This window comes from Saccostrea cucullata, unplaced genomic scaffold (genome assembly GCF_032062105.1).
Source record: "Saccostrea cucullata isolate Sc308-1 unplaced genomic scaffold, CSIRO_AGI_Scuc_v1 ctg3061, whole genome shotgun sequence".
NCBI classification, from domain to species: Eukaryota; Metazoa; Mollusca; class Bivalvia; order Ostreida; family Ostreidae; genus Saccostrea; species Saccostrea cuccullata.
Window position 1 is genome coordinate 32,250 of NW_026939603.1, and position 61,437 is coordinate 93,686.

Here is a 61,437-nt window from a genome sequence, read left to right on the forward strand (position 1 = left end):
AAATTTCATGAAGATCAGCTAAATAATCTAATGATAAATATTTTACTTAAAAATATTTCTTTTGTTTTCAGAGTGCACCTGTGAATAGTGGCCCAGCCTTGTCTAACTGGTTTGCTGAAGTTATCGAGCTTCGACAGAAAGCTGCTGAATACAAGAAACGAGCCCAGGGAACCCACTTCTCTCGCGAGCACCTGGTCCAGCTCATTGCTCAACAGACCCAAGCCTGGGACAGTCTGAGTACTGCTCGCAGTGGATCAAGCACACTCTCAGCACTCTCACTCGAGTCTGGTTTGACTGCCAGAGAAAGAGCAAAGTAAGTGTCTTAACAAAATTGCTTTAAATTTGTGTTTTGATTTTTCCTCACAAATTTCACTTTTGTGTATTTTATGGATTGCGTGATTTATCAATAAGAGCTCAGCATGTTTTCAGTTGAAACCATAGTAAATATGCTGCAATGCATGCATTATAAAAAATCTGTTGTATGAGTATTTTGTATCTATAAGTGTTTGATGAATGATTAAAATACATATTTTCACTTTTTTTTTTATTTAAAAAGTATTGAATTATTAGAGAAACATATTTATTTACAATAAAAGAATACACATTTATGTGTATGCAAACTTTCAGGCAGGAGTTAAAAACAGCAGAAGAAACAAATACATGTACTGATAATGAAAAGCCAGGGGCTATACAAGCAAAACCAACACACACAAAAATGGATACTGACAAACCTTCAGTTTCTAAGGAAACAAAGCCCACACTGACAAATACTGATAACAAAAAAGTAGTTGCTAAGGAGGCAAGCAAATCCCAAATAAAAATTCTTAACAAAGATCGAGACTTAAAATGCCACAACCAAACCAAAATTGATAAAACTGAAATTAGGCAGGAAAGAAATCAGACACAACAAAAATCAAAATCTTTACCAGAAAAAATTGAAAGTAAAAACTCTCAGAATAAAAACCTTAGTCCTGATAAATTGGATTCCAAAACTGTAAAAGGACAGACTCATGAGCAAGAAAACAAAGAAACACAAGCATCAACTAAGATCATGTGTATTGAGGCTGTGGAAAGTAAGCCATCAAAAGGCTCCAAGAAATTGGACTCGAGACAAACCAAAGAAACAGTCAAGCCACTTCAATTGTATGTCCACGTAGACAGTAGATTGTAGATCTCCCTTCCTTTACCTTGTATTTACTCAATAGACATGTTAGAGGGCATGAAACTTGACTATAGTACACTGTAGTTTGATACAGCAACATACATATTAAACATATATATCAAATATTCAGACTTTCTTATAAGTTATCATGGTTATATATAGCATGCATGTTTATCTTCTAGCACATTCACTTGTACATGTATATCGAGTTTTAACTCCTTTGTAGGATGGCATTTGATAGTTTAGATTTTTGCTAGTTTATTTCGCTAGTCTAAGAGTATTTTGTCAGAGTATGTATTCCCCTGTTCTTAGTGATTGTATCCTTGATTTGCTGTTTCTTCTACCGGTAGATATCCTTGTAATCGGTAGATCAATTTGAACAAAAAAAAAGAAGCATTTAAGACTCAATACATATAATAAGGGTAGTTTGAATTGATTGTAATGATTTGCTTCTTTTTTGTTGTATGTATATATATACAAATTTATGTACACTGTATATGGAATATTTCTCTATTAGCAGTCAGTCTTTTTATTTATTTGGTGCTAATACTACATGTACCAGTTAATGATTACACCAAGACATTTTTTTCAATAATTGTGACAGGAAATTGATTTGGAAAATGTCAAATTTAATTTTCAATGGTTGACTTTTTGTTAACAATAGTTTAGTACAAAAGATCTATTCATCTGTTTACCTGTTTATTATTATACATTCAGAAGTGAATACTCTAAGTGATAATGACGCTTATACATGTGCATATTATGTTATTGTTTATTTTTGTACAGAGCAATGGCCAATAGAAATGGGGATGACATATCAATGATGGCTCACGAGGGATCAGATGAGGAAGCAGGAAAACCAGACTTTGTATCGGAGAAACATTTAGACCTCACAGCTACCAAGGGAAGTAAGCAGAGGAAACACAGGAAGAAGGCGTGGCAAAGAGAGGAAGCAAGGTATGGTTAAACATGTGTGTTAAGTAGGATGCATGAGTTTGAAGAATTAACAATACTTTGTTTCATAGATATTGAATAGATGGAGAGGGGCTTGCATGAAGGAATCAAAACACAAATATTTACTTTCGTCAAAATAAGTTTGAATTTCCTCAATTTTTATGCTAGAACTATTTCAGGACTTATTCATACAGCTAGATTTGAAACTTAAGTTTTATATAAATAAGAATATGAAAGAAACGTGTTATTAGCAAATTATTTGATTATATATTTTTTTTATTCTCAACAGGGAAGCAGACCAAGATAATGTGTCTTTGTTGTCCAATGTGGGGTCAGATATTTCCAGATCTGATATTTATCCTCAAAAGACTGAGAAACGAAGAGGAAGGAAGAAGCAGAGGGGTAGGAGGAGGAGAGAAGAGGAAGATGTAAGGTGAGAATAGAAACATATTGGGAGGGAAAAGACTGGAAGGAGTCAAAATAGGAATAAGACATGTCTAGTTGAGTGAACATACATAATTTGTAACTCCATCAAGGAGCTAGAGAAATGAATATAGAAAGTATTATTGAGGTTTGATTTGATTTCCTCCCCAAAAAGGGAAGTTATGGAAGACTTCTTTTGCTTGAATTACATGAGAAGTGTGGATAAACAGTTTATGATCATTGGTCTTATTTGAATGAATGAAATTAAAATGCAGATTTATTTATCAGTTGTACAAGATTTAAAAAATTTAAATATAAAGATGAGTAAAATAGTATTTATTCCAGACCTATATGTCTTTTTCAACAGTGACATAACCCCTGTAGCAGATCCCTCCTCTGACAAAGGCAGAATCCCCACCCCCAAGCTCAGGTCAAAGAGTGCTGGTGCCAGACATCACCTAGACAGGACCACACCAGTAGTGGGAGGGGCCATTCTGTCCTCACCCCCAAGGCCAGAGAAATCATCCCAGATGAAAGTCAGCAGGTCATGGTGCACCCCTCAAGGTAAGATATCCCTCAAACTGATTTTCATTTAAATATTTTAAACGTGTATCACACGTACTTACCAGAAAGAAAAGAACTGTATACTGTATTGCCTCAAGGTATAATATACAGTCAGGGGTGTGATGGAAATCCATCATTTTTGAAATGACGATTTTTTGTCGTAAAATAAAATTTTTATTATGACTAAAACTCGTCATTTTTAAGAAAATTACGAAAAACAGTCATAAAAATTTAGAATGTTTCTAGAATACCAAGGTACATCTCTTTGAAAAATGTTTGATCCACCAACCGTAAAAAGGACAAAAATCATCGTAAACAAACTTGATTTCTCTAATACAGTTGACTACAATATTGGTTATGTTGACAGTACGAATTTCCCAACAAAAATAAGAGTAAAAGAGTTATTTGTCAATTTTTTTGCATGAAATAGCGAAGAAGACGAAAATGACAATATTTTGTCTTTTTTTCAAAATAGAGGGTCTGGGCGCACTGAAATATCTCGCTTGTTTTACGGGGCGCACTACTTTTTTATTGCTTTAACTTTTTGTCAAGACTTTTCTCTACACGTACGTATTCTTCCAGACGGTTTACTATATGATTTTATAGGGCTAAAAGCCATGTAAAAATGGTGAATTAAATCTACCAAAATTCGACATTTTACCACTAAACCATAACTTTCACCTTCTATGTTGATGTTCTAACGCACATGGTCTGTAGAAGTCAGTGACCCGGATGAAAGGACACTGCTGTTCAAGCGGGAAATTCAAAATTCGATGTTAAACAACCATGATAGAGGCATTTTGTCGGAAATAAAAATATGACGAAAATTTGTCATATTTACAAAAATGACGGAATCACATAGTTTAAAAAAGAGACGACAATCCATCATTTTTAGAAGTGATGGATTTCGATCACACCCCTGACTGATATAGAATAATAATCATTGAGTTGAATTGAATTCTGGAAAGTGTATAAAAATGAGAAATACAAATGAAGTGATTAGAAATTTTTGATAGGAAAAAATTAATTCTTTTGTTTCCTTAAAACATTCTTTTAAAAAAACATATTTGGTATAAAATAATATCTGTTTGTTAAAAAAAACTGTGCAAATCTTACAAATAGTTGTTTCGTGCATTTAAATTATAAGAAATGTTTTCAGTGATAACTTAGTCACTTGTGAATTTTCAGATGTTTATGATGATGAAGTCGGTACAATTATCAGCAGTGATAGATTTCAACCTGTGGCAGGTCAAAGTCAAACAACGGTATATACATATAATTTTATCATTTTATGGATAGGATTTCTATTTAACTTTTACATTTGTGCAAAGACAATGATAATTAAACATTTAGATCTAAAAGGAGTATAAGTTTTCTAACACATTATTCATGACTATTTGGACTTGGTGTTTGAGTTTCTATTGACCTTAGAAATATGTTCAGCCATATGATTTGAAAAAAAACTTTGATATGTTTTTGGAGTTTATAGGGTTACTCAGTATTTAGGATCTGATGAATATTCTTGCATATAAAAGGACTTTTTGCAAATTGAAAGACAAATAGATTTTTCATTTACATCTACAAATAGTGATATTTTTATTATGGCCCAGAGTTATCAGTTTACATTGCTGATATCAATTAAAATAACATATATATTTATTTTAATTCAGCCTTTTGTTGCTACCCAAGTCCCTATTTCGATATCTCCCACATTTGGCCTACCCTCCAAGGACACCCACATCTTACGTGACGATGAAGTCAGCGTAGACAAACCTTTAGAGACGGTGTTTGTAGACAGCCCAGCCAAGATCAGGCCAACCATTGAAGGTTTGTACCTAGTGACTGTATAGATTCAGACTGTATTCAAAGTTTCATGAGTACTAGTTTGCCTTTAAAATAAATTTTGGAAGTAAAATTAAGTGAATTCAAAGACAATAACATTGGTTCCTTTTTTCCAAATTTTTCAAGCATTTCTCTTTTAACTAAACTCTTATACCGGTAATTATAAAATTTATTATTCTAAGTAATTAGATACAAATTTTTTCAAAAAAATGTATTGTACTTGATTTTAACATGCATTACGTAATATATGACTTGTATACTTGAAAACTGAAACTTAAAAAAGAGAAATATCTGATGTTTATGATGTTTGTTGCTCCAGCTGTAAGTAGTGGAGAAAAACCAGCAAGAAAAGGCAAAATGCCCACAAAGTTTGAACCTCAGCAAGCAATCAATGAGGGATACGGACAGACTTACAACAAGCCCATGTCATGGGGCATTGAAGGAGGTTAGATTTACTTTTAAATTCACATATATTCATATGCCGACAAGAAAGTGGCGTGCAATCTTAGTATTATCATCTTGTTATTTGGGGAAGTATGTTTATATATACTTCATTTCACATTTCCTTGTTTATCAATGTATTAGAGTATAATGAAAAGAATGTTGAATGATAGTTTTTTTAGCATGTATATATTCTTGATATGATAATTCCCAAAAATGCAAATTAAAGTAAGTGACGTTATTGTAACAGTTGTAACTGGAAAATTAATTCAGTAAAATGCATGTGCATATAACCAACTACATGTATTTCTTAGAATTTTTTTTTAAGCGTAAGAAAAATAATGAAATTCTGAAGACAAAATACATCATCAATTAAAGGAATGTGATTAGACTTCACTAATACATCATGTAAACATTTTAATTTGTCATATTTTGGATGATAAATGATTGATCATAATTATGTTTATAACAAAGCTGAAAATATTTATTCTAGCTCTTAACATTTGTGTCTTTACAGGATTACCTATACCAAGGATAGACGATGACGTGCTATCCCTGTCAGCCAGATCTGTTGCTTCTAGCTGCTCTCTAGCGTCAGAGGTTTACGAAAGAGCCCAGAAACGCACCAAGGAATTCTGGGGCAAAGATGGCATAGCTTCACGATAAAACAGTTATTAGTGTTAGTGCATGTGTACCTAAAGCAGAACTGTGATACTGAAATACATGTATGATGTAGGATGTTTTATTTTATTTTGCACTTAATGTGTCAACTTCCGTCCATAGTTTATGGCAGCAAATTGAACGCTCAGTATATATGTCAGGTACCAAAAGATGTTAAGTATATATTACGATGATGGACAGAAAAAGAATTTTTACAGTATGAATGAGAGACATAGAATTATGTCACAATTACACAGAGACATAGAATTATGTCACAATTACACAGAATTTCTAATAATAGCATTTTAGCTTGTAATGAGGCATTAAAAGTGTTTTTAAACTGAGTGATTTTGTAAACATTTTCGTGTATGATAATGAGATTTTTTAAAAATTTTATTTTATTTTTTTACAAATACATGTTTTATTTCCTCTGTCTTTCCTTTTCTTGCTTTTAAAATTGAATTGCCTTTAACTGATAAAAATAATTTCTTTTAATTGAACTTTCCTAAAAGAGACTGAGGGATTAATTTTCAAATCCTAGGAAAATTTATTAATATCCTGAGCCCTCCCATACTTATAAGATCTGCCATGAAATTTTAAGAAATTAGATACCTTTATCTGTACAGGTACATATAACTGTACTTGTATATTCTATAACTGGTATATAATTGCTTCATCTCCGTATAATTTATCATGGATTTTTTTCTTTTATTTTTACAGATATACTCCATGTTTTATTTTAGTTATTTATGTATTTAAAGTTTCATTTGTTTCATTGAATCTCATTAAAATATTTCAATCTTTACATCACTAGGACATCAATTGAATAATTTGAAGTTATTGTTATTAATTAAAAGGTTGCATGAATGTTTTAAGGTTGCATTGCTAGATATACATTTTTGTTTCCTGTATATTTGTGTTAAGTGTACTAATCATAGATTTGTTATGTGTAGTTGTTGGAGCATGCTTAAAATCCGTGTTAGAAAGATATTTAGAAGAATATATACTTAAAATGTAACTGGTGATTTTGTTTTGATTTAAGGAAGAGTTTGAATAGAAAGTTTAAAGTGTTTACATTCACCTTGTTCAAGAAACAAGGGCAAACACATTTTTATTGCATTTATTTTCAACATTCCTTTGTCCCTAAATATACAATAAATAATTCTTAATCTATGAGGATTGTTAGATTAGTTGACGTTGCGCCTATGGATTTTCTATTGTTTCCATACCTGGCCGTTTAACTGCCTAGACATTTATTTCTCGGTCATTAATATCCGAAATAGCACAAGAACATTTTAGAACAGTTATATGTCGTGATATAGATATTTGATTTTTAAGAAGAAAAAAAAAAGAAAAGTCTAAAATATAATTCATTCAGAAATCCGAAATAGGTTTGAAATCTGGTTGTCACGTCACTTAAGGTATATCGCGGGTTTACTGTCAGCCTGAAAACATAAAATATGCTAAAAATTTGTCAGCTATCTGCTCTCATTTTAAATTTTTCTTTTTGAATTTTTTTTTTGAGATTCATCTGCGTGGTTTAAATGTAATCGTAATTCTAATGCACTTGGTTTAAGAAGACAAAACAAGAGGCCCATGGGCCTTATAGGTCACCTGAGTAACATGTTACAACTTTCTAACAACTGAATTTGGTTCGACTAATTTTAAACCACTAGCCTTGAAATTAACAATTTTGAAAGAGGAACCATTGTTTATCATAACTATACACTTAGCATGCTTATTTTGGTTACTTAATTGACCCAAAGGTAGATCAGAGTAACAACAAGAAAATGCATTTCCATTTTATAATCGCCAGTTGTGCACACCAACCCAGAGGTACCACTGACCCGAGGGGCACTTATTTCGATATTATGGAAATTTCATCATAAAATATAATTTCATCAGAAATGGTTGATTAATATCAAAGAGAGATTATTTAGTTTCAGGCTATGTACCTCCCCCCTACCGTCTGCAGTACCCCTAACGCAGGGGCCCTGAAATTAACCGTTTTGGAAGATACACCTTTCTTTATCATTATAAACATGTACTTAGATCATTGACATTATATACTGACACGCAAAAGAAACGCAACAAGCTGTAATTTACAAATGTTTGATTTTTTTATCTGATGATTTTCAAAAGCGAATAAAGTAAGACTAAACTCACTTTTCAAAACAGCAGAGATTTGATAAAAATGTTAAATGTTTATCTGTTTACTTTACTAAGTAAAATATGACTGTTAAAACACCCCCTCCCAGCCATTTAAGTAAAATGTACAAGACTGCCCTAAACAACAATTGCAGCTTAATTTCTACGATACAATAGGTTGATTAATATCGAGATCTGAGCGAAGGAATTATTCTTTGGCATTTTTAAAAGCCCGTTTTTCAGATGATTAGGTCGAATTTTCTCTAACTTAGAGCACTTTTGCCACCCTTGGACTTCCGGTACAAGGACTGTCCTTAATCCGTATGATACGTAAGACCCTGTTGAGGCGTAATATAGTGAAATTTCGCATCAGCAACTCTCCATCACCTTTACATTGAAATTTTCCAGCTAGAGCAATGGAAACGCGTACATAAGCGGTTTCAAGTAGTCGTAGCATCGAAAGGAAAGGAGAGTTTATTTTTTGAAATATTGTTGCATTACTTACGATGAACAGTAAAAAGCCCTTAAAACTCCATAATATTGCCAAATGTTTTGTTAAACATGCAATTTTGATTTTTGTTAAGCAGACTCAAACTTGACTTCCGGTTATGGTATGAAAATCGTTCAACTGTTAAATTACCAATGTTTACCAAATTGAAGATATTCATAATTTTAAGATACAAAATTCTTTACGTAATTATTTCCCCCTAAAGTAGGGTGTTGTGTTTCTCTTGCATGTCAGTATATACCAAGAAGCTTTTAGGAAAAGACTTCCAAAGAATTCATGCATTTTCACAATATAATCATTACAGAGCCCCACCGTAACACCAGAACCCCTGACCCAGGGGCCATGAAATTCACAAATTGGGAAGAAGAATCTCCCCTCATCATAACTATGTTCATAGCTCATTGGATTTATATCCAGGAGCATAAGAGAAGATTTTTAAGGAATTTTTGCATTTTCACAATATAATAAATAGAACTCCACCCTAACACCAGAACCCCTGACCTTGGGGCCATGAAAATCACAATATTGGTAGCCTTATTCAGTAAAATCATGAACTTCGTTAGTTTATTTCATACCCAGGTGCAGAGAATAAGACTTTGAAAGAATTAATGCATTTTCACTTTGTATTTTAACAATAGGGTACGTCCCGCCCTACCACAGGAACCCCTGACCCAAATTAAATTTTTATGCATTTTCACTATATATATATATATATATATATATATATATATATATATATATATATATATATATATATATATATATATATAACCAAAAGAGCCCTGCCCAACACCATAATCCCTTACACAGGGTCCATGAAATTCACAATTTTAGATCGAAGAGGCAACCTTATTCAACATAACTATGTATAGTTGGTTTGTTTATCTAATGCCCAGGAGCAGAGAACAAGATTTTCGAAGAAAGAGTGTATATTCACTATATATAACCTATTTAGCCCCGGCCTAGCACTAGCACCCCTGGTCCTGGGGCCATGAATTTCACAATTTGGGTAGGGGACTCAATGCTAATTACAATCATGCTAAGAGTTTAAGACCGCTGAACATTAACTGGCAAAATTGGAAATATACAGCTTACGTCATTTCTATCTGTTACATTCAAAACATTCAGTGATAGACAATGAAATGGGCGGGTACAATTCGACACGGACGTTTGGAAAACATCGGACTAAAATTGCAGATCGAAATTCATTTTCAATCCACCTCCGCTACGCTAGAAGGCACATTATTACTGATTGACCCAGAAGACAAATAATTTCAATTTTGGTACAATTTGAATTTTTTTGTACAGTGTTTTAAATGAATAAATATTTAAGGGACAAATATTGGTAAATACATGTATATCTTTGTGTTGGTGGGGGGGGGGGGGGGGTGAACGATTTTTAAATAAAGTTGTCCAACAGTTTTCAGTGAGAATAAGTATAAATTTCATGCACTCTTATAATCCTAGAAATAAAATATGCCATGAGCTAAAACTCATATTAATGTGAACTTCAAACAATATGTATTTGGGAGTTGAAATATAGTTGATTTTTGGATCATACATTCACTCTTTGCTTTGAAAACAGCTCAGGTGGATTGAAAATACATTTCGAACGAATTGTACCCGCTCATTTCGTTGTCTATCACTGAATGTTCTAATTTTAATAGATAGAAATGACGTAAGCTGTATATTTCCAATTTTGCCAGTTAATGTTCCGCGCTCTTAACTGCTTGATGTCCAGGAGTTAATATAAGATTTTTAAAGATTGCACTAATTTTGGCGGTTTTGGCCCCACCCCTCAAGCCCCAGGTTGACTGGGACCATGAAATTCACAAGTTTTGTCCCTTCACCCATAGATGCGCTGTGCCAAAATTGCTTGAAATTGGTTGAGCGGTTGCAGAGAAGAAGCTGAAAATGTTCATATGTTAACACACGGCGCACAATGGACGACGCACAACGACGGACAAAAACGGATAGCAATGGGTCACCTGAGTTTACTCAGGTGACCTTATATATTAGTGGTTACATGTATGTTACGCATTTATAATCGAACGTCTTTCAAATTTGTGTGAAAATTAGGTGAGGTGTTTGGGGTTAGGACAGAGCTCTAGGATTTTTACTCTACTAAAATTAAATGTAGGAATTTTATAATGAACAATTATCAATCCAAAAAAGTATATAAACAATACGAACCTATGAAAAGGACATTAAACACGGACTCCTGAAAATTCCGGATATGGAATCAGTTGCCTAGAAGAATAAGCATTCCCTATTGACCAGCCACGTCCACCTTGCGCCACATCTCATTGTCAAATTCAGTATAAATCGTCAAATTCCCTTACTTTGTTGTATTATACCCATATCATGTCACAAGTATATGGGATTTATGTCTCTCAGTGATCTGATAAGCAGATGTATGCTCTATGTCACAGGCCTTTGGATCGCTTAAAAAATTCTGTGTAAAAAAAAAATTCAACAGCTCATTTTTTTCCTAAGCGATCTAAAGGTCTGTGCTCTATGTATGTACAATTTCTAAATCAAAGCAAGTTATTGACAAGTATTAAGTAAAGTTGATGAAAAAAGAAAACACAATCTTAGATTATCATTATTTCTTTATTTCTCCAATTCAATTACATATCGGTTACATAAGTTAGAAAGAATAATTATTGGAAAAAAAGTTAATGGTGAAATTTCTCTTGAATTTGACAACGGAACGTTTGATCTACTCATTACTTGATCAAAACATAAGGGGCACGGCAAGTGCGATTCTTACTCCACCTACAAGCTCCGGATCCTACCTCTTGAATTTCCTTGATGAGTCTGTGTTATATAATTATGTATTGTGCACAAATTCTCGAATAGGACGTTAAACAAGACACAATCAATCGTATTTGTATTGTTTGTAAGTTTTATAAAATCGTTATCTATTCGTTATCTCCAATTTTTCATTTCTAAATACGAAAATAAATGTTTAAAACTATTTTTTTTTTAATGATATGGTAAGTGGTAATAAAATTGATAATTTTTTTTTCTCCTGGCTTTCATGGGCGGGGTAAGTGTTTATGTTATGTCTATTGTACTTCAACGGTGACTAAATCATAGTAAAAACCGTAAAAAAACAGCATAATTTCTTTTAAATTATATGAATTAAAAATTAAAGGATACAAACTTACTATTGACAAAAACTCAATAAGCGTTCTAGATCCCCCCCCCCCCCCCTGCATGTCTGCTTAATTTGCTGAATTTTAAGCCAAACATAAGAAGCGGGGTTTAAAAAATACATTACCGGATGTACTAGCATTGGATTATTTTATTTATTCTAGGTGCGATGCGTCGTCGCATGCCTCGGGGTTTGGATCAATTCTATTCCAGCAAACATTTAAAGAACGCAGCACTGTGAAGTCCTACTATGAGAAATCAACGAAAAAAAGACGTGCAAAAAAGGGGGATTTTTTAAAAATTGAATTTATTTTAATTAAGCTGTTTTATTATCACAGAACTTTAATACTTTTGGATATACATTATGTAGCATACAATAACCCACTCTGTACTGTATGAAGTTTAGTCCAATCAATGGACAGTCACGTGATGAATGTGTAGTCCGTGTACTGAATATAGGACAGTAACAAATTTCAATATCGCAAGGACATACCCTAGTTGAAATTAAAAGTTCAAGGTATTAATTGTTTCTGCATACTTTGTAGTTTCTGAAAAGTACTGCTGCTTTGAATAGAATTCGCGTTTTAATAGTTAACATTTAAAGTAAATAGGCCAATGTCGAAATATGTTTTACTTTTACCAAACATTTTGTGTACTTATACAATCACGACCTCGATTTAAAGAAAGCAGCAGCACTTTTCAAGTTAAGGAAAATATCCTTTATCTATATTCCAAAAAATGGTTCAGATCTATGCAGTGTATGCCCTTGCGAAAGTACGATTTTATTAGGCATCTCGATGTAAAATATACTTAACCTGTACCTAAAAACACAGGCGCGGATCCAGTTATTTTTTCCAGGGGGGGTCCACCCCAGTCAGAAAAAAAAATCCAATCCCAGAAATTCCCCCCCAGTCAGAAAAAAAAATCCAATCCCAGAAATTTTTTGACAAGCAAAAAAAAAAAAAAATAAAAAAAATAAACTCGCCCAATCGTCAAAAACCTATTTCGTGGTGGGGGGGGGGGGGTAGTGGTGGGTTCTATTTCCGCAAATGTTTCACTATTCATACCCATTTCACACATATTCCCGTTTACCAGAGGGGGTCAGCGTTTTCCAAAGGGGGGGGGGGTCCATGGTAACTTTTTTCTTGTTTTAGTATATACATTTTTTAACCTGCTAAATTCCAGGGGGGGTCCTGACCCCCCGACCCCCCCTCTAGATCCGCGCATGAAACACAACATAATTAATAAAATACATTCTTTTGGTAGTTAATTAATAATCGCACTAAACAAAGGATATATAGAGGATATTCAATGTTTTGTAGTTGACTATGGAATTTATTTCACGAGTGGGACAGGATTTTTGATATTTTCACGAGTGCGAAGCACGAGTGAAAATGTCAAAAAATCCTGTCTCACGAGTGAAATAAATTCCATAGTCAACTACAAAACATTGAATTTTCTGTTTATTACATTTTTTAAAAAAAATTCTTTGATTTTTCCTTTGCCTCTGTGTTTTGTATAATACAGGTCATATGCTGGTGACGTCATAGTTGAGCGGTTGAGACGTCATAGCTAAGTGAGGTAAAAACACTGTAAACATGGATTTAGCAACATATTTTTGGTAATTTTGACAGTATTATTCGCTGTCAGAATGGTTTATTTATTTCCATCTATCTTATATTAGGTTAAGGAAGATTTTTTTCGGCAATCTTCGTTATGGAAAATATCGAGAGTTTTCCCGCACTTCTGATATTCGTCACACTGTGACAGGATATCATTTTGATATCCTTTCACACTGTGACAGGATATCATTTTTATTCAGTGAATAAATTACAGTATTTCACGGGTAAAAATATAATAAACTTTAATATTAATCGACTATTTAAAACCTGTAAATAATATTCTGTTTAATAATAAAACGCATTTTTCATTGTTAAAAAATTCCTCAATCTGCCTCTCACAGCACATGAAATACGTCATTTTTACCAATATGACGTCATGTTTACAAGTTCATCGCGATCAGTACTTTATAGCCAGCTACGTGGGATTTAACTAACAACTTTTTTAAATGCATTGATAAGTTATATTGTTTATTATGCTAATATAGTTAAATTTTGCGAATTATTTCATTTTTAGGTATTATGAGAAATACATAAAAGTCATATTTTTGTGTGACGTCACAGTAAACTTTTCCCGTATAAATTAAGCCCCGCCCCCTTTTTCAAGCCTTAACAATGCTGCGAATATATTGATTTTTAAAAAGAAAAAAGGAGGGGGAGGGCACATCAATTTTGATTTCTTTTTACTGTCAAACTGAATATACAAACAGGAATGGAAATTTACAACTGTGCTTCGACTAAAGTGTATGTAAAAGCTTTAAAACTTAATTGAATACATCTTAATCCTAGTATCCCATACATCTGTTCCCATACAACAAATAGTTCTTTCCTTGTTCAATATGAAAAACGCAGGCCTTGGCATATCTTCAATCAGACGTAGAAGAACCCCATTGCTGGATATTATGTGAATGTTGTTACTATTTGTCCCTGCCACATATATGACATCATCACAGTCAATATGAAGACCATAGGGATGTCTTAATTTCTCATGACTGTATGTCCAGACAATGTTACCTTCATCTGATATTGCAGCTACTGACTGTTTTCCCTTATATGCACTGAAAACTATTTGACCGTTTTTTGCCAAAGCAACATAATGGACACCGTTTGTTGTTGGATAATTTTTCAAAATATTTCCCTCTGTATCCATTTTAATAATTGATGTGTTACATGCTATATATAGGAACTGTTTCCAAAATGAGATCCCATAACAAGCAGTACCAACGTTGATTGTACGCTTCATTCGAAAATTCTCAGCTGAGAGAACCGATATCATACGACTCGAAATGCCTGATGCAAAATAAAAATCTCCATTTTGCTTTATATCAAAGCTACCATGTCCAAGCATAATCTCTTTTTCAAAATTCCAAATGTCGTTTTTGGCAGAGTACCTCCTTATCGTTTTTGTGTTCCAGTCAGGGAATATCATATCCGTGTTAGAAAGAAAAACCACACTACGAATGCTGCTACCTGGTAATTGCCACTCTTGATACAACTCAAATTTGAAGGTTTTATTGTCAACCATATGTGATAAACTCTCTCTTTTTTCATTGATTTCAGTGTTTCCAATTTTTAAGAGATTTGCAACTGCTTTAAAATCAAGCTCTAAATTGGATTGCAATTTGAACTCAATTTTCTCTACTTTTTTATTCTTGATGTAGTCCAATGTTTTCTTGGTTTTGAGGAATTCCATCAGAAAACTGACACCTTGTAAACCTGTAGCTTTCTCTATATCTTTTTGACATAGTTCCACGAAGTGAATTCTTTCACCAACTGTTTCTATATTCTTTGTCAGTTTTTCCTTGCATTGTTTTATTTGTGTTGACATTTTGTCTAAAAACTCATTTTCTTGTTTTTCAAGATTCTGAATAATTTCTTCTTTCACACGATGTACCTCACTTTTTATAGCATCTGCCTCATCTTCTATTTCTGTGATGTTTTGTTCTTCTTTACATTTTGTATCTGAAAGTTTTTGGCCAAATTTTTTGATGTCCTTTGATAATTCCTCTATTTGTCCACTGTTTCTGACGTTTTCTGCCTTTTGTTCAATGGTTTCTACGCTTTCACATTTTCTATGTTCGGTGCTGCAGCACATTGCACAGCATGGTTCCTCATGATCATTGCAAAACAACTCTATCGGTCGATCCTTGTGTTTTTCGCAATAGATGTTTGAAGAAATTTTTGACAACTCAGGCACACATTTCATCTCGTCAAGACGGCAGATCTTGTGATCCCGAGATGTACGATTTTTTCGGTGATCCTTTGCACACATATCACAAAGTGCTTCACAGCAAAACAAACAATAGTTATCTGCCCCTTCTGATTCATTATCTCGTTGACAGGCTTCACATACTTTGAGAGAAATATCCCCGTCTGATCTATTGGTTGGAAAATGCTGACTCCAGTCTTTAAAATTTAAACAGAAACTAGGAGCAGGCACAAACTCTCGACAGACAGGACATTGAAATCCTAATGGGTCTTCCTTTGATTGACAGGTAGATACAATATGGGAAGAAACACAGTCGTGACAAAATACATGCGAACATGGCAAGACACGCGGCGTTTTAAACTGCTCAAAACATATTGGACATTTAGAAATGTCCACGTTACCCACGCCTTTCTCTTCCGTTATGGAACACGCCATCAATATTTAGCATTACGTATCATTTGCATTCTTTGAATTTAAAACGAAAGTCACGAATGAAAATTTACGGAATGCCGATCCCGAAATGGAATATATTTTTTCAGCACGATCAGAGATTCTAAAAATCTTTCTTTAGAACTAATACCACCTTCAAGTTTTAATAAAGGTTTGAGTATTTAATACAGAAAGTCTTAACTTTAAAATTTTGTTAATTAAAGAAAATAAAATTTTAGGAAGTTTGACCAGTTTTAAAATAATGTTTGTTTGCCAAAATTTGCCTTGGAAGGTGCATGTAGGTGGAAATTTTTTCACAGGAAATCAATGCTGAATTTTCAAAATGTATTTTCCGGATTGCATAAATATATCATTGTTTCTTTGAGAATAAAAAAAAGTTTTGAGTCGGCAAATTTGCCAGTCGGTCGGGAGAGGGTAACCACACAATATTTTAAAGATGACTCAATTTTTTCCGTTTTTGACTTTACCACGGAGTAAATTACTTATATATGAGATATTTGTATTTACTTTAAGATCTTGCTTTAAAAACCGATTTTTCTCGAATTAACTTCATTTAAAGCAATATGAGCTGCAATTTGAAAAAAATTATTTTGCTATTAAAATGTGTTATTATGTTAGATTTGTATGTAACTTTAACCATTATGATCAATATATAAGACAAATATAGCAGAAGAACGACTTCTCTCTCTCTCTCTCTCTCTCTATATATATATATATATATATATATATATATATATATATATATATATATATATATATATATATATATATATATATATATATACACAATCCAATATGCATTGTTATTTCGAAATCATTATTGTACAGGACGACAATAATGTAATTTTGATTCAATCGAAGCTTATTGATAGTTCTTCCATCTCAAATATGAACAATCTATATATAGAAGCTTATTAATGTTATTTTATTCTGTCATTGAAATAATTTTTTACAATTTTGCAACATAAAATTCCAACATCAAAGTTGCGGCTAATATTGATATTGCTTAACATGAAAAATAATTCTTATTCATCATTTCTTCTTTGCTTCTATGATGTAGGTTGTAGAAAACTTAGAATTATTAATAAGAAAAAAAAAATAGATGAAAGTTTCCAATTTTTAACGTTCAGACTATATGAGAAGTTGATATGATCTTCACAAAGAAGAGTAAGGTAAAGTTTGCTTAAAAAATAACCGGTACGTTTGAATCTAATATACGAGAATGATTTAGTGATAATACAACATGTAAGATGCATTTCAATATGTGTGATATAAATTAAGTGTTTTCAAATGAATTGAGAATTTCTTGTAATACTTTAGTAACTATACCTCTATAATTCTTTTCGACGTGGTTCCGCCACGTGTATTTTATCGTCAAATGTCTGTATGGTTTTTTTTTTGTCAGATTTTGTCTAAAGACTTATTTTTCTAATTTTTCAAGATTCTGAATAATTTACTTTTTCACTCTTTGTATCTCACCTGTTATAGAGCTTGCCTCGACTTCTATTTCTGTGTGGTTTTTCTTCTTCTTTGCATTTTGTCTGAGAAAGTTTTGTTCAAATTCTTTGGTGTCATTTAATACTGTAAAGAACTTTTTTAACCGCGGAAACAGTTTTCGCGTAATTACAAGTGACAATGTTCTCGCAAAAATTTCATAGGTGCAATCAATGTATCGACCTAAAGATTTAATAGAGGAAAAACAACAATTCGTGAAAATTTTTTATTCGCTTATAAAGATTAATGACTATCTCGCGAAAATCAGGTGTCATGAAGTAAGTCCCCTAGAAGTCCCCTGCTTCTGACCTTCTCGATTTTTTTTTAATTGCTTCCATGCTTTCACATTTTCTATGTTCTGTGCTGCGGCACATTGCACAATACGGTTCTTCAAAGCCATCGAAAAACAGCTCTTACGGTCGATCTTTGTACATGTGTTTTTCCCAATGGATGTTTTGGGATATTTTTGTAAATTTAGGTACATATTCTGTCTCAACAAGACGATAAATCTTGTGGTCTCGAGATGCACGATTTTTAAAGGTGATTCTTGGTGGTACCATTATCTCAAAATGCTTCACAACAAGACATCGTCTCATTTTCTCGTTTACAGGCTATGTAGCAACCTCTAATGATAAAACGCCGCTTAATGATAGAAATAGCATTAAGCGTTGCAATTGCAACGCTTAATGCCATAAATTATTGCATTAATAGCTGACATCATCAACCGCTAATGCTAAATCGCCGCTGAATGATAGAATTATATCATTAAGCGTCACAAATGCAGTGCAACATCGACGCTTAATGAAACAAGCAAATATCGACATATTCGACGCTTAATGACACACACTAGTGTATCATTAAGCGTTGCAGTTGCAACCCTTAATGATATAAAATTTAGAAATCGCTTGTTATATCTAAGAGAAACACACATCCACCTTTCCTGAACAATGAAATATCACTTGTCAAAATATTTATATATACCCTTGCGCTATATAAATGGTTATTATTGAAGTTTTACTGTGTTTTCTATCTAGTCAAGGGAACGTCGTTAAGCCCCGGGTGTTTAAGAGACAGAAAGTCAGATAGTTAGAAGAAAGAGATACAAACAAACGAAAATACAGAAGCAAACAAGCAATTCAATTCCTTTTAATTTGATACAATGATTTTAATACTCATCCTAAAATATATAGAATATATTTAAATATTCCAAACTTTGTATTTTAGATTTGATACAGCTTAACACATGTCACTGTTAACGTTTCAGATATACGTATCGAGAAATAAATTTATAATTTTCACTTTCATTGTATTTTAATCTGCTTCGTTTCTCCAAATTTCCATAAAGAGAGACATCAATATTGACAATTTATGTTTAAGTATATAAAACACAAAGAATACAAATGAATGCAATACATTGAAAAATATATTATTTTGAGAAAAGGTTCATTCATCTTTTATTTGTTATCAGTTTACTTGAAAACATTACTGTGGCATGATTATTTTAGAATCAATTTTGAGAACTAGTACATGTATACAATTATCAAATTATGAAAAACATTTCGAATGAAGTTGATGAAGCTGATGTTTTTTTTTTCAATTCTAAATGACGCATACTTCATTTTGTAGTATATTTGCCTGTTTGTCTGTCCACCTGTCTGTAAACAATTTTTCAAAATGCTACTCCTCCTGCAGTTTTGGTCTGATTTCAATTTAACTTGGCACACAGAAGACTACACTAAGATACTTAATTTCTGCATCGGTTTTTGATTTGTTCCTTAGTTACTAAAGATAGAAATAATATAATAAAATGCTACTTATCCAACATTTTTTGTCTGATTTCAAAATAACTTAGCTCACATGTAGACTACACTTAAAGATATCGGTTTTTGATTTCGATCAACAGTGTTGCCGTGGTTACTAAAATAGAAATTTCTGTGAAATTCATTCAAAATGCTACTCCTCCTACAGTTTTAGTCAGATTATGATATAATTTGGCATGCAAGTAGACTATATTGGCATACACTTTTATCAGTTTCGTGTTTTTGAGTTTGTTGATTGATGTTGCCATGGTAACTAAAATTGAAAATTCTGTATAATTTTTATTGAAAGCTATTACTACAGTTGTAGTTTTATTGCAATCTTGCCACAAAAATAGATATAATTAAAGGCAGTCATTCTAATTATTGCTTTTATAAAGCCTTAAGCCCCAATTGCTACTTTTTTCTTCCTTTATTATAGGTAAGTACAGACGAGTAGAGCTACAGTCTCGACAGAGATATATTTTTTTCTTTCGATATATATAAGACTAAGTTTACATCTGACTAATATTAATATAAAATAGATTTAAATGGATAGTTTTTTTTCGGTACAAGAGAGACCCTTTCTATTAATGCATGTACTAGTATTCATTTCTTGAATATTATTTTTCTTAGAAAAATGGTCCTGTTCCTAAAAAAATGTTGGAACCTTTTTCTTAATCTTAACCTTGAAATGTAATGAAATATAAAGAATAGGAATCAAAACTTAATTACACCAAAGCTTCAAAGTCTTTACTATTGTTAATTAAATTCCAAAGTTTTCACTGTAGTAAAGCAAAGTTTCAAAGTTTTTACTATAGCAAATCAAAGTTCCAAAGTTTTCACTATAAATAGTAAATTTAAGTTTTAAATGTTTACTTTGGTACTATAGTTAACTAAAGTAAACTATAGTTTACTGTAGTATTTTTTTAACGAGGCTAGGGGGTGGCAGCCATTTTTAGACTATTTCAATCTCCTTTAAAAGGAGAGCTCCATATAAAGATATAGAAAATGGTTAAAATTTCAAACTTAAATATATGATTTTTTTCTTTGCCAAATGATAGTTGACAGCTAAATATACCGTATATAAAAAATAAGTTAAATCTGGTGGTTAATTTGGGATTAAATTGTTGACCCGCCAGCCTCCTTAAGGATGTTTTCGTTTTTTTTTTACACCAGCCGTGAAATTATCCTATAAATTTAAGTTTGTCGTGCAATGTAACATCACCGACTTTCTCATCACAATAAAACAACAAGAGGCCCATGGGCCACATCGCTCACCTGAGAAGCTTTGACCATTCTGTTCTTTACAAGATTTCCCCCTTGTTATACATAATGCATCCCCACCCTACCCCACTGATCATAATTTAGACATTTTGAAATCTCCAGTACCCTATGATCCTTCCATGGGCACATATTTTTCAGCTTTTTTGGCCCAGTGGTTCCTGAGAAGATTTTCAAAGATTTTCCCTATATATTTCATGTAAAACTTTGATTCCCCATTGTGGCCCCGCCCTTCCCCCGGGGGTCATGATGTGAACAATTTAGAATCTACACTATACCAGGATACTTCCACATAAGTTTCAGCTTTTCTGGCCCAGTGGTTCTTGAGAAGAAGATTTTCAAAGATTTTTCCTATATATTTCTATATAAAACTTTGGTTCCCCATTGTGGCCCCGCCCTTCCCCGGGGGTCATGATTTTGAACAATTTAGAATCTACACTATACCAGGATGCTTTCACATAAGTTTCAGCTTTACTGGCCCAGTGGTTCTTGAGAAGAAGATTTTTTAATGACCCAACCCTATTTTTGTCTTTTCTTGATTATCTCCCCTTGCGAGGGGATATGTCCCTTCATTTTAACAATTTAAATTCCCCTTCACCCAATGATGCTTTGTACCAAGTTTGGTCAAAATTGGCCCAGTGGTTCTTGAGAAGAAGTCGAAAATATGAAAAGTTTACAGACGGACGGACGGACAGACAGACAGACAGACAGCTAGACAGACAGACAGACGGACAGACAGACAGACAGACAGACAGACAGACAGACAGACAGACGGACGGACGGACGACGGACAAAATGTGATCAGAAAAGCTCACTTGAGCCTTCGGCTCAGGTGAGCTAAAAAGCCGATCAAACTACGTTGTAGTTTAATGGAAGTTTTTAATTTAAGGAGAAGTAATGAGAAATGTATTTTTGTAAGCGTCGGGATGGGATGGGGATATTTTATGTTGGTTAAGGTAGGATTCTTCTCACATTTCTTGTATTTAAAAATTAATGAAATGTTCACAGAATCAAGAGGACAATACGTATTTGTGATGCTATCAGCTAAAATAGATTTGACTATTTAATATTAGAGGCAAGGTCAGGTCAAGGTCATTACCGTTTTCCTTTTTTAATAATATGTTTACACAATATTCATATTTGACATTCTCTTCTGATTTCTACATTGATTTCAAAATGTTTTATTAAAATATAGGTACACCAAAAAATGGCGAGATAGGCCGTTCAGAGGATTATCCATAAGGGTTATATAAGAAATAAGAAAATTTGGTATCTTGTCCAAATGGCTGGTAAGGTATCTTTATTTTTTGCGAGGAATCCTGTTTAAGTACCTACTATTCAATGACAATCTCTTAAGAAAAATTATATATTTTTGAGGAACGTGTCGTCTGACCTTAACATTAGACCAGAAATCTCTGTCAAGACTGTAGCTCAACTGGTTTGTACTTATAACAAAGGATGAGAAAAGAAGCCATTACCATCAGACCAAAACTGTAGAAGGAGTAGCGTTTTAAGGGAATTTCACAGAAATTTCTATTTTTACTAATAATGGTAACCTTGTTCATTAAAATCAAAAACTGATGTACTGTTTTATGTATCTAAGTGTAGTCTACTTGTGTGCCAAGTTATATCGAAATCAGACAAAAATTGTAGGACAAGTAGTGTTATAAAGAAATTTCACAGAAAATTTTATTTTTAGTAAACATGGCAACACTATCCATCGAAATCAAAAACCGATGAAATATCCTAGTAGGAGTAGCGTTTGAAAAAATTGTTTACAGACAGACGGGCAGCTAGACGGACGGGCGCATTACTATCGCAAAAGCTCTTCTATAGTCTCTGACCACTATAGCTAAAAATTACTGTTTCCAATAATGCGATCCCTACTTGTACTTCAAAAGATTATTAAGGTCTTCCGTTTCAGACGGAAGACCTTATAGAAATTCTACTGTTTTTTCTTGTTATTAAGGTCTTCCGCTTCAGACGGAAGACGTTATAGTGATTCTACTGTTTCTTCTTTTTATTATTTTTGTTCCCTTTTCTTCTCGGAGCGATTTCTCAGAAATGACTGGACGAATTTTCTTGAAAATTTCAGGGATGATAGAGAATAAAAATACGCTTAAAAACCTTCTTCAGTTTTTCAAAATGCACTTCCGGTCGGCAGATATGTCCGATTTCCGCTTTTTTTCAGAAAAATTTTGTCCGAGTCATATCTCAGAAACGGTAAGAGATGAAGACACCAAATTTACATGAGTAATAGATCTTGATAAGTAGGCAAGTCCATTTGTGTTAACACAGTCCACCGTCACTTCCGGTCGTCACAGGAAGCTATCAAAGAAATCAAAAATTTCAACTTTTTTTTTGAAACTTTTTTTGCAGCACAAAATAGTATCTTACTTGTAGTTCCGAAATATGTCAGTCCCATCGGAAACAAAAAACGACAACTTCCGGTTTTAAGAGAAAAACTGCATATTTTCAGTATTTTTCTTTCCCATAAATATTTGTTATAGATAAAGCATTTGTAATGATTTTTTCATATGTTATTTAAACTGCAACTGTCTACAGTAACGTCAAATATCTTTGTAAAATTCACTTCCGGCCGCGTGATTTCCTGTCCTCAAAATGAGAAGTTATCATAGCTAGATCTCGTAAACGGTAAGAGATGAAGACACTAAACTTATTGGGGTGGGAGATCTTGATGAGTAGGCAAAAACATTTTGGTTAAGATTGTCCGCCATCACTTCCGGTCGTCACAGGAAGTGGTCAAAGAAGTCACAGGAAGTGGTCAAAGAAATCGAAAAATTCAACTTTTCTTTATGGAAACTTTTTTGCTACACATAGTAGCAATTTATTTGTAGTTTAGAAATATGTCAGTCCCACCGGAAACAAAAAATGACAACTTCCGTTTATAAAAGAAAAACTACATAACTTGAGTATTTTTCTTACCTGTAAATATTTTTTATAGATGAAGTATTTGTTATGATTTTTGGATATGTTATTTAGACTGCAACTGTCTACAGTAACGTCAAATACCTTTGTAAAATTCACTTCCGGTTCCGTGATTTCCTGTCCTCAAAATTAGAAGTTATCATAGCTAGATCTCGTAAACGGTAAAAGATTAAGACACCATACTTACAGGAGTGATATATCTTGATGAGTAGGCAAATCCACTTTGGTTAACATTGTCTGCCGTCATTTCCAGTTGTCACAGGAAGTGAACAAATAAATAAAAAATTTCAACTTTTCTTATGGAATCTTTCCTAGTAATATATTAGTATATCATTTTATTTGTAGTTTTGAAAGATGTCAGTCCCGCTGGAAACAAAAACGACAACTTCCGGTTATGAAAGAAAAACTACATCAGTTTAGTATCATACTATCCCATAATTGTTTTTTTTTATATAAAAAGAGCATTTAAATTGATATAAGGACATGTTATTTAGACTAAAATGTCTAGATTAACAACAAATATCTTTTCAAAAATTTACTTCCGGTCACGTGATTTCTTGACCTCAAAATGAGAAGATAATATTACGAGATCTCTTAAACTGTAAGAGATCAAGACACTTAACTTATATGAATAATAAACCATGAAGATTGTTCAACAAATATAGGGTAAAATGTGTCTGCCGTCCCTTCCGGTCGTCACAGAAAATAATAAAATAAATGAAAATGATTTTTTGACATGTTATTAAGACTTTAGTTGTCTAAAGTAAAGTAAAGAATCTTGGTAAGTTATACCTCCGGCCGATTGTTTTCCAGAAATCATTTAAAATATAATATGCTTTTTTAACATAGATAAAAGCTCATTCATGCAGATAAATAGAGGAGAACGGAAGACCTTCTTTGTTGCTGTAGCAACAAAAGTTTCTATTTTTTTTATTTTTGCACAAAAAGATACTAACATATATGGCCTACAAGATCATATTACCAAATTGACATTGGTAATTTAAATGAAATGGATATAAGCTAATCCGAATATCCTCTATTTTTCCTAAATTTTTAGGATTTATTAGTTATTTTTATATGCTTCCTATACATGTATTTAAATTTTTCCAATTTTCACATATAGTAAAGTTGGCACATAAAGGTACAAAATGATACAAAAACTAAATGTTTTGATCGTTTACTAAGATTACACTTTTTACGGATTTTTGGTTCAAATCTGTACTTGGATTTGAAGCATTTAAAAGCAAACATAGTTCTTGTATGTGTGAAAAATCTTATTTATTTGGTATATTTTGAAACTTTAGTCCCTTATTATAAATTTAACTTACATTTGAAAATTTCGTCTAGTCTTTGATTGCGTAAAAATTATAACTAAATTCAATGTTTAAAATAATTTTGAGAGGCAGAAAAGAAGATATTTCATACGCCACCATTAAGCCAAAAATATAGTCCCTGCTAGTTTTCAAACGCAGTTTACCATTTCTATTTAAAGTTAAGTAATTGTGATGAGGAAAGAAAGATATGGCCTTTTAGATCTCTTACATATAAATATATGACAAATCAACAAATGTACTATGAATATTCCATCTAGTAAGAAACCAGAGAAGAACCCTTCTTAAGTTAAATATTTCTTTAATGTTTTTGGTAGGATAAGGGATTTTTTATTCTTCATTTTTGAGGGCCTTCCTCTATACTTGGAAAATTTTGCCACAGAGTTGCTTTATATGCAACTACCGTTTCTTTTTATCATTTAAATTACATGTGGTACCCCAGGGTCTTAAAGTAACTATTTCCAATCAAAGTATTGTTTTTTTTATAACGATAAAAAAAAGAAAATTAAATAAATGTCATTGCAATGAAAAATCTAGCTCTTGCTTATTTTGCCAACTAGACAGCACACAGAAAGACTTCCTTGTATTTGTGCAACTTTTTATGTATAGAATCAGATGAGCTAGTGACCATGTGGAATCGATTTAACATCTAATTATGTAGCGCCAAGAATACCATATGCCTTAAATACCAAGAGTCCAAGCATATCAAAGTTTTGTACTTTATGTTTGGAATAATTAGAAACAATAATGTCTTATATCATTCAAAATTTGTTAATTCTATTCCTAACAAGAAAAGTTTCAGTCTGTCTTCACTGCAATTGTCAGTAAAGAATGATCTCTTTCGGTATACATGTACCATTTATACTCGCCTGTTAGTCGGTTCTGCTGAATATAAGTTTGAAATTTAGACATTTTTTTTTCACTCATGGCTGATGTTAGATAGCGGACATGACCCTAACAAAAAATACTATAGAAAACTTCATAGTTTACTATATTTTAATATAATTAACTAGAGAAGCAAAGTAAAAACTTTGGAACTTTGATTTGCTAAAGTGAAAACTTTGGAACGTCGCTAATCACTGTCAAAATGTACGATCCTCTCCCAATCTGGCCGCAGTTGCATGAGATGAGAATATTTTGTAGCTCATTAAAGTATTAACTAATGCAAGTAAAGTATAGTCGGACCTTTTATGCAACCTTTCAATACCCATTCACAGTGAACGAAATACTTCTGACGAATACTAGTATTAATAAATAGGGTCTCTCTTGTACCGAAAATAGAACTATATTCATTTAAATCAATTTTATTTTAATATTAGTCAGATGTAAACTTAGTCTTATACATCGAAAGATAAAACAAATATACTACAAATGAAATATGCGTCTTTTAGAATTAAAAAAAAATGCAGCCTCTTCAATCTCAGTCAATATGTATATTGTAATTTGATAAATATTAGAATTCAAAATTGATTCTAAAATAATCATGCAACAGTGATGTATTCAAGTAACACGGCTCAACACAATATATATTATTCTATGTATTACATGTACTTGTATTCTTTGTTATATATCCTTAAACATAAGTTGTCGATATTGATTTCTCTCTTTTTCGGAATTTGGAGAAACGACGCAATAGTGAAAATCTCGATACGTATATCTGAAACGTTAACAGTGATATGTGTTAAGTTGTATCAAATCTAAAACAGATATATATTTCAGGTTGACTATTCAAATCATTGTATAAATTTAAAATTTAATTGCTTTTTTGCCTCTGTAATTTCAGTTTAAAAAATAGTTCTTTTAAAGGATTTTAATATCATTTTATTTATCCCTTTGTTTGAATCTCTTTCTTCCAGCTATCTCTTAAACATCTGTGGCTTAAAGACGTTCCCTTGACTAAATAGAAAACACAGTAAAACTTCAATAATTACTATTTATATAGCACAAGGGCGTATATAAATATTTTGACAAGTGATATCTCATTGTTCAGGAAAGGTGGATGTGTGTTTCTCTTAGATATTACAAGCGATTTCTAAATTTTATATCATTAAGGGTTGCAGCTGCGACGCTTGATGATACACTAGTGTGTATCATTAAGCGTCGAATATGTCGATATTTGCTTGTTTCATTAAGCGTCGATGTTGCACTGCATTTGTGACGCTTAATGATATAATTCTATCATTAAGCGGCGATTTAGCATTAGCGGTTGACGATGTCAGCTATTAATGCAATAATTTATGGCATTAAGCGTTGCAATTGCAACGCTTAATTCTATTTGTATCATTAAGCGGCGTTTTATCATTAGAGGTTGCTACAAGGCTATAATATTAATTAATGAGCGAGAGAAATATTCCCTAGTTTTTTATTGATTGGAAAATTATGTCTTGAAAATTAATAGACAAACTAGGAGCAGACACAAATTTTCGACATACAGGAGAATAAAGTCCTAATGGGTCCTCCTTAGATTGAGAGGTTGATACAGTGTAGAAAGACACACAATTGTCAAAAAATATACGCTAACATGGCAAGACAAGCGGTGTTTTAAACTGCTCAAAATAAATTGGACATTTAGAAGTCTTCTTTGTACATAGCTTTCTGTTCTGTTATTGAACACGACATCAGCTTTCATGAATGCCAGTCCCGGAACTAAGCTTAAGGAATCAGTAATTTTTAAAACTCTTAAAGACTTATACCACCCCAACCAAAAACCACATTCCATGCAGTATATACATATAGCTAAAGCCTTTATTGTCTGAAATTGGTTTTGCTACAAATATTTAGTCTTGCACCGTAAAGAACGATATTATTTTGGCTCAATTGAGGTGTTTAATATAATTAGACTTTATCCCATTTAATTTTGATAATGGAATGTCAAAATTTAGCCGAATCTGTTCCAATTTGAACTTTTACATTTAGTAAATTGTTTATAACATTTAATATCCTAGCTGCTTTAAAGACCGATGGTTTTACTAGAAGTAAATTGCAACATGAAAAAAATTAGATAATTTTATTAGAATTCTTCTTTATTTCCACTTTAGAGTTCGATCTAGCTTCATATGTCCGGAAATTCCCCACGATACCAAAACTTTATGATTACACTATATATCTTACGCTACCTTAAGTGAAAAAAAAAACGAAAAAAAAAAGAAAACAAAAGAAAACAAATGAGAAAAACAGAAAGAAATCGAGTAAAATATGATGCATGTCCTAAAAATGTGCAGAGGGAACTCTACTGCAGGTTTTAATCCTAAATTCGTATTAATTTATATTGTAAAATAATTTAATATAAAAACATATTAATTGAGCAAAAATTGTTTGGAGACCTAGAAATTTTGATAAGTATATATTTACATTTCTAATTAGATAACTCAATAGTAGGGTGAATTGTTTTCTCGATAATTACACATGACTGTAAATTTTGCGAAGTGAAAGGTCAGGAGCCCTATATGCATGAAATATATGGAGATAACGAACAGTATTCAAGACCAAAAGTCCATAAACAATAAAAGAGTCCATAAAAGTCTATGTCGGTTTTGTACAGCTGTATTTGTTTCTGACCAGAGGGGCCGGTAACATACTTTATTTGATTTTACGAAATCACTTTATATACAAAAAGAGAAAGGGAACCAATGTCAGCCCGAATTTATACAGGGTCAATCTTGGAAATATTCCGTATTTCATAGAAAATACCATGCAGCCAATAAATTAATAACTTGAATCATACTACAATAGATATATCTTTAATAAGACTGAAACCTTTATATATTGTGTTTATGCTTGGTTATACTAACTCCGTGCGAGGCGATGTACTTTAAATCGTCCACTAAAACGAGGTAAAATTAGCACATTTTCTCCACTTTTAAAGTTTTTCCGGAGCTGAAAGACACAAACTATAGATCCAGCCTTCACGAAAACCCCATGAAAGTTAGAAGGTGAAAAATGATTGATCAAATCTGTTGTAGAAAAACAGTACTATTAAATCTTCTCTCGAGCGAATTTAGTGGACAACTCAAACTACATCACAAATTTCCATGAAAGCCAGGATATTGAATCTGCAAAACACGATTGAAACTATTCTTAAATGACTGTGATTAAATTTCTAATAAAGAGTAATTATTGCTGAATGATTTCAGTCGTTAATCTTCTAACTGCAAGGTACTTTTTTTGTAGTTTGTTGAAAATATGGGAGTGTTACTGAGATTGACCCTGTGTAAATTCGGACTGACGTTGGTTCCCTTTCTCTGTATATATTGTGATTACGTAATATCAAATGTAATCGGCCCTGTGATTCCTTAAATATTTTTCTACTAGACTTCCTTTCATTTCATGAAGTCTGTGTTATATAACAACATGTTTTACAGCTTGTCCACAAGCTCAGGAAACTACAACAAACATTTCTGTGTGAGAAAGATGAAAAGGGACTGACTCTTCATTATATTAATTATTATGTTTTTAAAAAAAAATAAATAAATAAATAAATTCTGTGGTTTTACAAGATTCTTATTATTATGTCACTAGTACTGTACTAGTATATATTGCATGTTAATCACCATATACAACTAGAGGCCCATGGGTCACATCGCTCACCTGAGCACATGGGCTACTTAAAAAACACAAATCAGCTCAGTAATTAAAAGTTTACTTGTTAGGGGATGGGGGGGGGGCGGTTATTACTTGAGAATTTGTCACTATATCAATAAAACAAACATGTATATAAGTTTGCCATACTTGAGAAGAAGAGTTTTAAAGATTTTTCCTATATATTTCTATGCTAAGATTTGATAGCCCATTATGGCCCCAGCTTACCCCAGGGGTCATTATAAGAACAAACTTGAATTAACTCTAACTGTGGATGTTTCCATATATATAAATATCACCAATCATAACTTTGCTGATCTTAAGAAGACGATTTTAAAAATATTTTTCCTATGTATTCTTATGTCAAACTTTGATCAGCCATTGTGCCCCCGCCCTACCCCCGGGGGTCATGACTTGAACAATCTTGAATCTATACTACCTGGGCATGCTTCCACATGATTTTCATCTTTCCTGGTTCAATGGTTCAGGAGTAGAAGATATATATATATATATATATATATATATATATATATATATATATATATATATATATATATATATATATATATATATATATATATATATATATATATATATTCCTATGTAAACCTTTGATCATCCATTGTGGCCCCTCCCTACCCTCGTGGGTCATGATTTGAACAAACTTAAATCTACACTACCTGAGGATGCTTTCACATGAGTTTCATCTATCCTGGTATAATGGTTCTGGAGAGTAAATTAATTTTTCGAAAAAAATTCCTATATAATACATTTCCTGGCCCAATGGTTCAAGAGAAGAAGATTTTTTTAAAGATGCCATTTATTTTTCATAAATTCATAATTATCTCCCCTTGGAAGAGGGCTTGGTCCTTCATTTGAACAAACTTGGATCCCCTTTACCCAAGAATACCCTGTGCCAAGTTTGGTTGAAATTGGCCAAGTAGTTCTGGCGAAGAAGATGAAAATGTGAAAAGTTTACAACGACGCCACCAACAACAACATCAATAACGACAACGACGACAGACAAGGGACAAATTTTGATCAGAAAAGCTCACTTGAGCCTTCGGCTCAGGTGAGCTAAATAGGAATGATTGTTATTGAAAACACCTTATAGACATTAACTACTGATATTTTGAAGTCTTTCAATTTATTAATAAAAAAAATTAAGCATGTCAGATGAAAAAGACAAAAAAAGTAATTTACAGATAGATATGCCTAATTTGACTTTTTTGTTCTGGATTCACACAAAAATACATCACAAAACTAACAATAAATTAAATATGTTTATTTTGTATTTATTTGTCGCAAACCTAAATACATATTTGGTGATAATCAAACTGTTTTTGCCCGGCTACTGCTATGTTATTTTTTTAAATTCAATATTAATAGATAAATTCAAAACTATCAAGTTTATTTTTTCATTATTCAAAGAATACTTTTTTAATTACTACTGTAGATCACTTAATTTTCGCCACACCTTATTTTAGCGAGATAGTCATTGACTGTTGATTAGCGAGACAAAATTTTCACGAATTGTGGTTATTGCTCTATATAATCTTAAGGAATACTATTATACGCGAGAATTAAATTTTTGCGACCACACTGTCTCGCGTAATTACGTGAAAATAAGTTCTCTCGAATAAAAAGTGATTTACAGTATATTCAAATTATATTTACAAAAGCACAATTTGCTTTTAATGATCTATTATAATTATTATTGATACTTGCAGATATTTAGATTAACAAGGAATAATTCATATAATCAATTATTCACAACCACCTCTCTCTGTTAAGAAAATTTTGAACCCATAGTATAATGTACGATGAATTATACCAACGGAGTCGCATTTAGGCTTATTCTCACCTAGCCAAAACGAGTCACTTGTAACAATTTTCAGAAATTTTGCGAAGTGTGAAGACATCCGCATTAATTATCATAAATATTGAAATACAATGTAGAATCAAATGACATCACGCAATTGAAAAAAAAACTTTGAGATGTACATGTTTGTGCTATCTGAATAAGGAAAATGATCATGAGTAAACATCATTGTAAGAATGGAAAAGTAATCATTATAAATTGTCATTTTCGTTCACAATTTCGGGGATAAATCATATATAAACTGCAAAAAGAAAAAATAGTTGAATAAAATTAATTCAATAAAAACATACATACATTGATGAGTTAACATTCATGTGCACAATGTCAAAGATGGCTGCATTTTTTTTTAAAATTTAAATAATTATGTTTTATTTAGCATCTATTTTTACATAAAATTTACATTGGTTTTTACTTCTATGTATAAACACACACACAAATCACTAATATTTTGCAGGTAATTTGTTCATTTTCCTTAATTCAGTTTCATATTGCAGACAATAGGTGTATGTGTACCTCTGTTCCCATATATTAAAAATCCCATTCTTGTACATTTCGCAATGTCAAATAGCTATGTCCTCTAAGCGAAAGTGTCAAAGGCTTTGATATATTTAAATGGAAGAAGTAAATGTATTTTTTTTCACAATGAAATTTATTTTACTACATCGGGAATTCATTTATTCTACTTTGCATTTTTAAAAAAAGTATAAATAAAAAAGAAAAAGCCATTAATAAAAAAGGTACAATGAAAAATGGAAATGTGGGGAAAACAAGTATTCCTATCAAGACTTACTGATATTTGGTGGGAAATATTCTTTTTTAAACGTTGATAAAGTACATAAATTTGGAAAAGTTTTAATTAACTATTGATTCTTTTTAATTTTCTTTTATAAAGAGTGCTTTTTGAAACAAAATACTAGGGATGGCAATCGAATACAGAATTGCTAATCGGTTAACCGCAAAACGTTCCGACCCATTAACCGGTTAATCGTATCACAAATACACAGTTCTTGACATTTTTTTTTTTCAAGTAGTTATATCGGTATACACAAAAGACTGAAAATAACGAAAGTTCAAAAATTTTTATTTGTCCGAATCAGAAAACGAACGGTAATTTTTTAAATTTAAATTTCAATGGACAAGAAAAAATTAAGAAAACACGAAAAAGGCATAGAAAAATCATCGATAAATTTCAAACAATTGTCACACAATTTTTTTTTTGCATTGTCTCAAAAGCGGTTTTAAGGTAAATATGACCTTAATTCAATTAATATTGTTTGTTTAACTGGATAGATAACTAAAAACAAAAAACATACCAATTAACAGAGCTTAGAGGGATTAATTTGTAATTGTCAAAGAATTACAGTACTATTGGGTTAACGACATTGTGTTTTCACAGTGATTAATACTACACAAACTGACCAATTTACCCCACTGTCTCGTTCTGGAGAGCCTTAATTACCTCCAAATCAGCTTAAATAATTTTGTTAAAAGCTTAGTTATCAACCCTATGCGCAGAAAATTATTTTTACAAATGAATTTTAAGAAAATAGTGAAATATTTCACATATTTTTTTATTTTTTCCGACTAACTGATTACAGTTCTTCTAACCGATTGCCATTGTTCCGACCGATTAATCGGTTACCCGGTTACAAACTGCCATCCCTACAAAATACTCAAACACACACCTCCTCTGTCTCTCACATATACAAGAAAATAAATTGAGAATTATACGAAGTGTAATCAAAAAGTTCGTTTACTAGTATTTTAAGAATGAAATAGTTCAAGATATTTACATCGATAATTTTTACGCTTTCATTCAATATCATTTTTGGTCTACAAAATAGATCTTTAAATTCTCTTTTGAACAAATTGTAAATATTTCCGTAAAGAAGCTGTAATATGATCGTGCTGTGCAATTTCAGTATCATGCATAGCTATAGTCTATCGTGAGTTTAAAGAATACTTTTACCATTGAAGCATAATCAATTTAATTTATTTGTGTGACGTGGCATATTTTTTTTTTTTAATTTTTACCTCATTTGTCATTGTTATACTAGGTTATCGTGAATTCAATAGAGGGTGCGAAAAATATGGTTACAAATGACGCTTGAAAAGGGAAGGGGGCATGTGTAATTTTTTTACAGCAATTTAAAGATCCATGTTGGAAAAAAATACTTTTAAAATATTCGAAGAAACCAGAAAGAGACAGACAAAATATAAAAATATAAGTCAAGATTACCTGTTTTTTCAAATGGCACTAAAAATTCAGAGAGAGAGAGAGAGAGAGAGAGAGAGAGAGAGAGAGAGAGAGAGAGAGAGAGAGAGAGAGAGAGAGAGAGAAGTGCCAGATTGACTTTGTAATTTAACTTATGCCTGTCAAAGGTTGCTGTTTTATGAAGACGGTGAACTAAATAGTTTAGAAAACTTTCTATTTTCTAGGAAACAAAAGAATAATGAAGAAGATTGTGTCAAAAAAAGCGTGATCCCTGTACCGATATAATTTTCTTTTTCACATCTGAATTCATAACATATATTATAATGTTATTAAACACCGTTATGTTTAATGCAATAATTATACAATATAATTATAATGTATGATGGAATGCATAATAAAAACATAAAAGTTCATGTATGAAAATATATTTCCAGGTTTCACAATGGACAGTGATTGAAGTCGCTCAAAAATGTTTTGTCAAGCAGTCCTCAAATGATAATAAGGCAAAATGAATCATTTTATGTTTAATATACTGCGTAATGTCATGCCTAATACAAAATGGTTTTTAGGGCTAACTAATTATCATCCTTAGATCACGACCTCGTTAAATATTTGCTTACAGCAAAATATATTTCAGTTAAATTAATTTTGCTGTGAATGTCTATAATGAGGGAATTAAATGCAATTATATTTTCGTTTTGGCACTATTGTGTTTTACAAAGAAAGATTTCATACCAAATGCACACATCTAGAAATATTTCAAATTATTTTTTAGTTTATTGTATTATATTATTATTTAGGAAAAATACATTTCTATTCTATTTCATTTAAACCCCATGAATTAAAATATGCAACGTTTCATGTGATTATTGAAATTTTGACTTTTCAAGGGCGCCATTATTCCTGTCGAATCCTTTCAAATGCGTCCCTTTTCTACGGTCATCATCTGAAACAACTCACAAAAAAATAATTGGCAATCTCATAATTAGTAGCTAAGATCAAACATGTCAAAAGCAAAGCTGAAAAGATTATTAAAATCAAAAACATATTTTAAAGTTTGACTGAGGCGAGATAAAAGAAAAAACATTTCTATACTACAAATGCCAGAGTAATGTGCACTGCTTGGTTTTCATTAGCGGAACGTTCATACATGTACATGTAGTAGGATCATGAATTGTTTTTCTGACGTCCATTGAAGCCCTTTAATTCATGACATTGTTTTACGAATCATTTATTTTCAAGATACACTTTGGTGACTCTTCCCGTAGTTTTACAAGTCAATGTCACCTCTATCTCAGTCCCACTAAACGACATTTGTGCCTCTATCACACTTGCGCCCATGGTCTTGCCTCCTTCAAATTCTAATTTTGTACTTCCTAAAAGGAAACAACCTTCATCGGTAACATATTTTGGATTTTCCTGAGAACTAGCGTATACATACATATTCTGTGCCAGGGCCTTTGCTCGCTTACTATAAGTCCGAGTTGACTGGTACTTTCCGACGGGGAGTGATGATCCAATTTTTACATGTCTATCAAAAACCCTCGCACAATATACCACTCCATCATCCACTTTTTTATAATCCTCGCGATGTTTTCCTTCGCAAAATACTGTTGAACATTCTATTCCATACGTATATTTTGCCTTTCTCTCCTTAATTAACTCTGGTTCATGTCCAAAAAGAACGGCTCCTTTTAAAACTGAAAGTCCAGGCTCTTTTGGTATTTTGATTTTTTGGGCTGGAAAACTTTCTTTTACTATGCTTCTCAGTATATCTGACTCTGCGTAGCCTCCTACCAGCAAAATCAGGTTAACACCGTTAGCATTTGGGTGCTCAAGAATCTGTTTTATATGATTGCATATTCTTGAAAGAGAGGGAGTAAAGAAAGATTTAAAAACTTTGACGGAAACGATCAATTTGTCCCGAATAATTTTAACATCATCTTTTATCACATTGTTCTTTAATATATCCTCACTTAAAACTCTATCTTCGTTTAGTTTCTTGTAGATTTTCTTCAGAGAGTTTGGTAATTTTAGTTGTACATTTATATCTGATTGAGGATTGAAAGCCCTTTTTTTGGTCTCAAAATCCCTAGCCATCTCCAGAGCACCCTCCAGATGTTCTTTTTTGAATTTTTCCATTACATTTTTTCCTAAAACTTTTTCATAGAATTTGTTGACCTCATCATCAACCTTTGTTCCTCCCCAATCGCCACCCGAAGCTTTGTAAAGTTCTCGCACATGTCCTTCAGTATCAATCAATTCATGCACAGTAATGTCAACTGTTCCACCTAGAAAACAATACTGGAATCATCTTAAAATACATTTTTAAACCTCATCTCAAGAAAATTCTAGGGCCCTTCAAAAATTACGCGGACTAGTTACAAACAAAAAATATTTGACTATATAATCGGGCAAAATGTCATACATAATATAAACGAATCTTTACTTATATGATCATCAAAATTTCATATCAAAATGTTGTGAATTAGAATTAATTTTGAGTGATTTTTCTGGACATATCTTTAAGTCACGGAGCAGCAAAATCTTCGACGTCACAGGCATTATAAAAAAATACGTGATTGAGCTTTCATTTTCTCAACATTTTCCCAAGAGTACCTGTACAGTTTGAGTTACCTTATCAACATCCAAACACCATTTCTTGTACAGCTTAAAATGTATTAAACAAGTAAAGAATATTATTATTTTTGTTTTAAAACCAAAAACTGCAGGCATTAATGAGATATAGTGTGATATTGGTGACTCTCAATCACGTTCTTTACAGTCCGGATAAAGTTTTCGTCGATAATCTTCTTCCAGTGGTCCTGTATAGCCTTTTTACAGAAATCTAACGGTCTAAAATTTCAATTTGCTATTTGAGGACGAATGTTACGAATACTCTAGTTTACTACATGTTTTATCATGCATATTTTGGATCTATGTTGGCGATAGCTCGAGCATTACACATAATTTAACAAAGGTGTTGTGCGCCGTCAATTCAGGAGACGTCATTTTTACAGTCGTTTTCACAGTAATCGCATCAGAGAAAAATCACTTTATTTCTGTTAGTACTTCAAATATCACGTCAGAAATCTAAAAACATAATAATAGAATAATTTAAAGATACATTTGATAAAATTGTCGAAAAATATCGCGAATTATAGGTGATTATTGAGTTAAATTTTTGAATCCGCATGCTTTTGCTTTAATTTTTTTGTCTTGCGCCGTACCTCTCCATCAACAATATCAACATACCGATAATTTTAGTAGAATCTATTTAAAATGCAGAAATTTTGCCCAAAATTTATTGGAATCGATAAGATACATATTTCTGTGAAATTTCATAACTATATGACGTCTGTAAGAGTAGATAATAGCATAGTCCGCGTACGTAATTTTTGAACGGCCCTCGTATATTTCAGGATATCTATATTTATTCCACGGGTACCTTATTTCCGCTTTTTAGAGAAAAAGTTTTAAATGAAAAAAAAAAAAAAACTATGATAAGCTTTTTCATAGAACCCATCATAGGAATTGAAAGTTTTAATATGCTTCGTAATACAAATGTTCTAAATTCTCTTCTGTGTGCTTTTTTCCAAGTCTGTGCCACAATACTTCCACTACTATAATTCTTACGATTCTTACGACCATAAAGTTTGAAATCTAATAATTAAATATTAAAGAAATAAATATTGCATAATTTGTTGTCGCAAATTGTGTTTACGCAAATTGAATGAAGGGCTGTGGTTTGCTTGGAATCGTTTCAATTGGCATACATAAATCTAGCATATTATGCCCTGATTTATTGATCGTACTTTCATGTATAACACTGTAGTAATTATGTCTTGGTCTATGAATTGAAGAAAATGCATTTATAAATTACTGGACATTAAAAACTTCTCAAAAATATTAATTATGCAATATTAAAAATAGTACAATTCTTATGAACCGTTGAAGTTGGCATTAGGGATCAGTTACGTTACAAGTAGGGACAGGAAGCAAAAAAATATAGCTTTGATTAGACTGAATTGAGGCACAGACTGTGGTGATGCATAGTTTTATACACAGGAGACACTTGGGAAAAGCTGATTTAAAAAAATACCATACGGTATAATTGTTTAAAAATACATACCCCCAGCATCACAGACGAGATATTTCAAACCTTTTCCACATGAAATAGAACTAGAAGCAAGGTCGCGTTTAATGGAAGAAAAGTTTGTGTAAATTGCAGCAGCTTCTGGTTCAAGTGCTATTGTAAGCCGATCTTTAGCAATTCCGGCCTGAATTTGATTAAAACAATAAATGGATATATTATATATTTTTGCAGTAAAAATCCAAAAATATCACAAAACATTTACTGCAAGCGCTTTCGCCATGTTCGACTCTTCAGACAGTTATAAAAATGTCAGGTAGGTTATCTGGAAACGTCAAAAGCATAATATTCATTGTGACGTCATAATAGATCCCAATAGTAAACCTAAGAAATCCACGCCAAATAGACGACACCAATGTTGACGGGAAAGTAGCCTTTGTGGTTACCCATAACCCAAAGGAACAGAAACATTCTTATGGATGCTAAAAGATTTTATCCCATTCTAGAACAATCTGAAAACATGAAAAGTGAAAACCAAATGATATTATACGAGGGGTGATCAAAAAGTTCGCGAACTATCTCTGTATCTACAAAACCACAATTAAGATTAGAAAACAATTTAATACACACATACCATTACACAAGTTCTATAAATAGCAGCCTGAATGCTGAATAAAGTTTTGCGTCTTGTTTGTGACGTCACAATGTGAAAATGACGTCACTATGTAGGTAACTTGTGACAAAAATTGCTGTCTCAGTCATACTCGTTTAAAAAACGACTGTAAAATTTATTGTATAACTTAAAAATCCCTTGAAAGAAACGTATAATTATTTGTACACAATTTTTCAAGACAAATAACTTCCAATAAATTCAATCAATGATTGGATTGGTCGTTTTAGTGAAAGAAGGCAGATTGTTAAAAATGATACTTGTTATGTTGCCCAGTGAAAGCAAGTTTAAAAGGAGGTGTGTTTTTAATTAAGCAATTTGCTATCAAAGACGTCCAATTTACAATTTGAAAAATGGTTGAATATTTTAACAATAATATAATTATTAAATAACTAAGATATCGCTTACTTTAGATTTAAAACATATTAGATATAATAAGACGGAGGTACCCAATCTCTATCCACCATGAATAAACATCACTTCCGAGACAGAAGATTTGGGTTTTGATAGTCGCCATGCTTATTTTTGGAAAGGATATTCTTATCCACCAATTCTGTTGCCAAAATTTGAAAATTTCTGACAAATGAACTGTTCTTGTAATAAAAAATAACTTACATGGAGAGAAATATAAAACTCAGAAAAATCTTTCAGCTTTTGTGACAGAACGCTACGACGGGGTCATGTGACCGCCTATATCACGTGATTCGCGCATGCGCAGAACGGTGACAGATGTGCATGAAAATCGGAGAGGATTTATATAAAATATAATCAACATTGAAACCAAATACTATTTCTGTTATGGAAGTTATTCAATTAGTTCGCGAACTTTTTGATCACCCCTCGTAAATAGTCGACGACAAGCACCAAACCTCAAAAAACTGTGGACAAAGGCCCGTTTTATTACACAGGAGGAAATTCCAACCATTAAAAAATGCGGATATCCGAGATGCAGAAGGTGTACAAATCTAGAAGAGGGGAATAAAATCTAACTTAAATCGGGAATGGAAATTCGAACCAACTGATCAATGAACTGTTAATCGGAAAACGTCATCTACTGTGCCATTTGCCCGACGTGCAAAGAATATTATATTGGACAAACGGGAAAACTTAATGCCAGGGTTCGTGTGAACAAGCAACAAATTAAAGACCCTAGTGTGCGTAATACACCGTGTTGTAAACATTTCGCAAAATGTGGCAAAGGAATATTAAAGATTTTTCCTTTTCATAAACTTCCAAATGAAAGCCAAAATCTACGTTTGGCAAAAGAAGACTATTTTATAAACCTCTTTAAACCCAAACTGATGCTATGTATTTTATATTTTGAAATTTTATTTGTATAATGTGTGAAAGTTAGTGCAAAATTTGTACATTAACTAATACGCCAACTTAAAGGTACCTTGATCTATTATGAAATATAATATAGAAGGGATATGTTAACATATTAATTATGATTTATTATAAATTTTGAAATGTTTTAGGACTAATTATTGGGCCATTATTTACAAAATAAAATTTTAAACGATGGAGAACCCTGTATCTATATATTATGAAAGGAAAAAGAAACACAGAGTAAACTTTTGAGGTGAATTTAAAATATATTTTTCTTTTTAATTTTTTTCAGTAGTATTCCTATATAACTTTTAAAATCATCTTTCAAAAAGATACAAAAAACATTGATGTAACTATCATTTGTCGCCTGGGAAATAAATGAAGTATACAATGGAAATTAGTCTTGGTCATCAAACCGCTTCGATAAGTGTGAAAAAGGCATGTGTCTTAATGATGGAGACGATAGTCGAGAATATTTTGAAAACTTATAGTCGGATGAAAATCGAACAAAAACGATACCCTTTTTTAACTTTATCAATTCCTCAAGTAAATGTTTTCTGCATAAAATATAAATTGAAACCAGAGACATGCATCACATATATTCAAAAATATATTTCATTTTAAGAAAACAAATCACGAACTGTATAGAGTACGTTTTTATGCGATAAGTAAATTCGATGTTCTAAAAAAGGGGACCTGTCGTTTTTTGATAGTAAATAATAAGCAAATTTATATATTAAATATGAAAAATATAAATATTTTTACAGATTCTTTTGATGAAAGTAAATATATTGAATCTAATAATTTATGAAGGGAAAAACATTCTGATAAAAAATCTTTTAAATGTTTAGAAAACCTCTAATTCTGAATAACTTCTCCCACCTTAATCTCCATACACCACACTTAAACATATATGTATAGAGCAACCCGGTCCTCTGGGCTGCAATAACCTAAATCCCATTTTATTTTGTTTAATGATTAATGAGTTATTGAAGCTCAAGTACCAATGCCCCCTAAAAGTGAAAATCGAAAACTCATTATCTTCAATGTCTTTCCCGCGCATCTGTCATGAGCCTTATTTCTCCTTTGCACGGAATTCATTATCTTACAATCAATGGCTATATTGGGCATGGGTAACCACACCAAAAAAATTAGACATAACACGCGCGCATAAGCCAGTGAGAGGAACAGTAAGTTGAAGGGATCAAAAGAAAAACCATATTGCGGAATTGTTTTCTTTCAGTTTTCGTGTGAATGTAATGATTATATTAGTCTATTGTATAAATGGGTTTTTGTGGTAGTAAGGTGGCGATTTAAGAGATGACAGGACGAATAACGCGCTCGTAACATGACTCAGTTTTTCGTAAACGTCATCGTCACGGTTGATTGAAAACCATTCCAGGCCCTCCCTGACAACAAGAACATGTAAATAGTTTTATTGGGGGGGGATTTACAAGACACTGCTTAGTTACCCGTTGTTGTCTTTTTCATTAAGAAGGCAATTCGAAAACCAGTCCCCATGGAACTTCCGTTAACTGTACCAAGATTGCAAGAAATTCATATCGTCTCTAAATATTGAAAAACAGTGTGTTTACCTCACAGCACCGACCGGACACAACCTAATACCAGAGCAAACCCGGAGCGGACCCTGGGTTCGCTTCTCGGGTTCGCTCGAGGTCTGCTTCGGATTCGCTTTCAGAAATTTTGGGACCGCTCCGGGTGCGTTTTGGGTGCGCTCCAGGTTCGCTCCGCCTTCGCTCGGGGTCAACTCAGGGTCCGCTAGAGCGAACCCGGCGTTCGCTTCCTGGGACCGCTTTACGCACTTATGTGTGAAGCGGACCCCGCTTTAATCTCACCGCCAGTAAGAACCGCCCCTTGTATATTCCAATACAGTAATGGTTTAGTGGATCGATCATTGTTGTTTATGCGACGATGCGGACATGTACACTGTACATGTAAACAGTGATATAATGGAGAACATTGATGAATTTTCTAAAATTCAATGGTACATTCGACGTAGATTTACATGCATATGTATAATTGATTTCCTTGATTTCTCGATCCCGAGAAATTCAAACTAATTAAACAGCGGGTTATAAGGCATTTATTTTTCTTAAGTTATAACGATATTAGATTCCTTTTCTTCTTACCTACAACCCAAGAAATCACAACATCTTTAAAACTGCCAAACAATTTTTCCCTATTATTCAAAAATCAAAAACATTAAGGGACCTTATTAAACCAAAGGATATACTACACAGCAGGCGTCAACCTCCCAATTTCAAAAAAAAATCTTACCATAGGCAATTTACATCGAACCCCAAGAAACTGATGGTTTCTAAGTGCAAGGATCCACGATGCGGAACCTGTCAACTTTTAAAACACGAAATGAAGTTTGACGTTGAATCTTCTATGACGTATAAATCTAAAAACCTTATATACTGTATGACGTGTGCTACATGTGAGGAAAATTATATAGGACAAACCGGAACCAAATTAGCCGACCGTGTTCGCGTGCACAAGCAACAGATTAAGGATCCGACCATAAGAAACACGCCATGTAGTGAACACTTTGATTCTTGTTGCAAAGGGTATTCTTTTATATTTCCTTTTTACAAAATAAAAGAGGAAAATGAACAATTACGGAAAGCCAAAGAACAATATTTTATCAATCTGTTTAAACCAAAATTGAACTGTTAAAAGAATTTATATCAATTTTTTTTATTATGTACATTTTATATAAAATGTCTCCATGATTGTACATTTATAATAGGCGCTAAACTTTGATCAGATGAACTGTAAAACTCTATCTGTGCGCCTCATTTAACTGTGATTATTACTACGTCACAATCATTATGTTTAACGTTGCCTACATAACGTCACGAGAATGACATCATTATGTAACTTGTTTACAATTTCAAATCTACTGATGAGCCCGCACGGGGCGAAAGCGCTTTAGATAAAAGTTTGAGTTTATCATTTGAATTTATATATATATATATATATATATATATATATATATATATATATATATATATATATATATATATATATATATATATATATATATATATATATATATATATATATATATATTCAAAAAATTATTATTCCTTGGTATAGGGATAAAATAAAATCCAAATTCAAATGATAAACTCAAACTTTTATCTAAAGCGCTTTCGCCCCATGCGGGCTCATCAGTAGATTTGAAATTGTAAACAAGTTACATTATGACGTCATTCTCGTGACGTTATGTAGGCAACGTTAAACATAATGATTGTGACGTAATAATAATCACAGTTAAATGAGGCGCACAGACAAAGTTTTACAGTTCATCTGATCAAAGTTAAGCGCCTATTATAAATGTACAATAATGGAGACGTTTTATATAAAATGTACATAATAAAATAATTTGATATAAATTCCTTTTAACAGTTCAATTTTGGTTTAAACAGATTTATAAAATATTGTTCTTTGGCTTTCCGTAATTGTTCATTTTCCTCTTTTATTTTGTAAAAAGGAAATATATAAAAATGTCCTTTGCCACAAGAATCAAAGTGTTCACTACATGGCGTGTTTCGTATGGTCGGATCCTTAATCTGTTGTTTGTGCACGCGAACACGGTCGGCTAATTTGGTTCCGGTTTGTCCTGTATAATTTTCCTCACATGTAGGGCACGTCATACAGTATATAAGGTTTTTAGATTTACACGTCATAGAGGATTTAACGTCAAACTTCATTCCGTTTTTAAAAATAATGGTTTGGCCGGTTTTTAAAACTTGACAGGTTCCGCATCGTGGATCCTCGCACTTAGAAACCATCGGTTTCTCGGGGTTCGATGTAAATTTGGCAGTGGTAAGAATCTTTTTCAAATTGGGAGGTTGACGCCTGCTGTGTAGTATATCCTTTGGTTTTATAAGGTCCCTTAATGTTAAAACTGCCAAACAATTTTTCCCTATTATTCAACAATCAGAAACATATTTTATTATGTACATTTTATATAAAATGTCTCCATTATTGTACATTTATAATAGGCGCTTAACTTTGATCAGATGAACTGTAAAACTGTATCTGTGCGCCTCATTTAACTGTGATTATTATTACGTCACAATCATTATGTTTAACGTTGCCTACATAACGTCACGAGAATGACATCATAATGTAACTTGTTTACAATTTCAAATCTACTGATGAGCCCGCATGGGGCGAAAGCGCTTTAGATAAAAGTTTGAGTTTATCATTTGAATTTGGATTTTATATATATATATATATATATATATATATATATATATATATATATATATATATATATATATATATATATATATATATATATATATATATAAGAGAGAGAGAGAGTGCCAAATTTCTTTGTCTTTATATAATAAATCAGTCAAAAAAAGACATATTAATAATATTATAATACCTTAATGGCACAGCGACGCATAAATGATTTTGAAGAATCTGTCCATATTGCGGGTACGGTAATGACCCAGCGCAATCCATATTCATGGATGTTAAGATTTTTTGTGAGAATTTCCTCCATCATTTTATTCTTCAAGAATCTTATCACTGCAGAAAATACTGTTATTGCTGGTAGTGATCTTCCACTCTCAGACATGATATGCAAATTTTCGTCGAGAGTCTAAAAGTATATTTAAATTCAGGGTTAAAACAATAAGATTCCTTCAAGCTCATGTAGAGTGTACTTAAATTTATCAAATTATGGATCCCCCAAATACGAAAAGAAAAAAAAAATGAAAGACTATGAAATAATTACGAGGGTTGTCCAAAAAGTTCGTGGACAATGAGGTTTTTGTTAAAATAAATGGTTCTATATATATTTAATGTATATCAACATATTTCTTATGAAAAACCAAATCAAAAAGATTTAATGTTTATAAGTGAAACTTTACACTTTTGTAAGAAAATCGGGGTCAAAACAATTCATAAAAATGAGTGTCATTTATATAAAGTTTGTATACACAAAATGCACAGCACAGTCTGTCGCTGCGCTAAATATATAACAACGTCATGAATAGAAATCTACATTTTAAGCAAATTACATGTGCATTTAAATTGGTGTAGTGTCTTCAAATTTGCACAAACCGTTGAAAAATTGTATAAAAACAATTTCAAATCAATAAACTAAATATATTTAATAATTTTAAGTTGTTTAAACAAATATTTTGTCTCTGACCTCGTTCAACCCTATTAAACCATAATATTTTTTTTTATTTGACGCTGCCCCGTTCGGACAGCCGACGTCAGTTTTTCCGGCAAGTTTTGACACATATTTATTAGGATTTTTGTTTAGTATTTTCACTGTCTATATAGAAACCGATATTTAAGATTTCAGAACATGATTATAGCTGCTGTATTTGTGTTACATATGATTTTTTTTCATCCAGTTTTGACTTGTTTTATGTAGATAATAATCAGTTTAATCTGAACACTTTTTTATCAGAGTTTCTGGCATTTTAACATTTTAACCTTGGTCCATGTGCTCTATCTGCGATCTTTAAAGATGACTATTTTTACAAAAATATTGAAAAATTAAATCATTATGACTTGGTTTTTCATAAGAAATATTTAGATATGCAAAAGATTTATTTTGACAAAAACGTCATTGTCCACGAATTTTTTCGACAAACCTTGTACACTGAAATTTAAGACACAAAAATAAATATAAAAGGCAAAATGAGCAGTTCAGTTTGCTGAATTTGGAAAACAGTCTCAAATAGAATGTTCTAAACATAGATATAAAAATTGGTATAGACTGACTGAAAATAATAAATACAATATATATCGAGGTGGGTTTTTTTCCTTCCTGCATATTCGAGAACAAAATGTGCTGTCCTGTTTTAAAACATATTGTTTTCGGCGAAAATATTAACTTTAAAATAGTTCATAAAAAAGTTTTTTTTACCTTTTCGTTGTAGAGTTTCATCTTAAAACGGCGAAAGAAAAACCATCTTTTGTGTATGCCCTCAGATGCAAGCTGTATGAACTTGTCTTCAGCATCAAAGCCAAACGAATCAAATCTCTTTTTTGGATCAAAAAGGACACATGTTGACGTTTTAAGAGATTGCAATTTTCCACTCGAAGCATCCCAAGTTTTTGTTATAATATCAGTGGGATTTTCTTTGTGATTGTGTCTTGAAGAAAAAGCGTAACCAGAATAAGTTGTTCCCAAATCAATCGCCGCGACGAACAAGTAATCATGTGTGTTCAGTCTTAAGCTGAAATAATGATCATTAAAATTAGTATCTAAGTGGATGTATTTTCTTTAAAGAAAATTTAAGTTGATGAAAAGATTAGCCTACACTTGTATGAATCTAAAAATGAAAATATAGAGCGACTATATAAACATTGATATGAATAAATAGTCAATGAGATCGTAAATATATCAACCAGTTATTTCTGTTTAGATAATTGGCTACTTCAATTACTTGCACAAATTCTTTCATAAACTGGTTTAGCTTACGAAATATTTTAAGATAGTCTTTATTTAAAATGTCACCTACCTTGCGCTTACTATTGCGTTTTCCGTGCGTTTTGAAGAAAGGTCTTTCAGGCTTACATTTATAACGGACCCACCAAATACTACTTCTAACTGAACGATTCCTTCAACCCTTTCAAGTGTTTCATATTTCATAGTGATATTCCCCAAGTAGAAGCAACTCTTTTCAGACACGTCTTGTGGATTTCGTTTAGTTGATCCGTAAAGAAAGATTGAAAAACTTTTAGCTTCAGGCGTCTTTTGATACGTTTTAACAATTTGTGGTTCACCAATGAGAAGGGGTGTTCCTATTTCGACAAGTCGATCGAAGGGTCCACTGCATAATGGTTTTTCGTCTGTGCTAAACGAAAACACTTTGTCATCTTCAAATTCAAACACAGGAACGCATCCGTATGTAAAATTTGCTATTCTTTGAGCAACTATATTTGGATTGTGGCCATATATAAAGCCTCCCTTAACTACTGCAAGCGATCCTTCAGTAGGGATATAAATTTCAATATCTGGGAATTCCTTCTGAAGACATTGTTTGAGAATGTGGTTTTCGGAAAATCCACCGACAATGACCATTAGATTGATTCCAGAGGAGTTTGGATGGTTTATAGCTTTGCGTATATAGCCACAGAGTTTGTAAATTGGATGATCGAAAAGCTTTTGGATGAATTCGGATTTAATCTCGATAATGTTTGTAGTTCGTTGTAACTGTACATCACTTGAACGCAAATATAATTTTGAAGAAGTGTTTTCTGGTATTCTTTCAAACAGTTCTAGAGGTAAACGTATGTGCATGGTTTTTTTTTCCTGTTTCAAAAAAAATGCTAATTGTGAATTAAATTCTACTTCAAAGTCATGAAATTCTAGCTTACATGCTTGCCAATCTTCAAAAACATCTTCTCCAATGTCTTCCCTTAAAGTTGCACAGAATTCTTCAAACATAGGAGAGCAACACCAATCTTCGCCGGAGGAAACGTATAGTTCTTTGATTTGTCCATCATCCATGCTCTCGCAAACAGAAATATCTGCAGTTCCACCTGTTGATAAATGTAGTTATAAATTATCACCTACATAGGACACGTTATTAATGCATACTCTGCAAATTTTTAACTTAGAAGTCTTTTTTTAACTTTTAACTACTAGATATTCTCTAATTTTCAGAGACTATCTCTTCCTATACACACAAACATGGGGACCTAGTGTTATGTAAGATACATGCATTCTATCTAGGAGTAACTCATTTTCTATGAAAATGAAAAAGAAAGAACTTTTATTAAAACGATTTTCCTGAAATAAAACATGTCAAGAAATTTTTTTTAACCAATAGTCATTAAAAAACATTTATTACTGAGAGTGCCAAGATAAAAACATTTGTTTAAACATTGCAACCTTAAACTGAAAATGAATTGTCATTTAGTAATTGGAATGGTGATCTGAATGTTGCGTTTACAGCTTTGAAAGGAAAGGTGCAAAGAAAGACGTTCATAGGCATGAATTAATGAAGGCCAGGTTAAAGAAGAAGTAAAATGCAGAGAAGATATTTATCATGATCTTTCTGTTACAGTGGATTGTCTTCAGGCAGTACTATGAAACTGGATTTAAGCGTTATGAAGGTCTTCCGTTTCCAACGGAAGACCTTCTACTGATTCTGTTGGTAAAGATTATTAAGGTCTTCCGTCTTAACGGAAGACCTTATAGCGATTCTATTGTTTCTTCTTCTTCTTATTATTATTATTTTCTGACGCGATTTCTCGAAGACTACTGCATGGAATTATATGAAATTTACAGGACAGATGTGTTGTTAAATGGATTTGATACATCTGAGAGATTTTTTGGAAATTCGCTTCCGGTGCCAAGTTATGGACCTTTTTCTGAATTTTAAAATGACATTTTGTCTACGGATTTTCTTAAGAACGGTAAAAGATTTCAATTTGAAACTTTCAGAGATTATACATGATGATAAATACTATCCAGGACGCGACGTTTCGTTTGTCGTCATTACTTCCAGTCGCTACCGGAAGCCAATTGAAAAAGTCCAATTTTTCAACTTTTTTTGTTTTTCAATATTTTTCGTTTATTTTTGGAATGTTAATAGAGACCTTTCTTATGATGCTTACTATATAATTTGTTTGAATATTGATATATCTAAACTCTAGATATAAGAATTTAAAAATCTGAAGCGTTCCAAAATGGCCGCCCTCTCTGTCAACTCCGACATTATACCCAATAGGGGTTTACGGAAGCAGTCGAGCGTTTGCTTGAACGAAAGTAACATAAGGGCAAATGAAATGTAAAGGAATACTTGGATTTCACGTTGTAGTTATGTTACAATTCTGTGTCAAACTAAGTTCTTCTTAAACGTCTTCTCTAACTGGGTTTGGTTGGTTCTCAAAGTAGAAAAGAAAACTAAATGTGCAAATGAAATTTGATACCTAATATCTTCTGACTGCACCACGGAAAAGCAGATCTTTAATCATTGTTATAAGTAAAAGTTTTTCAAAAAAGAATATCAATGAATATAGCAAGTATAAAACTTACTCACTGTTTTTCCCATGCACACTTGTGCCATATTAAACTAATAGAAAAGACAAAATAAGATAATCATATTTTTTAGAAGATTGCTTATTGGATTTTATATTTATTGTCTCAAAAGATCTTAATCAAGTAATTTAGCACAAACCGTATCCAATTCCTTGACCTTCGTAAGGCGAGCCTTTATTGGGGGGCGAAACATTTCAATCTCTTCATGAATGTTTAACTAATCTGGGTAGTTGACTTTGGCGATATACATGAATTTATGCAAAAAAAGTTAAAATTCATAGACGTTACACTGTTTTAGTGTTACTTGTTTACATACTATATGGAGTTTTTGAAATGTGTTAATATAATTTCTGATCATCAAATTTTAGGCGATATTAACATTTTTTTTTATTTCATTGAAGCTATCAAACCTATTAATTAGAACATTCCAAAGAAAAGATTAACTCGTGGCGTTTGGCGCGAAATTATGAATAGTGACTAGCCTTTTATAATTCTAAGACAAAAGCACTGTTATACAAAAGTATATACAAGTAGATTTAGAGCAGAGGTTCCACTAGCGTACATAATATTTAGCGCGTTGGATTTTCATACTGGCAACTTGAGTGCAATATTTTCAGCTAGATTTTACGGTTTTTTTTTTCGGAATCGGACGGAAGACCTCTCGTTGCTCGCAACGAGATCGTATCTAGTTCTTTTTTTTCTTCTACTTCCTAGACGCCAACTTTGAGGCCTCATGTCTCACTCATTTCTCAATAGATTTTGCTCAAATTTTCAGACATTATAGATGGTAATAAACTCTATTGGAATACTGTCTAACATTTTAAAAATTTACTTCCGCTTAATGAGTTATTCCCCTTTATGCGAAAAATTATAGGCTTTCATTTCCGGATAAAGGCTCAGAAACCACAAAAGCTGGAGCAGAAATTTTACTGGTTTTAGATAACAGAAGGATTGAAGTTGTGCACATCGGTTTTTGTTTTTCGATTTCTCTATTCAAAATGGCGCTATATAGGGGTCAGAAATTAGAACGCCTAAAAGAGCGAAAATTTACAGATATTTTCCTTTTTATCTTGAAAACTAAAAACATTTTGTTAAGACATGTTGAATAAAAGTTGTGCATAATTGCAAGAGCTTTCATTTGATATCATTGCAAAAAGGGCTGGCCCCTAACATTAGGGATCTAGATCCCTTGAAATGTTTTGCTTTATATCTCAATAACGGTAAATATTTCGAATGGCTTTCGATTATAAAGTTGTGCTTTAACATCTTTCTGATCTTATGAAATTGTTATTTTGTTCAAGTCTTGTTTTACATGTAAATGAGGTAGATGCATGACCTATATATACAGGTAATTCTTTTCACTCAGCACGTAAACGAGAGCTCCTCGTGCGTGTATATAAAACAAACTTACTTTAAATAAAAATACATTTCTACACTGGATGCTAATATTCTATAGAATAAAGTTCTTGAAGTGTTTCCTACTTTTTTTTCTCCAAATTATCATGCTTATTTACTGACAACTTTCTCTTTTATTTCATTTTTTTAATCGTATAAACCAAGTCTACTAATAAGGGAAGAAAAGATAATCTTTTCTTCTATCACATAAAAACAAGCAATATAATGAGAAAATAAATCATTACTATTAAACATATACTATTCACAGCCATCAAATGCACGCCTTTTACATTCACCTTGTTTGTTTACAATAATATAACGCGGCAAAGTCGGTCACCAGGAATCAATCGGCGTGTGATCCACTGATTTACATACACAAAAAACACAGAATGGTTAAATTAATTTTTTAAACATAATATATAATTGTTCCTTAATACTTTCTCTGTCCTTAGTACGAAAATATTATTTTGTTCGAGTCTTACGTATAATAGGAAAGAAAGCTAGACAGTTCTCATCTTGCTATTGAAGGAGAACTCCTTATTTGTAGAATTGAAGTATACTTGCCGTAAGTAATAAATATTTTACAACGCTGTATCATATCTCTTTTTTTAATTTAGGTTTTAAACGTGTTCCTTTGTTCCCGTTCAGAGTATTCAGTGGCATTATTTTTCTTTTCTTAATCAAGATCTTTCTAGAGAAAGAGTTATAGAAAAAAGCACGAGTATCTTTTCTTCGTTTAAATATGATCACAAACAATATGAATGAAAACAATATACGCCCGGATCTCATAAAACACTTTTAAGAGTCAAATAATACACAATTAATTATTACTGCCTAACACTTACACTCTATATAGTTATATATTTATCATATGTAACAAATGTATGTTTCAATTTAACAAACATGTTTGTACATCAATATTCCTTACTGCCTAACACTTACACTCTATATAGTTATATATTTATCATATGTAACAAATGTATGTTTCAATTTAACAAACATGTTTGTACATCAATATTCCTTTTCACTTATTTCCCCTATGTATATATATTGACAGTTGTATGGTGAGAACCTAGTAAGTTGTTAGAACTTGTGTTCAAACCATTTGTATAGTATTTATACAATAAAATATGTTCAAACCATTTACTAGATCTTGACCTTAATACACCAATTATTATGACTGCGAGGTCAATGGTTCGCCGCGGTGTGTCGCTTAAGATTTTCTTGGACGCGTGTAATCGAAAGATAGATTACGTAATGGTAAACACACTTAAAATCTTGGTTCCAGGTGAAAGTGAGAATCGCGCAGTAAATAATTAAATCTACCAGAATCTCTTATAAATTTATGAACTGACTGAAAAATATATTTATTGATTTCTACATTTTGTGACTCATCTCCCCACAGAAGTAAATGACAATCAATAATGTTCAATTTGATATTTGGTTTCGTAAGACACAGTAAATCTCTGAATAGCTTTTCTCTAGCATATTGGTACTTATTGCAGACAAAGAAAAAATGATATGGGTCTTCTGGTGTACCACATGAACAGTTAGGACTCTCGATAATGTTTCTTCTATAAAGATCATAATTTAAAATGCAATTGTGTCGTAGTTTAGTATGTATGATATTAAGTCGTCTATTACCATGGGAGAAATAAGAAGGGGGGTCTGCTGGTTTTTTATGTATGTTATTTTTAAAGCTGCTAAAAGATATGCTGTTTCTAGTGGTGATACTCAGACTATTCCATTGGTTTATTGTATCAGGAACAAAAGATTTCTTGAATATTTCAAGTCTACATCTAGGAATAGTGTAGTCCTCTCTATTGCGTGTATCGTACTTTGATTCATTACGTCTTGTTGCGGGAAAAATACTTTTTAAATAATCGGGTACTAAGTTGTGATGTACTTTGTATATAGTATTTAGTTTTGCTACTTTTCGCCTATCTGCAAGAGGTTCCCATCCTGTTTCTAAATATAATGCATCTCTTGAAGCGATAATTGGTAACCCTGTAATAATTCTTGCAGCATAAAGCTGCACCATTTCTAATCGTTCAACATCTTGTAAAGAACACCCGTCCCAAACTATAGAACAATATTCAAGTAGCGGTCTAATAAATGTTATGTACATTTTAGATAAAGTTTTTCTACCGATATTGTATTTCAGCTTTTTTAAAAGACCTAATCTTTGGTAAGCCTGTTTAACTATATTGTCTATATGATCAGACCAATTAAGATTTTGGCTCAAAAGTAAACCCAAATGCTTATAAGAGGTTATGTATTCTAGATTACATCGTTGAAATTGTAATTTTGGGAGATAATGATTGGATTTTAATGTAAAAAATAATGCTTTCGTTTTAGATGGGTTAAATTTCATAAGCCATTTGGAAGACCACTTGTCCAGAATATCTAAATCATGATTTAAAGTATATTCAATAGTTGCAACATTATAAGAGGAACTTTGCAATGAGTTGTCATCTGCAAACAATCTACACAATGAAATCATGTTTTCTGATACATCATTCACATAAATCAAAAAAGTAAAGGACCAAGAACAGATCCTTGTGGTACACCAGCGTTAATGTTTCTGTTAGACGAAAATATATCTTTGTACATAACTTTCTGTCTTCTATTACATAGGTTACTTTCTATCCAGGTAAGAATATTTCCACATAATCTATAAGTTTTTAATTTAAAAAGTAAACCCTTATGCCAAACTCTGTCGAAAGCTTTAGACAGATCACAAAATACCATGCAACAAAATTTTCCTTCGTCGATATTCTTAATTATAGTGTGATAAGTTTCAAGTAGTTGGTAAACGGTTGAGTGACCTGGCAAAAAGCCTGCTTGAAATTTGTAGAATAAATTATTCTGATGAAAGTAATTGTACACATGTTTAAAAACAATTCGTTCCATAATTTTGCTAACACAGCTCAACAATGATACCGGTCTATAATTAGTAGCTACTGAAGGATCATCTTTTTTAAACAACGGTAATACATGAGCGACTTTCCATTTATCTGGAAATATATTTTCTGCCAGCGACTTATTAAACTAGTGCTAATTGTAACGGGAACCGTTACAGATGTTCCCCAAACGCTCCCCAACTCCCGTTTGGTGCCATATTCCCTGTCAGCTTCATTAAATAAGACAAACTCTGTGCATATATGACTTTCACAACGTTTTCCCAGAAAGATACCAATTATATTCAAATTTTACCATTGCACCTGTGCGCATGTGAATACATGTGCGATATGACCATATCATTTTGTCTACACTATCTATATATTTTAGTATACTATATATTAAAGCATTCAGTCCAAAAGTATTTAAAATCACTCATTCAAGTGTTTTTTAATTTCACTCGTTCGAAATGCACGCACGTGCGTGCACGAGCATGATCACCATACTTTCTTGTAGGAGTCCCTTATATCTATCAGTATTCTAAATCCCATCCTGTTTGGTTGAAAAACAATGGAGTTATAGCCATTTCAAGTTTCAGCCAATCAGATTGCAGCACACGTGCATGCGCGTAATTTCATGAATTTTTTTCTATATCATCTTGTAGGATATCCTAATGCATGAACATGTTTTAAATTTTAAAGCATTTCGTCAAAATACAAAGGAGATATAGCCATTTAAAGTTTCTGCCAATCAGATTGCAGCACACGCGCATGCGCAAGCTTTCATGAACATTTTATATATCATGCTGTAGATCTTCATAATGTAGGACTATGTTCAAAATTTCAAAGGATTATGACAAGAAACAAGAAAGATATTGAGACTTTAGTTTCAGCCAATCAGAGCAAAGCGCACGTGCATGCGCGTGAGTTCTTGCTATTTTGACCATGCCAGTTTGTGCATACTACTAATGTATCCTTACATTATGAGCTTCAAAAAATTTCATAAAAAATAGAAAAGTTACGGCAATATCCATTATATTGGTCATTTCACGTGTTGCACGTGCACGCTCTTGCAAGCACGTGCGCGCAAAATGACCTTGATTCCGCAAATCTACATAACATGTCTACTGACCCTAAAAAGGTTTTACCTACATCGGACGAACAGTTTACAAGATCATTCCCGGACAAAAAAGTACCCAGGAAGAAGAAGAAAAATAATAATAACTAGGGCTAATTGTAACGGAAACCGTTACAGATGTTCCCCAAACGCTCCCCATGTCCCTTTTAGTGCCATATTCCCTGTTATATACTATATATAAAAGCATTCAGTCTAAAAGTATCAAAAATCACTAATTCAAGTGTATTTCTAATTTCATTCGTTCCAAATGCACGCACATGCATGCACGTGCATGATGACTATACCTTCTTGTAGGAGTCCCTTTTATTTATCTATGTTCTGAATCCCATCCTGTTTGGTTGAAAAACAAGGGAGTTATAGCCATTTCAATTTTCAGCCAATCAGATTGCAGAACACGTGCATGCGCGTGATTTCATGATTTTTTTTTTCTATATCACGTTGTAGGATATCCCAATGTATGACTATGTTTTAAATTTCAAAGCATTTCGTCAAAAAACAAAGGAGATATAGTCATTTAAAGTTTCAGCCAATCAGATCGCAGAACACGTGCATGCGCGTAATTTCTTGAAATTTTTTGTATATCATATTGCAGGACATCCTAATGTATGACTATGTTTTAAATTTCAAAGCATTTCGTCAAAAAACACAGGCGATATAGTCATTTAAAGTATCAGCCAATCAGATTGCAGCACACGTGCATGCGCGCGATTTCATGAAATATTTCTATATCATATTGTAGGATATCCTAATTCATGACTATGTTTTAAATTTCAAAGCATTTCGTCAAAAAACAGAGAAGATACTGAGAATTTTGTTTCAGCCAATCAGAGCGAAGCGCACGTGCATGCACGTGAGTTCGTGCTAATTTGACAGTGTCACATTATGAAGACTATTAATATGTCTTTATATAATGAGTTTCAAATCATTTCATTAAAAAATGTAAAAGTTATAGCTATATTAAGTATATAAGTCATTTCACGTGTTGCACGCGCACGCACGTGCATGCGTATGCGCGCAAAATGACCTTCGTTCCGCACACCTACACTACACACCCATTAACCCTAAAAAGGTTTTAGGTCAGTTGGGTGAACAGTTTCTGAGAACACTCGCGGACAAAAAAGTACCGGAGAACAAATAAGAAAAAAAAAAATAACTAGGGCTAATTGTAACGGGGACCGTTACAGATGTTCCCCAAACGCTCCCCAACTCCCTTTTGGTGCCATATTCGCTGCAAGCGCTATTAAATAAGACACACTTTATGCAATAAATTTTAGCATTGCACGCGTGCTCATCTGAATGCATGTGCGTAATGACCATATCGTTTTGTCTACACTATTTATATATTTTAATATACTTAATATCAAATCAATTAATCCAGAAGTATTAAGAAATAAACTCATTTAAGCGTATTTTTAATTTTATTCATTTCACGTGCATGCACGTGCATGAGGCTATACATTCTTGTAGGAGTGTATTATGTCTGTCTATGTTCTAAATCCCATCCTGTTTGGTTGAAAAACAAGGGAGTTATAGACATTTACATTTTTAGCCAATAAGATTGCAGCACACGTGCATGCGCGTGTTTTCACGATAATTGTTATACATAATATTGTATACATCCTAAAGTATGTATATATTTTAGATTTCATAGCATTTCGTCAAAAAACAGAAAAAATATTGAGAGTTTTGTTTTCAGCCAATTATGCCAAGCGCACGTGCACGCACGTGCATGTATGTGCATGATGACCATACCTTCGTGTGGGAGTCCATTATATGTGTCTATGTTCTAAATCCCATCCTGTTTGGATGAAAAACAAGGGAGTTATAGCCATTTAAAGTTTAAGCCAATCAGATTGCAGCACACGTGCATGCGCGTGCTTTCAAGACAATTGTTATATATCAAATTGTAGAACATCACTAAAGTATGCCTATATTTTAAATTTCATAGCATTTCGTCAAAAAACAGAAAAAATAGAGATTTTCGTTTCAGCCAATCAGAGCGAAGCACACGTGCATGCGCGTGAGTTCGTGCTAATTTGTCAGTGTTGTATTATCTACACTATTAATATATCTTTATATAATGAATTTCAAATCATTTCATTAAAAAATGTAAAAGTTATAGCTAAACGCGTTGCACGCGCAGATGCATGCGTATGCGCGCCAAACGACCTTCCCCAACTCCCTTTCGACAAAAAAGTACCGGAGCCTATATTCCCTATAAGCTTCATTAAATAAGACAAACTCTATGCATTTGAGACTTTAACAACGTTTACCCAGAAGTGTTCCAATTTCATTCAAATTTTAGCATTGCACGCGTGCGCATGTGAATGCATGTGTGTAATGACCATATCATCTTGTCTACACAATCAATATATTTTAATATACTAAATATTAAATTATTTAATTCAAAAGTATTAAAAAGATGCGCTCAAATTCAAGTGTTTTTTTTTATTTTGCTATTTCACGTGCACGCACGTGCATGCGCGTATTTTCATGACATTATTATATATCATCTTGTAGATGTCCGTTACATGAATGCTATGTTTTAAATCCCACCCCGTTTGGTTGAAAACCAAAGGAGTTATAGCTGTTTAAAGTTTCAGCCAATCAGATTGCAGCGCACGTACATGCACATGTATGCATGTACATGGTGACTATATTTTCTTGTAGGAGTCCTTTATGTCTATCTATGTTCCAAGTCCCATCCTGTTTGGTTGAAAATCAAAGGAGTTATAGCTATTTAAAGTTTCAGCCAATCAGATTGCAGCGCACGTGCATGCGCATGTTTTCATGATAATTGCTATATATCATGTTGTATATATTGTAATGCATGACTATTTTCAAAATTTCAGAGGATTTCGTCAAAAAACAAGAAAGATATTGAGACTTTAGTTTCAGCCAATCAGAGCAAAGCGCACGTGCATGCGCGTGAGATCTTGCAATTTTGACCATGTCATATTGTCTATGCTACTAATATATCCTTATGTTATAAGTTTCAAAGCATTTCATCAAAAATTTAAAAAGTTACCCCTATATCAATTAAATAGGACATTTCACATGTTGCACGTGCACGCTCTTGCAAGCACGTGCGCGCAAAATGACCTTCGTTCCGCAAATCTACATAACATGTCTACTGACCCTAAAAACATTTCACCTTAGTCGGATGAATAGTTTACGAGATCATTCCCTGGAGAAAAAAGTACCCAGGAAGAAGAAGAAGAATAAAAAATAATAATAATAAGAAACAGAGTAAAAACAATATGTTCCCCAACTTGTTTGGGGAACATAATAAGAAACAGAGTAAAACAATATGTTCCCAAACTTCGTTTGGGGAACATAATAAGGCAGCAAAATTCAAATTCTCATTTCTCTACTAAGATTTTTACATCGGGCTCGGAGTTGGTTTTCTTCAGAAAGACAGGACTGGGTTCAAGGCGACTAGGGGTACCACACCGGTAATTGACCAATCAAAATGAACTTAGTCAATTGTAGGTCCATACATTAAGCCGATTTTCCTTTCTTTTGAGAGTTTTTTTAATTTCCTTCCAGGCCAGTTTGACAACTCTGGTACCTGTGCCTAGGAAATTTTATCTACTCTATAAATAAATAAAGTTTTTTGACAGGAACTATTTCTCCAGGGCATAGGAGGCTACTTCCTGGGGTGCTTTTGTGATGTTTATAAAGACATGGAAAACACGTGGATTTGAGGGTAGCCCTGTTTGCATATGCAAATAAATCAGAAAATGTCGTGTACGTACCCTGGTTTTTTGGTGTCAGCTAATGTGACAGATATTGTTTAACACCCCCTTATTAATATTTTTTCATGAATTCAAACACGTGAGGTTTTACTGGAAAGAAACGTGTATTGCTTTTTAATATACCGAAACTCGCTATTTCTGGGGATTGTGTAATTCTAAAAAAAATTCAGATAAATTTCAATGGTGAAATAAAAGAAGAATGCTTGGTATTAAAATATTAATTCATATCAGTAGAATTGAATGCTATTAACGACATCTGGAGAAATAGGCTTTAAAAGGTTTATATCATATCTTTGTTCGTCTGCACTTAAATTTCAAACACGACAGAATTTGTCATTTTTGCCGTAAAAATTCATAATTTCTATATACTTTAGAGACTTACCGTAAAACTTTCAGGAAACTTTCTATGAAGTCTTTTCTGCACCCTAAGTGAAATTTTATGTCGATCCTAGGTGTTGATCGAGTTTCAGAGAAATTTTCTACGTTATTATTGATTTTTTTTTTTTAAGGAGAAAGGGGGGGGGGGTTGACTTTTTTATTCTAAGCATTTGTTAAAGTGAGTTTGTAAATACATCTACGAACCTGAGCTGGATTGTGACCTTTGGATCAAGGGGTCAAAGGTCAAGGTCAAAGGTCAAGGTCATCAAAGCATTTCATAAAGAAATATAAAAGTAACGGCCATATCAAGTACACAAGTCATTTGATCATTGCACGCGCGCGCAGGTGCAATGCATGAAAGCTTTATCATCGTGACTACACTTTTAATGTGTTTCTATTCTTTGAATTTTGAAACGTTTCATAAAAAAAATTACGACTATATCAAGTAAATCGGTCATTTAACGCATTGCGCGCGCACACGTGCATGCAAGTCCCTGCATTCAAGTTTGATAGTAGCATAATGTAGGAATCCGTCATATCTATTCATATTCTAAATTTCATCCTGTTTTGTTGAGAATCAAAAAAGTTATAGGCATTTAAAGTTTAAGCCAATCAGATCGCAGCACACGTGCATGGGCGTGGTTTCTTGAAAACTTTTATATATCATAGTTTAGGACGTATTAAGGTATGATTATGTTTTAAAATTCAAAGTATTTTGTCAAAAAACAAGTAAGATATTGAGATTTTTGTTTCAGCTAATCAGAGCAAAGCGCACGTGCATGCGCGTGCATGCATGTGCATGATGACCGTAACTTCTTATAGGAGTCTATTGTGTCTGTCTATGTTCTAAATCCTATCGTGGTTGGTTGAAAAACAAGGGAGTTACAGCCATTTGAAGTTTAAGCCAATCAGATTGCAGCGCACGTGCATGCGCGTGCTTTCATGACAAATGTTATATATCATGTTGTAGGACATCTTAAAGTATGCTTATATTTTAAATTTCATACCATTTCGTCAAAAAACGGAAAAGATATTGAGATTTTTGTTTCAGCCAATCACAGCGAAGCGCACGTAAATGCGCGTGAGTTCTTGCTAATTTGACAGTGTCGCATTATCTACACTATTAATATATCCTTATATAATGAGTTTCAAAGCATTTCATCGGAAAATGTTAAAGTTATGGCTATATTAAATATATTAGTCATTTCACTCATTTCACGCGCCCGCACGTGCAGGCGTATGCGCGCAAAATGACCTTCGTTCCGCACACCTACACTACACACCTATTAACCCTAAAAAGGTTTTAGCTCAGTTGGGTGAACAGTTTCTGAGAACACTCGCGGACAAAAAAGTACCGGAGAAGAAATAAGAAGAAAAAAGAATAATAATAATAATAACTAGTGCTAATTGTAACGGGGACCGTTACAGATGTTCCCCAAACGCTCCCCAACTCCCTTTTGGTGCCATATTCCCTGTAAGCTTCCTTAAATAACACAAACTCTATGCATTTGAGACTTTAACAACGTTTACCCAGAAATGTACCATGCTCATTCAAATTTTAGCATTGCATGTGTGCGCATGTGAATGCATGTACGAAATGACCATATCATCTTGTCAAAACAATCTATATATTTTAATATACTAAATATTAAAGTATTTAATCCAAAAGTATTAAAAAATTCGCTCATTCAAGTGTATTTTTAATTTTACCCATTTCATGTGCACGCACGTGCATACATGAGCATGTTGACCATACCTTCTTGTAGAAGTTCATTAAATCTATCTATGTACCAAATCCCATTCCGTTTGGTTGAAAACCAAGGGAGTTAAAACTTTTTAAAGTTTCAGCCAATCAGATTGCAGCACACGTAAACGCACATGTATGCATGTGCATGTTGATAATACCTTCTTGTAGAAGTCCATTATATATATCTATGTTCCAAATCCCCATCCTGTTTGGTTGAAAACCAAGGGAGTTATAACTGTTTAAAGTTTCAGCCAATCAGATTGCAGCTCACGTACACGTACGTGTATGCATGTGCATGGTGACCATACCTTCTTGTAGAAGTCCATTTAATATATCTATGTTCCGAATCCCATCCTGTTTGGTTGAAAACCAAGGGAGTTATAGCTATTTAAAGTTTCAGCCAATCAGATCGCAGCGCACATGCATGCACGTGTTTTCTTGATAATTTCTATTTATCACGTTGTAGGATCATACCTTCTTGTAGAAGTCCATTATATCTATCTATGTTTCAAATCTCATCCTGTTTGGTTGAAAATTAAGGGAGTTATAGCTATTTAAAGTTTCAGCCAATCAGATTGCAGCGCACGTACACTCACGTGTATGGATGTGCATGGTGACATACCTTCTTGTAGAAGTCTATTATATCTATCTATGTTCCAAATCCCATCCTGTTTGGTTGAAAACCAAGGGAGTTACAGCTATTTAAAGTTTCAGCCAATCAGATTGCAGCACACGTGCATGCACGTGTTTTCTTGATAATTGCTATATAACATGTTGTAGGATATCCTAATGCATGTCTATGTTCAAAATTTCAAAGGATTTCATCAAAAAACAAGAAAGATATTTAGACTTTAGTTTCAACCAATCAGAGCGAAGCGAACGTGCATGCGCGTGAGATCTTGCTATTTTGACCATGTCATATTGTCTATGCTTCTACTATATTCTTATATTATGAGTTTCAAAGCATTTCATCAAAACGGTAAAGATTTACGTCTATATCAATTAAATCGGTCATTTCACGTGTTGCTCGTGCGCGCTCTTGCAAGCACGTGCACACAAAATGGCATGTTGACAATGTCATCTTATCTACATTTATAAAATGTCTAAATATTCTAAATATCAAAGCATTACATCGAAAAATGTAAAAGTTACGGCAATTTCAATTATATTGGTCATTTCACGTGTTGCACGTGCGCGCTCTTGCAAGCACGTGCGCGCAAAATGACCTTCGTTCCGCAAATCTACATAACATGCCTACTTACCCTAAAAAGGTTTCCCCTTAATCGGATGTGTACTTTACAAGATC

At 32.7% G+C, this 61,437-nt stretch overlaps 3 protein-coding genes across 3 annotated transcripts in view; 1 reads left to right on the forward strand and 2 right to left on the reverse strand.

The window, feature by feature from the left end:
* The window catches only part of LOC134253432 (nuclear protein MDM1-like), a 14,936-nt gene extending 8,543 nt beyond the window's left edge, over positions 1-6,393 (forward strand). The window contains exons 12-20 of the mRNA XM_062735954.1: positions 72-313; positions 1,949-2,119; positions 2,406-2,549; positions 2,907-3,103; positions 4,292-4,368; positions 4,774-4,930; positions 5,265-5,390; positions 5,904-6,317; positions 6,348-6,393. Coding sequence (XP_062591938.1) covers positions 72-313; positions 1,949-2,119; positions 2,406-2,549; positions 2,907-3,103; positions 4,292-4,368; positions 4,774-4,930; positions 5,265-5,390; positions 5,904-6,052 — 1,263 coding nt within the window. The 3' untranslated portion in view covers positions 6,053-6,317; positions 6,348-6,393. The remainder of the gene's footprint in view (positions 1-71; positions 314-1,948; positions 2,120-2,405; positions 2,550-2,906; positions 3,104-4,291; positions 4,369-4,773; positions 4,931-5,264; positions 5,391-5,903; positions 6,318-6,347) is intronic.
* A 7,728-nt stretch (positions 6,394-14,121) lies between these two features.
* LOC134253436 (probable E3 ubiquitin-protein ligase MID2) lies at positions 14,122-16,127 on the reverse strand. The gene has a single exon (XM_062735957.1). It carries the CDS (start codon positions 16,122-16,124, stop codon positions 14,238-14,240), a length of 1,887 nt encoding a protein of 628 aa, XP_062591941.1. The 5' UTR covers positions 16,125-16,127; the 3' UTR covers positions 14,122-14,237.
* An 18,437-nt stretch (positions 16,128-34,564) lies between these two features.
* LOC134253435 (heat shock 70 kDa protein 12A-like) lies at positions 34,565-44,362 on the reverse strand. The gene is made up of 3 exons (XM_062735956.1): positions 44,187-44,362; positions 37,801-37,948; positions 34,565-35,959 (listed from the first exon to the last, which is right to left on the reverse strand). The coding sequence occupies exons 1-3, from the start codon at positions 44,307-44,309 to the stop codon at positions 34,896-34,898; spliced, it is 1,335 nt and encodes a 444-aa protein (XP_062591940.1). The 5' UTR covers positions 44,310-44,362; the 3' UTR covers positions 34,565-34,895.
* Positions 44,363-61,437: the final 17,075 nt, after the last annotated feature.

Bases quoted from the DNA above. Each gene is read 5' to 3' on its own strand.
- LOC134253436 (XM_062735957.1), bottom strand. From the start codon at position 16,124: ATGGCGTGTTCCATAACGGAAGAGAAAGGCGTGGGTAACGTGGACATT.
- LOC134253435 (XM_062735956.1), bottom strand. From the start codon at position 44,309: ATGATGGAGGAAATTCTCACAAAAAATCTTAACATCCATGAATATGGA. The intron at 37,949-44,186 runs GTATTATAATAT...AATCAAATTCAG, and splicing joins TGCGTCGCTGTGCCATTAAG to GCCGGAATTGCTAAAGATCG. The intron at 35,960-37,800 runs GTATGTATTTTT...ATTGTTTTCTAG, and splicing joins TCTCGTCTGTGATGCTGGGG to GTGGAACAGTTGACATTACT.